Raw genomic sequence first — 72,089 nt, 5'->3', positions numbered from 1 at the left:
AAATATGGGAAAGATAGGACATGTATTCACCAAGATACAGGATGAAACATTTATGACCTTTGACCCTAATTTACATACCCAAGATGGTGTCTGATCAAGTAGTTGTTATTTTATGAAATAATGTACGTGACATGAACTAAACATGTGCAAAATATGGGATTGATAGCCATTGTTGTTGTTCATCTATTGCACAGAAAGTAGTAGAAAGAAAGAAAAATAAAGAAAAAAATATGTTATTTTATAGAAATTTGAAGGAGAAGCATAAAAAAATCAGAAAAAGATAAAGTTAGGAAGGGAGATTAAGACTAACTAAAGAAAAAGAAGAAAAAAGTGTTTAAAAAAATGAAAAAAAAATATTGGCAGGGGTGAGCCTCGAACCAGGGACCTTAGGATTACGAGTCGGATGCGCTATGCAATGACCTATTTCATGCTCCATAGGCCCTGTGTATTAAGCAAAATGACGCTGCATCGAAGCCACGTGCCATTTTCAACCAAGTTTTTCGACGTGATGCCGACGTCGTATGAAAAAATGAAGGGCACACTTACGATAGCCCAAAGTCTCAGCTACAACATACTAAAATCTGGGAAAAATTCACCGAAGCAAAAGTGAGCTAGTGCTCGAAAAAGAGAGTCATGTCAATTTTCACTGCCAGAAAAACTGCTCTCCCATAGAGATAACACGTAAACTGGTCAAATTCTACAAGGATACATTCAATCCATTTTTACGAGGCGATGACGTCATCCAATCAAAATGTTGTTTTTACATTAATGAAAGAACATTTCATAAGCTACAACATACTGAAATATGGGAGAAAATTGGCAGAGGATAAGTGAGATACGCTCGAGTAAACTTGTAATTTGATGACGTCATTTTGAAAATTTACTTTTTTTACTTTATTAAGAAATTTTATATCTTTTAATCATTTTGTCAGCATTGCCTACCCATGAAATGACATGTACAACTCATCAGCTTTCAATATATGTAAAGAAAATGGGGGGTCACCGTCCATCCTGACGAGTTAAATCGGATTTAAAATTGGCAGTTTTTTGGCATAGTTGCACTGTATATCGCCATTGACGCGCGCGCGGAATTTCAACTTTGACGGCCCCGTATGACGTCATATTGAGTCGGATTGACTTGAAACGTGGTATAAATATTCCTTGACATTTCAGACATGCGATCAAAGTGAAAAAACTGGAAATTTCAATTGCATATGAGCTGTGCGTGCGTATATGCGCGCGCGCGTACGCGTCCGTCCGATTTTTTCAATTTTTCAAAAAATGCTCCAAATGGTCTGAAACGTGTGCAAAAAAATTTTGAGCTCGATTGGAGCATACAAATATTTCAACGCGCGCGTACGCGCACGTTTTAAGAGAAAATATGAATTTTGAGAACATGAGTAGAATGCGCATAACTTTAAATATATGTGACGTAAATTTCATTGAAAAATTCTATTTCATTAATGAGATATGATTGAGAATGTGTTTTCATATAATGACGTCATAGTGACGTCATGGTCGACTGATCACAATGATACATTAGATTTGCCGTCTTTGGGACATGATGCATACATGATATAATTTTGAAATTGACAGGCAGCGGACTTTCTGAGCTAACCTCTGCACAACTTTTGAGGAGAAATAAAGAAGAAGAAGAAGAAGAAGAAGAACTAGAACCGGAATTTGTCAACACTGACAAATTAGGTGATCCGATTTTTTTTTTTTAATCAATGATTCGAGTCCTGATCGCAATAGGCATGACCATATACAATGTAGGTTTTATCTGTGTTTACAGACATTGGCCGTGTGATATTTGGATTCTCATTTAGAAAAGAGAGTCAGGTCTGCCATCTTTGGTACCAAATTCGGTGTACACTATAACGAAGATACAGAATGAAGTATATTTGACCATTGACCCAACTTTGCACAGCCAAGATGGCATCACATTCTGAGCAAAAAGTGGTTATTTTGTGAAATGAATCTTGTAACATGGTCTTTGCGTGTTACATTCATATGCTATACAAATCAGCACAAAGTACACAACTGTAATGATGGAAAATGGAATGCACATAAGAAAGCCTTAAATGGCTTGTAAGACTGTGCATACCTAATAATGTATAGAAACAGATTTGAACTGAGAAAACAAACAAGCAAAAACATACAGAAACAAACAAACAAACAAATTAACATGGTCAAAATACATAAGGATATCACCCAAAATCTAAAAACGATACTTTCACATAGAACTTCAGTATAAACTCAGAAGAATCTTTTTATACTGTTTTTTAAAAATATTATGAAATTGTACATTAAAAACATGGTTCACGTTCAAATCCTTCCACAATACAGGTCCAGTATACCGTAATGAATATTTGGACCTATCATTTGAGAAAGACCATCGGTGAATCTGGTAACATGATCTAGTATAATGAGTGTGAAGATGTAGTTGATTCTTCCTGAAAAACAGATTTTAAGGGAGAAACCCTCACATCATCATGCACTATTAATGGAGTATCTGTATATAAAGTATCCGAGGTTCCGCTGTCTTCGACCACTTGAGTAATCAAACTATTACAAGGCTCAAACATTTGGGGGAAAAAAAGTAAAAGAAAAGAAGTGCAAAAGTTATACAGAAAATCAGAGATATACAAGTGTGTACATATAATTCAAAAAGAAAAAAAAATATACAAAATTCAACAAGTTACCCAATATCTGAGTGCCTATTTGGGATCAATTTAGGCCCATGTCAAAGCTTTCCAAGTCACATTTACTAAGGATGGTCTTCTTTATTGTCTTTCTGTTTGTTGCTGGCAACAAAGTTTGACGGCTGGGATGTCGCGATGTCGTTGCAGGGGGCAACACGATGCGATCTGTCAAGATCACTGAGAGTAATGGGCACATCGAGCTGGTCGGAACAGAGCTGGCGGATGAGTTGGTCTGTGTCTTCTAGTCTGCTCTCTTTGACACCATGGAACTTCAGGGAGTTGCGGCGGGAATATTGCTCTGCTTCATTCATCGTCAGTTTGAGATTGTTGACAGCTGTTGCTTGATCATCAAGAGCGGTGGTGAGACGTTTTATTTCAGCATCTTTTGCTTTGAGGGATACTTCCAGGTCAAAGATGCAGCCATCATGTTGATCGGACTTCTCCTTGAGACTGGTGCACTTTTGCTCAACTAGGTCAAGGCGCTGGACAAACTTTGTTGTTTGTTTATTCATGGCTTTCTCAACAGCTTTTTTGATGGCTTTAAGGAAATCAGGACTCTGGATATACTCTCCAAAAGCCTGAATGATTGCTTCAGTACTTGTGGCTTTCCCTTTGCGGGTCTCCATATTGGGGTATCAGGTGCGACAGACAGTGTGACAGTAGTACTGGAATCTGGAGTGATGACTATTAGTACGGTGCTATACTCAGTGACGAACAGAAATGGCGAGGTCAGGCATACTGACTGCAGAGAAGCAGCCAGTGGACTGTAGCTGTATTAAATCCACATTGGCACTCTGAGACTATGATTGTAGAGCATAAGTCAATTCATCTTCACTTCGAGGTAGGTCTAATACTCTTATATACCGTCACGTGAAGAACACTTGTGATAGTCATTTGGTGATAATCACGGGAGGTTTTGAGTTCTGAGAAGATGAGGCTTAACTTCAGATGTCACATGAGATACTCAGTATAGTCTACAAGCAGTACACTGTGTAGCTAGGCGACTGAAGTACGTACAACTTGCTTGCACATAGCATTCAGCACCGCTACAGATATAACACGTATGCACAGTACACAGTTCGGGTAGCCGTAGGACATGTATATGTAACAGTAACACTCAGTATCAGTTTATCCAAGCACACTGTGCATTGACATTGATTAAGTTCAGGGTTTCCACGGATATAAGGCTGAGAGACACAGGTCACTGTAGCAAGAGGGCATGTAATATTGGTCCTGTGGTGTATGCAATGTCAGAAAAAAACTTACAGCAGATCGTCATTGTCACTGCAATTTCTGCATGATGAACTGGTGGTCAATGACACGAAGATGAATGTGTGGGACTATAGCGCGAAAGACTGTTGTTTGCAGCGGTGTTTGCAGCAGGGACAGAACCACAAAATTCATGTTCAGCAGGTCCAGATGCATGAAATCACAGATAAATCAGTTGCATTATGTCTTTAGCTCTCAGAATGTGAGGCAGAGGCACAGCGATGGCATGTCCATCCGTGAGATTGTGATTTTCTGGCATACATAGGCATACACAGGCATACATAGGCACACATACGGTTAATATGGTGAAATCGGTGAAATTCACCGAAAAGGGAACATGTACGTACGTGAGCTACTGCTCGATAAAGACAATCTGTCCTCCGTAGACAGACGGAAGGTACCAGTACCTATTGCTGTGTGGATATTCTTAACCACTGTCTCTATGGAAAATTGGGTGAGGTACCTCACCCTTCTCGATTGCGTCTAATTCACTGCCCTAGGTCGGCAAATTTAAGCTTGTACAGTTAAATCAACTATTCAAGAATAGACTTCACACACCACATTAATGAATAATCCAACATTTCGGTCGAATTTTCAACGTAAAACACACATCAACCAGCCTGTTCCGTCGTCACGTTCAAACTTGTTTGAATGTATTAAAAAGCTGTCAGAAATTTGGTTTACAACGACGTTTGATCTGTGCGCGATGCTCCACACAGGAGCCGGGATCATTGACTTCGGTCTGTATACGGAGGGGATCCGTGATACAGACCAATCTTTCGGTCAAGTATTCACCAAGATACAGGATGAAACACTAATTTACATACCCAAGACGGTGTCCGATCAAGTAGTTGTTTTTTATGAAATAATGTACGTGACATGAACTAAACATGTGCATAATATGGGGGCGATAGGGGCTGTTTTTTTTTTTTAGTTATTGCAAAGAAAGTTGCAGAAAGAAAGAAATATCTCAATACATCGAAGATAAGCTTGAATTTCAACCAAGTTTTTTGACGTGATCCCGACATCGTATGAAAAAACGAAAAAAAAAAAAAAAACGATAGCCCAAAGTCTCAGCTACAACATATTAAAATTTGGGAGAAATTTACCAAAGTATAAGTGAGCTAGTGCTCGATAAAGATAGTCATATCAATTTTCATTTCCAGAAAAACTGCACTCCCATAGAGATAACACGTAAACTGGTCAAATTTGACAAGGTGACTTTCAATCCATTTTTACGAGGTGATGCCGTCATCCAATCAAAATGTTGTAATAATATTAATGAAAGATCATTTAATAAGCTACAACATACTGAAATCTGGGTGTAAATTGGCAAAAGATAAGTGAGATAGGCTCGAGTGAACTTTAAATTTGATGACGTCATTTTGAAAATTTACTTTTTTTACTTTATTAAGAAATTTGATATCTTTTAATCATTTTGCCAGCATTGCCAACCCATGAAATAACATGTCCAACTCATCAGCTTTCAGAATATGTAAAGAAAATGGGGGGTTACCGTCCATCCTGACGAGTAAAATCGGATTTAAAATTGGCGTTTTTTTGGCATAGTTGCACTGTATATCGCCATTGACGCGCGCGCGGAATTTCAACTTTGACGGGCCCGTATGACGTCATATTGAGTCGGATTGACTTGAAACTTGGTAGAAATATTTCTTGACATTTCAGACATCCGATGAGTGTAAAAAAACGGGAAATTTCTATTGCGTATGAGCTGTGCGTGCGTATATGCGCGCGCGCGTACGCGTCCGTCCGATTTTTTCAATTTTTCAAAAAATGCTCTAAATGGTCTGAAACGTGTGCAAAAAAATTTGGAGCTCGATTTGAGCATACAAATATTTCAACGCGCGCGTACGCGCACGTTTTAAGGGTATAGATGAATTTTGAAAACACAAGTAGAATCAACTTGATTTGAACTATATGTGACGTAAATTTCATTGAAAAATTCCATTCCATTAATGAGACATGAATGAGAATGTGTTTTCATATAATGACGTCATAGTGACGTCATGGTCGACTGATCACTATGATTTTATAAAATCTGTCGTCTTTGGGACATGATACATATATGGTATGATTTTGAAATTGATAGGAAGAGCACTTTCTGAGCTAATCGATGCACAACTTTTGAGGAGAAATAAAGAAGAAGAAGAAGAAGAAGAACCAAAGAATCCGTACAGATACAGAAGGTGATCCGAGAGGATTCTCGGATCACCTAACAACTAGAGATTGTAATTTGTCATTACTGACAAATTAAGGTGATCCGATTTTTTTTTATCAATGATTCGAGTCCTGATCGCAATAGGCATGACCATACAAGTTTCATCTGTGTTTAGAGACATTGGCAGTGTTATGTTTGCATTCTCATTTAGCAAAGGGAGTCATATCTGCCATGTTTGGTACCAAATTCTGTATACACTATAACGAAGAAACAGCAACAAGTACATATGACCTTTGACCCACCTTTGCACTCCCAAGATTGCATCTGATGAAAAAGTGGTTATTTTGTGAAATGATTCTTGCGACATCGTCTATACGTGTGCAAAATATGGGAAAGATAGGACAGGTATTCGCCAAGATACAAGATGAAACATTTATGACTTTTGACCCTAATTTACATACCCAAGATGGTGTCTGATCAAGTAGTTGTTATTTTATGAAATAATGTACGTGACATGAACTAAACATGTGCAAAATATGGGGGTGATAGGGCGTGTTTTTCTTGAGTTATTGCAAAGAAAGTTGCAGAAAGAAAGAAATATCTCAATACATAGAAGATAAGCTTTAATTTCAACCAAGTTTTTTATCGTGATCCCGACATCGTATGAAAAAACAAAATGAAATGTAACGATAGCGCAAAGTCTAAGCTACAACATATTAAAATCTGGGAGAAATTCACTGAAGGGTAAGTGAGCTAGTGCTCGATAAAGACAATCATGTCAATTTTCACATTTAAAAAAATTCCCTCCCATAGAGATAACACGTCATAACGAAGATACAAAAAGAAGTACATATGACCTTTGACCTCAATTTGCACAGACAAGATGGCATCTGAGTAAAAAGTGGTTATTTTGTGAAATGATCCTTGTAACATGGTCTTTGCGTTTGCAAAAAATGGGAAAGATGGGACATGTATTCACTAAGATAGAGGATGAAACACTTATGACCTTTGACCCTAATTTACATACCCAAGATGGTGTCCAATCAAGTAGTTGTTATTTTATGAAATAATTCACGTGATATGAACTAAACATGTGCAAAATATAGAAGTGATAGGGCGTGTTTTTCTTGAGTTATTGCAAAGAAAGTTGCAGAAAGAAAGAAATATCTCAATACATCGAAGATAAGCCTGAATTTCAACCAAAATTTTTGACGTGATTCCGACATCGTATGAAAAAACAAAGGGCACATTTACGGTAGCGTAAAGTCTCAGCTACAACATATCAAAATCTGGGAGAAATTTACCGAAGGGTAAGTGAGCTAGTGCTCGATAAAGATAGTCATGTCAATTTTCATTTCCAGAAAAACTGCACTCCCATAGAGATAACACGTAAACTGGTCAAATTTGACAAGGTTACTTTCAATCCATTTTTACGAGGTGATACCGTTATCCAATCAAAACGTTGTAATTTTATGTTTGAAAGAACATTGAATAAGCTACAACATACTGAAATCTGGGTGAAAATTGACAAAGGACTAGTGAGATACGCTCGAATGAACTTGAAATTTGAGGACGTCATTTTGAAAATTTACTTTTTTTACTTTATTAAGAAATTTGATATCTTTTAATCATTTTGTCAGCATTGCCACCCCATGACATGACATGTACAACTCATGAGCTTTCAAAATATGTACAGAAAATGGGGGGTCACCGTCCATCCTGACGAGTAAAATCGGATTTAAAATTGGCGGTTTTTTGGCATAGTTGCACTGTATATCGCCATTGACGCGCGCTCGGAATTTAAACTTTGACGGGCCCGTATGACGTCATATTGACTCGGATTGACTTGAAACTTGGTAGAAATATTCCTTGACATTTCAGACAGCCGATAAGTGTGAAAAAACGAGAAATTTCTGTTGCATATGAGCGGTGCGTGCGTATATGTGCGCGCGCGTACGCGTCCGTCCAATTTTTTTAATTTTTCAAAAAATGCTCCAAATGGTCTGAAACGTGTGCAAAAAAAATTTGAGCTCGATTGGAGGATGCCAACATTTTAACGCGCGCGTACGCGCACGGTTTGAGTGTAAACTGAAATGTGAGAAAATGTGTAGAATACGCTTGATTTGAACTATATGTGACGTAAATTTCATGGAAAAATTCCTTTCCATTAATGAGATATTAATGAAAATGTGTTTTCATATAATGACGTCATAGTGACGTCACGGTCCATTGATCACAATGATTTTACAAAATCTGTCGTCTTTGTGACATGATACATATATGGTATAATTTTGAAATTGATAGGCAGAGGACTTTCTGAGTTAATCTCTGCACAACTTTTGTCCAGAAATAAAGAATCAGTACAGATACAATAGGTGATCCGAAGGATACTCGGATCACCTAACTAGAGATTGTAATTTGTCATCACTGACAAATTAAGGTGATCCGATCTTTTTTTTTATCAATGATTCGAGTCCTGATACTGCAAAGTCTCAGCTACAACATATTAAAATCTGAGAGAAATTCACCGAAGCATAAGTAAGATAGTGCTCGATAAAGAGAGTCATGTCAATTTTCACATCTAAAAAAATTCCCTCCCATAGAGATAACACGTCATAGCGAAGATAGAAAAAGAAGTACATGTGACCTTTGACCCCACTTTGCACAGACAAGATGGCATCTGAGCAAAAAGTGGTTATTTTGTGAAATGATCCTTGTTACATGGTCTTTGTGTGTGCAAAATATGGGAAAGATAGGACATGTATTCACCAAGATACAGGATGAAACATTTATGACCTTTGACCCTAATTTACATACCCAAGATGGTGTCTGATCAAGTAGTTGTTATTTTATGAAATAATGTACGTGACATGAACTAAACATGTGCAAAATATGGGATTGATAGCCATTGTTGTTGTTCATCTATTGCACAGAAAGTAGTAGAAAGAAAGAAAAATAAAGAAAAAATATGTTATTTTGTAGAAATTTGAAGGAGAAGCATAAAAAAATCAGAAAAAGATAAAGTTAGGAAGGGAGATTAAGACTAACTAAAGAAAAAGAAGAAAAAAAGTGTTTAAAAAAATGAAAAAAAAATATTGGCAGGGGTGAGCCTCGAACCAGGGACCTTAGGATTACGAGTCGGATGCGCTATGCAATGACCTATTTCATGCTCCATAGGCCCTGTGTATTAAGCAAAATGACGCTGCATCGAAGCCACGTGCCATTTTCAACCAAGTTTTTCGACGTGATGCCGACGTCGTATGAAAAAATGAAGGGCACACTTACGATAGCCCAAAGTCTCAGCTACAACATACTAAAATCTGGGAAAAATTCACCGAAGCAAAAGTGAGCTAGTGCTCGAAAAAGAGAGTCATGTCAATTTTCACTGCCAGAAAAACTGCTCTCCCATAGAGATAACACGTAAACTGGTCAAATTCTACAAGGATACATTCAATCCATTTTTACGAGGCGATGACGTCATCCAATCAAAATGTTGTTTTTACATTAATGAAAGAACATTTCATAAGCTACAACATACTGAAATATGGGAGAAAATTGGCAGAGGATAAGTGAGATACGCTCGAGTAAACTTGTAATTTGATGACGTCATTTTGAAAATTTACTTTTTTTACTTTATTAAGAAATTTTATATCTTTTAATCATTTTGTCAGCATTGCCTACCCATGAAATGACATGTACAACTCATCAGCTTTCAATATATGTAAAGAAAATGGGGGGTCACCGTCCATCCTGACGAGTAAAATCGGATTTAAAATTGGCAGTTTTTTGGCATAGTTGCACTGTATATCGCCATTGACGCGCGCGCGGAATTTCAACTTTGACGGCCCCGTATGACGTCATATTGAGTCGGATTGACTTGAAACGTGGTATAAATATTCCTTGACATTTCAGACATGCGATCAAAGTGAAAAAACTGGAAATTTCAATTGCATATGAGCTGTGCGTGCGTATATGCGCGCGCGCGTACGCGTCCGTCCGATTTTTTCAATTTTTCAAAAAATGCTCCAAATGGTCTGAAACGTGTGCAAAAAAATTTTGAGCTCGATTGGAGCATACAAATATTTCAACGCGCGCGTACGCGCACGTTTTAAGAGAAAATATGAATTTTGAGAACATGAGTAGAATGCGCATAACTTTAAATATATGTGACGTAAATTTCATTGAAAAATTCTATTTCATTAATGAGATATGATTGAGAATGTGTTTTCATATAATGACGTCATAGTGACGTCACGGTCGACTGATCACAATGATACATTAGATTTGCCGTCTTTGGGACATGATGCATACATGATATAATTTTGAAATTGACAGGCAGCGGACTTTCTGAGCTAACCTCTGCACAACTTTTGAGGAGAAATAAAGAAGAAGAAGAACTAGAGATTGTAATTTGTCATCACTGACAAATTAAGGTGATCCGATTTTTTTTTATCAATGATTCGAGTCCTGATCGCAATAGGCATGACCATACAAGTTTCATCTGTGTTTAGAGACATTGGCCGTGTGATGTTTGCATTCTCATTTAGAAAAGGGAGTCATATCTGCCATCTTTGGTACCAAATTCTGTATACACTGAATAACGAAGATACAGCAATGAATACATATGACCTTTGACCCACCTTTGCACTCCCAAGATTACATCTGATGAAATAGTGGTTATTTTGTGAAATGATTCTCGCGACATCGTCTATACGTGTGAAAAATATGGGAAAGATAGGACAGGTATTCACTAAGATACAAGATGAAACATTTATGACCTTTGACCCTAATTTACATACCCAAGATGTTGTCCGATCTAGTAGTTGTTATTTTATGAAATAATGTACGAGACATGAACTAAACATGTGCAAAATATGGGGGTGATAGGGCGTGTTTTTCTTGAGTTATTGCAAAGAAAGTTGCAGAAAGAAAGAAATATCTCAATACATAGAAGATAAGCTTTAATTTCAACCAATTTTTTATCGTAATTCCGACATCGTATGAAAAAACGAATTAAATAAAACGATAGCGCAAAGTCTCAGCTACAATATATTAAAATCTGGGAGAAATTCACCGAAGGGTAAGTGAGCTAGTGCTCGATAGAGACAATCATGTCAATTTTCACATTAAAGAAAATTCCCTCCCATAGAGATAACACGTCATAACGAAGATACAGAAAGAAGTACATATGACCTTTGACCTCAATTTGCACAGACAAGATGGCATCTGAGTAAATAGTGATTATTTTGTGAAATGATCCTTGTAACATGGTCTTTGCGTGTGCAAAATATGGGAAAGATAAGACATGTATTCACTAAGATACAGGGTGAAACACCTATGACCTTTGACCCTAATTTACATACCCAAGATGGTGTCCGATCAAGTAGCTGTTATTTTATGAAATAATTCACGTGACATGAACTAAACATGAGCAAAATATAGAAGTGATAGAGGCCGTTTTTCTTGAGTTATTGCAAAGAAAGTTGCAGAAAGAAAGAAATATCTCAATACATCGAAGATAAGCCTGAATTTCAACCCAATTTTTTGACGTGATTTTGACATCGTATGAAAAAACAAAGGGCACACTTACGGTAGCGTAAAGTCTCAGCTACAACATATTAAAATCTGGGAGAAATTTACCGAAGCTTAAGTGAGCTAGTGCTCGATAAAGATAGTCATGTCAATTTTCATTTCCAGAAAAACTGCACTCCCATAGAGATAACACGTAAACTGGTCAAATTTGACAAGATTACTTTTAATCCATTTTTACGAGGTGATACTGTTATCCAATCAGAACACTGTAATTTTATGTTTGAAAGAACATTAAATAAGCTACATCATACTGAAATCTGGGTGAAAATTGACAAAGGACTAGTGAGATACGCTCGAATGAACTTGAAATTTGATGACGTCATTTTGAAAATTTACTTTTTTTACTTTATTAAGAAATTTGATATCTTTTAATCATTTTGTCAGCGTTGCCAACCCATGAAATGACATGTACAACTCATCAGTTTTCAAAATATGTATAGAAAATGGGGGGTCACCGTCCATCCTAACGAGTAAAATCGGATTCAAAATTGGCAGTTTTTTGGCATAGTTGTACTGTATATCGCCATTGACGCGCGCGCGGAATTTCAACTTTGACGGGCCCGTATGACGTCATATTGAGTCGGATTGACTTGAAACTTGGTAGAAATATTCCTTGACATTTCAGGCAGCCGATACGTGTGAAAAAACGGGAAATTTCTATTGCATATAAGCTGTGCGTGCGTATATGCGCGCGCGCGTACGCGTCCGTCCGATTTTTTCAATTTTTCAAAAAATGCTCCAAATGGTCTGAAACGTGTGCAAAAAAAATTTGAGCTCGATTTGAGCATACAAATATTTCAACGCGCGCGTACGCGCACGTACTAAGAGAAAATGTAAATTTTGAGAATATGAGTAGAATGTGCATAACTTGAAATATATGTGACGTGAATTTCATTGAAAAACTTCATTCCATTAATGAGATATGACTGAAAATGTGTTTTCATATAATGACGTCATAGTGACGTCACGGTCGACTGATCACTTTGATTTTAGTTCGATTGCCGTCTTTGGGACACGATACATACATGGTATAAGTTTGAAATTGATAGGCAGAGTACTTTCTGAGCTAACCTCTGCACAACTTTTGGGGAGAAATAAAGAAAGAAAGAAGAAGAAAGAATCCGTACAGATACAATAGGTGATCCGAGAGGATACTCGGATCACCTAACTAGAGATTGTAATTTGTCATCACTGACAAATTAAGGTGATCCGATCTTTTTTTTAATCAATCATTCGAGTCCTGATACTGCAAAGTCTCAGCTACAACATATTAAAATCTGAGAGAAATTCACCGAAGCATAAGTAAGATAGTGCTCGATATAAAGAGTCATGTCAATTTTCACATCTAAAAAATTCCCTCCCATAGAGACAACACGTCATAGCAGAGATAGAAAAAGAAGTACATATGACCTTTGACCCCACTTTGCACAAACAAGATGGCATCTGAGCAAAAAGTGGTTATTTTATGAAATGATCCCTGTAACATGGTCTTGACGTGTGCAAAATATGGGAAGGATAGGACATGTATTCACCAAGATACAGGATGAAACATCTATGACCTTTGACCCTAATTTACATACCCAAGATGGCGTCTGATCAAGTAGTTGTAATTTTATGAAATAATTTTCATGACATGAACTAAACATGTGCAAAATATGAAGGTGATAGGGGCTGTTTTTCTTGAGTTATTGCAAAGAAAGTTGCAAAAAGAAAGAAATATTTCAATACATCTAAGATAAACTTCAATTTCAACCACGTTTTTTCACGTGATTCCGACAGCGTATGAAAAAACGAAGGGCACACTTACGATAGCCGTACATCTCAGCTACAACATATTAAAATCTTAGAGAAATTCACCGAAGCATAAGTGAGCTAGTGCTCGATAAAGATAGTCATGTCAATTTTCATTTCCATAAAAATTGCACTCCCATAGAGATTACACGTAAGCTGGTCAAATTTGACAAGGTTACCTTCAATCCATTTTTTCGAGGTAATGTCGTCATCAAATCAAAATTGTTTAATTACATTTATGAAAGACAATTTCATAAGCTACAACATATTGAAATTTGGGTGAAAATTGGCAAAGGATTAGTGAGATAAGCTCGAATGAACTTGAAATTTGATGACGTCATTTTGAAAATTTACTTTTTTTACTTTATTACGAAATTTGATATCTTTTAATCATTTTGTCAGCATAGCCAACCCATGAAATAACATGTACAACTCATCAGCTTTCAGAATATGTCAAGAAAATGGGGGGTCACCGTCCATCCTGACGAGTAAAATCCGATTTAAAATTGGCGGTTGTTTGGCATAGTTGCACTGTGTATCCCCATTGACGCACGCGCGGAATTTTGAGTTTGACGGGCCCGTATGACGTCATATTGAGTCGGATCGACTTGAAACTTGGTAGAAATATTCCTTGACATTTTGGACATCCCATCCGTGTAAAAAAACTGAAAATTTCTATTGCATACTAGCTGTGCGTGCGAATATGTGCGCGCGCGTACGCGTCCGTCCAATTTTTTCAATTTTTCAAAAAATGCTCCAAATGATCTGAAACGTGTGCAAAAAAATTTTGAGCTCGATTTGAGCATACAAATATTTCAACGCGCGCGTACGCGCGCGTGTTAAGATAAATATGAATTTTTGAGAAAATGAGTAGAACCCGCTTGACTTGAAATATATGTGACGTAATTTACATTAAAAAATTCCATTCCATTTATGAGATATGCATGAAAATGTGTTTTCATATAATGACGTCATAGTGACGTCACGGTCGACTGATCACTACGATTTTACTTGACCCGTCGTCTTTGGGACATGATACATATATGGTATAAGTTTGACATTGATAGGCAATGCACTTTCTGAGCTAACTCTTGCACAACTTTTGCGGAGAAATAAAGAAATAAAGAAAGAAGAATAAAGAATCAGTACAGATACAGAAGGTGATCCGAGAGGATACTCGGATCACCTAATGACAAATTAAGGTGATCCGATTTTTTTTTATCAATGATTAGAGTCCTGATTGCAATAGGCATGACCATACAAGTTCCATCTGTGTTTAGAGACATTGGCCGTGTGAGCTAGTGCTCGATAAAGACAATCATGTCAATTTTCACATTTAAAAAAATTCCCTCCCATAGAGATAACACGTCATAACGAAGATACAAAAAGAAGTACATATGACCTTTGACCTCAATTTGCACAGACAAGATGGCATCTGAGTAAAAAGTAGTTATTTTGTGAAATGATCCTTGTAACATGGTCTTTGCGTGTGCAAAATATGGGAAAGATAGTACAGGTATTCACTAAGATACAGGATGAAACACTTATGACCTTTGACCCTAATTTACATACCCAAGATGGTGTCTGATCAAGTAGTTGTTATTTTATGAAATAATTTACGTGACATGAACTTAACATGTGCAAAATATGGAAGTGATAGAGGCCGTTTTTCTTGAGTTATTGCAAAGAAAGTTGCAGAAAGAAAGAAATATCTCAATACATCGAAGATAAGCCTGAATTTCAACCAAAATCTTTGACGTGATCTCGACAGCGTATGAAAAAATGAAGGGCACACTTACGGTAGCGTTAAGTCTCAGCTACAACATATTAAAATCTGGGAGAAATTTACCGAAGGGTAAGTGAGCTAGTGCTCGATAAAGATAGTCATGTCAATTTTCATTTCCAGAAAAACTGCACTCCCGTAGAGATAACACGTAAACTGGTCAAATTTGACAAGATTACTTTCAATCCATTTTTACGAGGTGATACCGTTATCCAATCAAAACTTTGTAATTTTGTGTTTGTAAGAACATTAAATAAGCTACAATATACTGAAATCTGGGTGAAAATTGACAAAGGACTAGTGAGATATGCTCGAATAAACTTGAAATTTGATGACGTCATTTTGAAAATTCACTTTTTTTATTTTATTAAGAAATTTGATATCTTTTGATCATTTTGTCAGCATTACCACCCCATGAAATGACATGTACAACTCATCAGCTTTCAAAATATGTAAAGAAAATGGGGGGTCACCGTCCATCCTGACGAGTAAAATCGGATTTAAAATTGGCGGTTTTTTGGCATAGTTGCACTGTATATCGCCATTGACGCGCGCGCGGAATTTAAACTTTGATTGGCCCGTATGACGTCATATTGAGTCGGATCGACTTGAAACTTGGTAGAAATATTCCTTGACATTTCAGACATTCGATCCGTGCGATAAGACGGGAAATTTCTATTGCATATGAGCTGTGCGTGCGTATATGCGCGCGCGCGTACGCGTCCGTCGATTTTTTTTGAAATGCTGTAAATGACCTGAAACGTGTGCAAAACAATTTTGAGGTTGATTAGAGCATGTTTAAATTTCAACGCGCGCGTACGCGCTCGTTTACTATGAACGTGACCAAATTTTATGAAATATATCAATAGACCTTGACTTGAACCATATGATATCTTAATTTCATTCAAAAATTCCGTTCCATTAATGAGATATTGATGTAAACGTGATTTCAGATAATGACGTCATAATGACGTCACGGTTAACTGATCACATTGATACACTAGATCTGTCGTCCTTAGGACATGATACATACATGGTATAAGTTTGAAAGTGATAGGTGGGGGACTTTTTGAGTTAATCGCTGCACAAGATTTGAGGAGAAAGAAATAAAGAAGAAGAAGAAGAAGAAGAAGAAAGAATCCGTACAGATACAATAGGTGATCCGAGAGGATACTCGGATCACCTAAAAACTAGAGATTGTAATTTGTCATCACTGACAAATTAAGGTGATCCGATTTTTTTTTTAATCAATGATTCGAGTCCTGATCGTAATAGGCATGACAATACAAGTTTCATCTGTGTTTAGAGACATTGGCCGTGTGAGGTTTGGATTCTCATTTAGAAAAGGGAGTCATATCTGCCATCTTTGGTACCAATTCTGTATACACTGAATAACGAAGATACAGCAACGAATACATATGACCTTTGACCCACCTTTACACTCCCAAGATGGCATCTGAGGAAAAAGTGGTTATTTTGTGAAATGATTCTTGCGACATCGTCTATATTCGTGTGCAAAATATGGCAAAGATAGGACAGGTATTCACCAAGATGCAAAATGCAAAGTCTTAGGTACAACATAAAATCTGGGAGAAATTCACCGAAGGGTAAGTGAGAGCTAGTGCTCGATAAAGAAAAGCATGTCGATTTTCACATTAAAAAAAAATCCCTCCCATAGAGATAACACGTCATAACGAAAATACAGAAAGAAGTACATATGACCTTTGACCTCACTTTGCACACCCAAGATGGCGTCTGAGCAAAAAGTGGTTATTTTGTGAAATGATCCTTGTTACATGGTCTTTGTGTGTGCAAAATATGGGAAAGATAGGACATGTATTCACCAAGATACAGGATGAAACATTTATGACCTTTGACCCTAATTTACATACCCAAGATGGTGTCTGATCAAGTAGTTGTTATTTTATGAAATAATGTACGTGACATGAACTAAACATGTGCAAAATATGGGATTGATAGCCATTGTTGTTGTTCATCTATTGCACAGAAAGTAGTAGAAAGAAAGAAAAATAAAGAAAAAAATATGTTATTTTATAGAAATTTGAAGGAGAAGCATAAAAAAATCAGAAAAAGATAAAGTTAGGAAGGGAGATTAAGACTAACTAAAGAAAAAGAAGAAAAAAGTGTTTAAAAAAATGAAAAAAAAATATTGGCAGGGGTGAGCCTCGAACCAGGGACCTTAGGATTACGAGTCGGATGCGCTATGCAATGACCTATTTCATGCTCCATAGGCCCTGTGTATTAAGCAAAATGACGCTGCATCGAAGCCACGTGCCATTTTCAACCAAGTTTTTCGACGTGATGCCGACGTCGTATGAAAAAATGAAGGGCACACTTACGATAGCCCAAAGTCTCAGCTACAACATACTAAAATCTGGGAAAAATTCACCGAAGCAAAAGTGAGCTAGTGCTCGAAAAAGAGAGTCATGTCAATTTTCACTGCCAGAAAAACTGCTCTCCCATAGAGATAACACGTAAACTGGTCAAATTCTACAAGGATACATTCAATCCATTTTTACGAGGCGATGACGTCATCCAATCAAAATGTTGTTTTTACATTAATGAAAGAACATTTCAGAAGCTACAACATACTGAAATATGGGAGAAAATTGGCAGAGGATAAGTGAGATACGCTCGAGTAAACTTGTAATTTGATGACGTCATTTTGAAAATTTACTTTTTTTACTTTATTAAGAAATTTGATATCTTTTAATCATTTTGTCAGCATTGCCTACCCATGAAATGACATGTACAACTCATCAGCTTTCAATATATGTAAAGAAAATGGGGGGTCACCGTCCATCCTGACGAGTAAAATCGGATTTAAAATTGGCAGTTTTTTGGCATAGTTGCACTGTATATCGCCATTGACGCGCGCGCGGAATTTCAACTTTGACGGCCCCGTATGACGTCATATTGAGTCGGATTGACTTGAAACGTGGTATAAATATTCCTTGACATTTCAGACATGCGATCAAAGTGAAAAAACTGGAAATTTCAATTGCATATGAGCTGTGCGTGCGTATATGCGCGCGCGCGTACGCGTCCGTCCGATTTTTTCAATTTTTCAAAAAATGCTCCAAATGGTCTGAAACGTGTGCAAAAAAATTTTGAGCTCGATTGGAGCATACAAATATTTCAACGCGCGCGTACGCGCACGTTTTAAGAGAAAATATGAATTTTGAGAACATGAGTAGAATGCGCATAACTTTAAATATATGTGACGTAAATTTCATTGAAAAATTCCATTTCATTAATGAGATATGATTGAGAATGTGTTTTCATATAATGACGTCATAGTGACGTCACGGTCGACTGATCACAATGATACATTAGATTTGCCGTCTTTGGGACATGATGCATACATGATATAATTTTGAAATTGACAGGCAGCGGAATTTCTGAGCTAACCTCTGCACAACTTTTGAGGAGAAATAAAGAAGAAGAAGAAAAACTAGAGATTGTAATTTGTCATTACTGACAAATTAAGGTGATCCGATTTTTTTTTCATCAATGATTCGAGACCTGATCGCAATAGGCATGACCATACAGGTTTCGTCTGTTGTTAAAAACGTTGGCCGTGTGATGTTTGAATTCTCGTTTAGAAAAGGGAGTCATATCTGCCATCTTTGGTACCAAATTCCGTATACACTAGATAACGAAGATACAACAACAAATACATACGACCTTTGACCCACCTTTACACTCCCAAGATGGCATCTGAGGAAAAAGTGGTTATTTTGTGAAATGATTCTTGCGACATCGTCTATACGTGTGCAAAATATGGGAAAGATAGGACAGGTATTCGCCAAGATACAAGATGAAACATTTATGACCTTTGACCCTAATTTACATACCCAAGATGTTGTCCGATCAAGTAGTTGTTATTTTATGAAATAATGTACGTGACATGAACTAAACATGTGCAGAATATGGGGGTGATAGGGCGTGTTTTTCTTGAGTTATTGCAAAGAAAGTTGCAGAAAGAAAGAAATATCTCAATACATAGAAGATAAGCTTTAATTTCAACCAAGTTTTTTATCGTGATCCCGACATCCTATGAAATAACAAAATGAAATAGCGCAAAGTCTCAGCTACAACATATTAAAATCTGGGAGAAATTTACCGAAGGGTATGTGAGCTAGTGCTCGATAAAGACAATCATGTCAATTTTCACATTTAAAAAAATTCCCTCCCATAGAGATAACACGTCATAACGAAGAAACAAAAAGAAGTACATATGACCTTTGACCTCAATTTGCACAGACAAGATGGCATCTGAGTAAAAAGTGGTTATTTTGTGAAATGATCCTTGTAACATGGTCTTTGCGTTTGCAAAATATGGGAAAGATAAGACATGTATTCACTAAGATATAGGATGAAACACTTATGACCTTTGACCCTAATTTACATACCCAAGATGGTGTCCGATCAAGTAGTTGTTATTTTATGAAATAATGTACGTGACATGAACTAAACATGTGCAAAATATAGAAGTGATAGGGCGTGTTTTTCTTGAGTTATTGCAAAGAAAGTTGCAGAAAGAAAGAAATATCTCAATACATCGAAGATAAGCCTGAATTTCAACCAAAATTTTTGACGTGATCCCGACATCGTATGAAAAAACGAAGGGCACACTTACGGTAGCGTAAAGTCTCAGCTACAACATATCGAAATCTGGGAGAAATTTACCGAAGGGTAAGTGAGCTAGTGCTCGATAAAGATAGTCATGTCAATTTTCATTTCCAGAAAAACTGCACTCCCATAGAGATAACACGTAAACTGGTCAAATTTAACAAGGTTACTTTCAATCCATTTTTACGAGGTGATACCGTTATTCAATCAAAATGTTGTAATTTTATGTTTGAAAGAACATTAAATAAGCTACAACATACTGAAATCTGGGTGAAAATTGACAAAGGACTAGTGAGATACGCTCAAATAAACTTAAAATTTGATGACGTCATTTTGAAAATTTACTTTTTTTACTTTATTAAGAAATTTGCTATCTTTTAATCATTTTGTCAGCATTGCCACCCCATGAAATGACATGTACAACTCATCAGGTTTTAAAATATGTAAAGAAAATGGGGGGTCACCGTCCATCCTGACGAGTAAAATCGAATTTAAAATTAGCAGTTTTTTGGCATAGTTGCACTGTATATCGCCATTGACGCGCGCGCAGAATTTCAACTTTGACGGGCCCGTATGACGTCATATTGGGTCGCATTGATTTGAAACTTGGTATAAATATTCCTTAACATTTCAGACATCCGATCAAAGTGAAAAAACTGGAAATTTCAATTGCACATGAGCTGTGCGTGCGTATATGCGCGCGCGCGTACGCGTCCGTCCGATTTTTTCAATTTTTCAAAAAATGCTCTAAATGGTCTGAAACGTGTGCAAAAAAATTTTGAGCTCGATTGGAGCATACAAATATTTCAACGCGCGCGTACGCGCACGTTTTAAGAGAAAATATGAATTTTGAGAACATGAGTAGAATGCGCATAATTTGAAATATATGTGACGTAAATTTCATTGAAAAATTTCATTCCATTAATGAGATATGATTGAGAATGTGTTTTCATATAATGACGTCATAGTGACGTCACGGTCGACTGATCACTATGATACATTAGATTTTTCGTCTTTGGGACATGATGCATACATGGTATAATTTTGAAATTGATAGGCAGCGGACTTTCTGAGCTAACCTCTGCACAACTTTTGCGGAGAAATAAAGAAATAAAGAAGAAGAAAGAATCCGTACAGATACAGAAGGTGATCCGAAGGATACTCGGATCACCTAACTAGAGATTGTAATTTGTCATCACTGACAAATTAAGGTGATCCGATTTTTTTTTTAATCAATGATTCAAGTCCTGATCGCAATAGGCATGACCATGACAGGTTTCATCTGTGTTCAGAGACATTGGCCGTGTGATGTTTGGATTCTCATTTAGAAAAGGGAGTCATATCTGCCATCTTTGGTACCAAATTCTGTATACACTGAATAACGAAGATACAGCAATGAATACATATGACCTTTGACCCACCTTTGCACTCCCAAGATTGCATCTGGTGAAATAGTGGTTATTTTGTGAAATGATTCTCGCGACATCGTCTATACGTGTGGAAAATATGGGAAAGATAGGACAGGTACTCACTAAGATACAAGATAAAACATTTATGACTTTTGACCCTAATTTACATACCCAAGATGTTGTCTGATCTAGTAGTTGTTATTTTATGAAATAATGTACGAGACATGAACTAAACATGTGCAAAATATGGGGGTGATAGGGCGTGTTTTTCTTGAGTTATTGCAAAGAAAGTTGCAGAAAGAAAGAAATATCTCAATACATAGAAGATAAGCTTTAATTTCAACCAATTTTTTATCGTAATCCCGACATCGTATGAAAAAACAAAGGAAATGAAACGATAGCGCAAAGTCTCAGCTACAACATATTAAAATCTGGGAGAAATTCACCGAAGGGTAAGTGAGCTAGTGCTCGATAAAGACAATCATGTCAATTTTCACATTAAAGAAAATTCCCTCCCATAGAGATAACACGTCATAACGAAGATACAAAAAGAAGTACATATGACCTTTGACCTCAATTTGCACAGACAAGATGGCATCTGAGCAAAAAGTGGTTATTTTGTGAAATGATTCTTGTAACATGGTCTTTGCGTGTGCAAAATATGGGAAAGATAGGACATGTATTCACTAAGATACAGGGTGAAACACTTATGACCTTTGACCCTACTTTACATACCCAAGATGGTGTCCGATCAAGTAGTTGTTATTTTATGAAATAATGTACGTGACATGAACTAAACATGTGCAAAATATAGAAGTGATAGAGGCCGTTTTTCTTGAGTTATTGCAAAGAAAGTTGCAGAAAGAAAGAAATATCTCAATACATCGAAGATAAGCCTGAATTTCAACCCAATTTTTTGACGTGATTCCGACATCGTATGAAAAAACAAAGGGCACACTTACGGTAGGGTAAAGTCTCAGCTACAACATATTAAAATCTGGGAGAAATTTACCGAAGCTTAAGTGAGCTAGTGCTCGATAAAGATAGTCATGTCAATTTTCATTTCCAGAAAAACTGCACTCCCATAGAGATAACACGTAAACTGGTCAAATTTGACAAGATTACTTTTAATCCACTTTTACGAGGTGATACCGTTATCCAATCAAAATTTTGTTATTTTATGTTTGAAAGAACATTAAATAAGCTACATCATACTGAAATCTGGGTGAAAATTGACAAAGGACTAGTGAGATACGCTCGAATGAACTTGAAATTTGATGACGTCATTTTGAAAATTTACTTTTTTACTTTATTAAGAAATTTGATATCTTTTAATCATTTTGTCAGCATTGCCAGCCCATGAAATGACATGTACAACTCATCAGCTTTCAAAATATGTACAGAAAATGGGGGGTTACCGTCCATCCTGACGAGTAAAATCGGATTTAAAATTGGCGTTTTTTTGGCATCGTTGCACTGTATATCGCCATTGACGCGCGCGCGGAATTTCAACTTTGACGGGCCCGTATGACCTCATATTGAGTCGGATTGACTTGAAACTTGGTAGAAATATTCCTTGACATTTCAGGCAGCCGATAAGTGTGAAAAAACGGGAAATTTCTATTGCATATAAGCTGTGCGTGCGTATATGAGCGCGCGCGTACGCGTCCGTCCAATTTTTTCAATTTTTTAAAAAATGCTCCAAATGGTCTGAAACGTGTGCAAAAAAAATTTGAGCTCGATTTGAGCATACAAATATTTCAACGCGCGCGTACGCGCGCGTTTTAAGATATAGATGAATTTTGAGAATGTGAGTAGAATGCGCTTGACTTGATCTATATGTGACGTAAATTTAATTGAAAAATTCCATTCCATTAATGAGATATGAATGAAAATGTGTTTTCATATAATGACGTCATAGTGACGTCACGGTCGACTGATCACAATGATTTTACAAGATTTGTCGTCTTTGGGTCACCATACATATATGGTATAAGTTTGACATTGATAGGCAATGCACTTTCTGAGCTAACCTCTGCACAACTTTTGGGGAGAAATAAAGAAAACTAGAGATTGTAATTTGTCATTACTGACAAATTAAGGTGATCCGATTTTTTTTTCATCAATGATTCGAGACCTGATCGCAATAGGCATGACCATACAGGTTTCGTCTGTTGTTAAAAACGTTGGCCGTGTGATGTTTGAATTCTCGTTTAGAAAAGGGAGTCATATCTGCCATCTTTGGTACCAAATTCCGTATACACTAGATAACGAAGATACAACAACAAATACATACGACCTTTGACCCACCTTTACACTCCCAAGATGGCATCTGAGGAAAAAGTGGTTATTTTGTGAAATGATTCTTGCGACATCGTCTATACGTGTGCAAAATATGGGAAAGATAGGACAGGTATTCGCCAAGATGCAAGATGAAACATTTATGACCTTTGACCCTAATTTACATACCCAAGATGTTGTCCGATCAAGTAGTTGTTATTTTATGAAATAATGTACGTGACATGAACTAAACATGTGCAGAATATGGGGGTGATAGGGCGTGTTTTTCTTGAGTTATTGCAAAGAAAGTTGCAGAAAGAAAGAAATATCTCAATACATAGAAGATAAGCTTTAATTTCAACCAAGTTTTTTATCGTGATCCCGACATCCTATGAAATAACAAAATGAAATAGCGCAAAGTCTCAGCTACAACATATTAAAATCTGGGAGAAATTTACCGAAGGGTATGTGAGCTAGTGCTCGATAAAGACAATCATGTCAATTTTCACATTTAAAAAAATTCCCTCCCATAGAGATAACACGTCATAACGAAGAAACAAAAAGAAGTACATATGACCTTTGACCTCAATTTGCACAGACAAGATGGCATCTGAGTAAAAAGTGGTTATTTTGTGAAATGATCCTTGTAACATGGTCTTTGCGTTTGCAAAATATGGGAAAGATAAGACATGTATTCACAAAGATATAGGATGAAACACTTATGACCTTTGACCCTAATTTACATACCCAAGATGGTGTCCGATCAAGTAGTTGTTATTTTATGAAATAATGTACGTGACATGAACTAAACATGTGCAAAATATAGAAGTGATAGGGCGTGTTTTTCTTGAGTTATTGCAAAGAAAGTTGCAGAAAGAAAGAAATATCTCAATACATCGAAGATAAGCCTGAATTTCAACCAAAATTTTTGACGTGATCCCGACATCGTATGAAAAAACGAAGGGCACACTTACGGTAGCGTAAAGTCTCAGCTACAACATATCGAAATCTGGGAGAAATTTACCGAAGGGTAAGTGAGCTAGTGCTCGATAAAGATAGTCATGTCAATTTTCATTTCCAGAAAAACTGCACTCCCATAGAGATAACACGTAAACTGGTCAAATTTAACAAGGTTACTTTCAATCCATTTTTACGAGGTGATACCGTTATTCAATCAAAATGTTGTAATTTTATGTTTGAAAGAACATTAAATAAGCTACAACATACTGAAATCTGGGTGAAAATTGACAAAGGACTAGTGAGATACGCTCAAATAAACTTGAAATTTGATGACGTCATTTTGAAAATTTACTTTTTTTACTTTATTAAGAAATTTGCTATCTTTTAATCATTTTACAGCATTGCCACCCCATGAAATGACATGTACAACTCATCAGGTTTTAAAATATGTAAAGAAAATGGGGGGTCACCGTCCATCCTGACGAGTAAAATCGAATTTAAAATTAGCAGTTTTTTGGCATAGTTGCACTGTATATCGCCATTGACGCGCGCGCAGAATTTCAACTTTGACGGGCCCGTATGACGTCATATTGGGTCGCATTGATTTGAAACTTGGTATAAATATTCCTTAACATTTCAGACATCCGATCAAAGTGAAAAAACTGGAAATTTCAATTGCACATGAGCTGTGCGTGCGTATATGCGCGCGCGCGTACGCGTCCGTCCGATTTTTTCAATTTTTCAAAAAATGCTCTAAATGGTCTGAAACGTGTGCAAAAAAATTTTGAGCTCGATTGGAGCATACAAATATTTCAACGCGCGCGTACGCGCACGTTTTAAGAGAAAATATGAATTTTGAGAACATGAGTAGAATGCGCATAATTTGAAATATATGTGACGTAAATTTCATTGAAAAATTTCATTCCATTAATGAGATATGATTGAGAATGTGTTTTCATATAATGACGTCATAGTGACGTCACGGTCGACTGATCACAATGATACATTAGATTTTTCGTCTTTGGGACATGATGCATACATGGTATAATTTTGAAATTGATAGGCAGCGGACTTTCTGAGCTAACCTCTGCACAACTTTTGCGGAGAAATAAAGAAACAAAGAAGAAGAAAGAATCCGTACAGATACAGAAGGTGATCCGAAGGATACTCGGATCACCTAAAAAAGAAGAAAGAATCCGTACAGATACAGAAGGTGATCCGAGAGGATACTCGGATCACCTAACTAGAGATTGTAATTTGTCATTACTGACAAATTAAGGTGATCCGATTTTTTTTTTCATCAATGATTCGAGTCCTGATCGCAATAGGCATGACCATACAGGTTTCGTCTGTTGTTAAAAACGTTGGCCTTGTGATGTTTGAATTCTCGTTTAGAAAAGGGAGTCATATCTGCCATCTTTGGTACCAAATTCCGTATACACAAGATAACGAAGATACAACAACAAATACATACGACCTTTGACCCACCTTTACACTCCCAAGATGGCATCTGAGGAAAAAGTGGTTATTTTGTGAAATGATTCTTGCGACATCGTCTATACGTGTGCAAAATATGGGAAAGATAGGACAGGTATTCGCCAAGATACAAGATGAAACATTTATGACCTTTGACCCTAATTTACATACCCAAGATGTTGTCCGATCAAGTAGTTGTTATTTTATGAAATAATGTACGTGACATGAACTAAACATGTGCAGAATATGGGGGTGATAGGGCGTGTTTTTCTTGAGTTATTGCAAAGAAAGTTGCAGAAAGAAAGAAATATCTCAATACATAGAAGATAAGCTTTAATTTCAACCAAGTTTTTTATCGTGATCCCGACATCGTATGAAAAAAACAAAATGAAATTTGACGATAGCGCAAAGTCTCAGCTACAACATATTAAAATCTGGAAGAAATTCACCGAAGGGTAAGTGAGCTAGTGCTCGATAAAGACAATCATGTCAATTTTCACATTTAAAAAAATTCCCTCCCATAGAGATAACACGTCATAACGAAGATACAAAAAGAAGTACATATGACCTTTGACCTCAATTTGCACAGACAAGATGGCATCTGAGTAAAAAGTGGTTATTTTGTGAAATGATCCTTGTAACATGGTCTTTGCGTTTGCAAAATATGGGAAAGATAAGACATGTATTCACTAAGATACAGGATGAAACACTTATGACCTTTGACCCTAATTTACATACCCAAGATGGTGTCCGATCAAGTAGTTGTTATTTTATGAAATAATGTACGTGACATGAACTAAACATGTGCAAAGTATAGAAGTGATAGGGCGTGTTTTTCTTGAGTTATTGCAAAGAAAGTTGCAGAAAAAAAGAAATATCTCAATACATCGAAGATAAGCCTGAATTTCAACCAAAATTTTTGACGTGATCCCGACATCGTATGAAAAAACGAAGGGCACACTTACGGTAGCGTAAAGTCTCAGCTACAACATATCAAAATCTGGGAGAAATTTACCGAAGGGTAAGTGAGCTAGTGCTCGATAAAGATAGTCATGTCAATTTTCATTTCCAGAAAAACTGCACTCCCATAGAGATAACACGTAAACTGGTCAAATTTGACAAGGTTACTTTCAATCCATTTTTACGAGGTGATACCGTTATTCAATCAAAATTTTGTAATTTTATGTTTGAAAGAACATTAAATAAGCTACAACATACTGAAATCTGGGTGAAAATTGACAAAGGACTAGTGAGATACGCTCAAATGAACTTGAAATTTGATGACGTCATTTTGAAAATTTACTTTTTTTACTTTATTAAGAAATTTGCTATCTTTTAATCATTTTGTCAGCATTGCCACCCCATGAAATGACATGTACAACTCATCAGGTTTTAAAATATGTAAAGAAAATGGGGGGTCACCGTCCATCCTGACGAGTAAAATCGAATTTAAAATTAGCAGTTTTTTGGCATAGTTGCACTGTATATCGCCATTGACGCGCGCGCAGAATTTCAACTTTGACGGGCCCGTATGACGTCATATTGGGTCGCATTGATTTGAAACTTGGTATAAATATTCCTTAACATTTCAGACATCCGATCAAAGTGAAAAAACTGGAAATTTCAATTGCACATGAGCTGTGCGTGCGTATATGCGCGCGCGCGTACGCGTCCGTCCGATTTTTTCAATTTTTTAAAAAATGCTCTAAATGGTCTGAAACGTGTGCAAAAAAATTTTGAGCTCGATTGGAGCATACAAATATTTCAACGCGCGCGTACGCGCACGTTTTAATAGAAAATATGAATTTTGAGAACATGAGTAGAATGCGCATAATTTGAAATATATGTGACGTAAATTTCATTGAAAAATTTCATTCCATTAAAGAGATATGATTGAGAATGTGTTTTCATATAATGACGTCATAGTGACGTCACGGTCGACTGATCACAATGATACATTAGATTTTTCGTCTTTGGGACATGATGCATACATGGTATAATTTTGAAATTGATAGGCAGCGGACTTTCTGAGCTAACCTCTGCACAACTTTTGCGGAGAAATAAAGAAACAAAGAAGAAGAAAGAATCCGTACAGATACAGAAGGTGATCCGAAGGATACTCGGATCACCTAACAAAGAATCCGTACAGATACAGAAGGTGATCCGAGAGGATACTCGGATCACCTAACTAGAGATTGTAATTTGTCATTACTGACAAATTAAGGTGATCCGATTTTTTTTTATCAATGATTCGAGTCCTGATCGCAATACGCATGACCATACAGGTTTCATATGTGTTTAGAGACATTGGCCGGGTGATGTTTGGGTTCTCATTTAGAAAAGGGAGTCACATCTGCCATCTTTCGTACCAAATTCTGCGTACACTAGATAACGAAGATACAGCAAGAAATACATATGACCTTTGACTCAACTTTACACTCCCAAGATGGCATCTGAGGAAGAAGTCGTTATTTTGTGAAATGATTCTTCCGACATCGTCTATACGTGTGCAAATTATGGGGAAAATAGGACAGGTATTTACCAAGATACAAGATGAAACATTTATGACTTTTGACCCTAATTTACATACCCAAGATGGTGTCTGATCAAGTAGTTGGTATTTTATAAAATAATGTGCGTGACATGAGCTAAACATGTGCGAAATATGGGGGTGTTAAGGGCTGTTTTTCTTGAGTTACTGCAAAGAAAGTTGCAGAAAGAAAGATATATCTCAATACATCGAAGTTAAGCTTTCAGTTTAACCAAGTTTTTAACGTGATTCCGGACATCGTGTGGGAAAACGAAGGACACTCATACGATAGCGCAAAGCCTCAGCTACAACATAGCAATATTTGAGAGAAATTCACGGAGGGTAAGTTAGCCGGTGCTCGATAAAGACAATCATGTCAACTTTCACATCCAGAAAAATTCCCTCCCGTATGTACGTCATAACGAAGATATCTGTAGAAAGAAGTACACCACCTTTGAACCCACTTTGCACAGACAAGATGGCATCTGAGCAAAAAGTGGTTATTTTGTGAAATGATTTTTGTAACACGGTCTTTGCATTGTAAAATATGAGGAAGGTAGGTCATGTATTCACCAAGATGGAGGATGAAACATCTATCACCTTTGACCCTAATTTATTCATACCGAAAAATGGCAGATATGACTCCTTTTTCTAAATGAGAATCCAAACATCACACGGCCAATGTCTCTAAACACATTTGAAACCTACATGGTCATCCTATTATTGCGATCAGGAATCGAAGCATTGATTAAAAAAAAAATCGGAACACCTTAATTTGTCAGTCATGACAAATTACAATCTCTATGGTTTTGTGAAACGATTCTTGGGCATTGTCTATACGTGTGCAAAATATGTGGAAGATAGGACAGGTGTTTACCAAGATGCAGGATGAAACATTTATGACCTTTGTCTCTACTTTACATACCCAAGATGTGTCCGATCAAGAAGTTGTTATGTTATAAAATAATGTTCATGGCATAAAGTAAACATGTTCAAAATATGGTTGTGATAGGGGCCGTTTTTTTTTTAGTTATTGCAAAGAAAGTTGCAGAAAGAAAGAAATATCTCAGTACATTGAAGATAAGCTTTAATTTCAACCAAGTTTTCTAACGTGATCACAACATTGCATGAAAAAAACGAAGGGCACGCATACGATAGCGCAAAGTCTCAGCTGCAACATATTAAAATCTGGGAGAAATTCACTGAAGGGTGAGTGAGCAAGTGCTTGATAAAGGGGATCATGTCAATTTTCACTTCTAATCCCGACATCGTGTGAAAACACGGAGGACGCTCACACTACAGCTCATAGTGTCAGCTACAACATATTAAAATGTGGGAGAAATTCACTTGAGGGTAAGTGAGCTAGTGCTCGATGAAGACAATCATGTCAATTTTCATATCTGGGAAAATTCCTTCCTATAGAGATAACACGTACGTCATGAAGATACAGAAAGAAGTGCCTGGTGCAGTACGTATGGCGTACGTTTGACTCCACTTTGCACAGGCTAGATGGTATGTGAGCAAAAAGCAGTTATTTTGTGAGATGTTTCTTGCAAAATGGTCTTTGCGTGTGCGAAATATGGGAGAGATAGGACATGTATTCACCAAGATGCAGGATGAGAAAATTGTGACCTTTGTCCCTAATTTACATACCAAAGATGGTGTCCGATCAAGTAGTTGTTATTTTGTGAAATAATGTACGTGACATGAACTAAACATGTGCAAAATATTGGGGTGATGGGGCTGTTTTTCATGCGTTTCTGCAAAGAAATTTGCAGAAAGAAGTAATTAAGCAGACCGATTTTTCGGTCAACGGCTACCCATGAAAGGGGGAAATGTACCATTCATCGCCGCAGCTTTGAGAATAGTAGTATGTGAAGACAAAGTTGTGCGTAACTTGTTTCATAAAGCTGTTCGTATATAAAGTTACGAACAACTTACGAGCGACTGGTGATCAGTTCTGGATTGCTATAGTTATCAGAATTTCAATAATTCAGCACAAGAACTGGGGACCTTTTCATGAAACTTTTTGTCAGTGATTTACATTGACAACTGTTAAAAGCTACAGAAATCCTTGCGTTTGACTGGCTGATGGCAAATTCGTCGGTGAAAACCTCCGACGAACTCGTTGATGAAACGCCCCCCAGATCACCAGTCGGTCGAAAGTTGTTGGTGACTTTACGAACAGGAGGGCGTTTCATCAACGAGTTCGTCGGAGATTTCACCGACAAATTTGCTATCAGCCAATCAGACCAAGGATTTCATTAGCTTTTAACAGTTGTCAGTGTAAATCCTTGCGTCTGATTGGCTGATACCAAATTTGTCGGTGAAAACCTCCGACGAACTCGTTGATGAAACGCCCCCCAGGGGTCCGTTTCATGAAACTTTTTGTCAGTGATTTACACTTACAACTGTTAAAAGCTACTGAAATCCTTGCGTCTGATTGGCTGATAGCAAATTTGTCGGTGAAAACCTCCGACGAACTCGTTGATGAAACGCCCCCCCAGCTTTATGAAACACCCTCGAATTCTCGGGCGTGTGTGCCGGGCTTTCCATGGTGGTATCGCGTCTCGCGGTGCTCCCTCCATGATCTACACAGTGCATGCATGCGTGGAGTGTACGTACCAAAGAGTATAGAAGCGCACGCGTGCGCTTCTATGCTCTTTATTACTTGGTTCGCTTATATACGTAGTACGTTACCCCACGCGTAAGTACGGGGGTTGGAGATGGTGTGTCTGTAGCGTACACTTATACTTGGCGTGACAGCGCAGCCACAGGCTCGCAAATACGACTTCCGAAGACCTTTGCTGGAGACTGACGGTTTGATTAGTTTGGAGTTCGAGTACCAGGTGGGTATTAGTCTGTAAACGCCGGCATGCCTAAACACAGATATTTGGGTTTTTAGAACAAAAAATGTGTGTAGTCGTGGTGCTGTTAGTGTTAGTGACTATAAACGTTAGAGTCTATCAGTAGTATCACTCTTATGTGTTCAGTAGTGTCTGGCCTCATCATGCCCATCGTATCCACCACAGCTCAGGCCCTATTCGTGTACTAAGCTGTTGTAGTGCGTACACCGTGCGTTTAAATGTCAGGAGTATCAGGAAGGAAGTTGCGTAGTTTTTAACGTTAGACCGCGTTTCCTGAATGGACAAGGTGTGAGCCATATCATGATTTGCTATGTAATTACTAGGAAGGCTAAGTTCCAAAGGACCAACGTTAAGAGTTGACGTTGGCTAAGAGGGCTTACCGATGGGGCTTTCCTTCTGTGATTCGCTTGTGGGCGACATGCGGACGCCATTACTTTAAACCACGACCAGTAGAGGGCGTATTTTAGAGTGCTATATAGGGCCCTAGGGGTGATTCCTGTCCCCCTTTCATTTCACCTTTTTTTTTTTAGGGGGCATGCAGGGGAAGAAATATAATGTTACTTAGCCTGGACCTTGTTTTGTCATACAGAAGTATCTTTCCTGTTTAATCATGAAATGTAATTGAAGAAAAGTCATTTATTTTCTAATATGCAGTCGCACAATTACACATCAAAAGGTTGACTTTGGGCTAATTTCACTGAGTTACTGACCGTGTTATAACATTATGTGTGCACAGTGAAAAATGTGTTTTTAATGAAGATTTTAAGTTTAGAAGATGGTTCTCCTTTGTTAAAAGAGTTGCTTAGATTGTAGGAACAGTAAAATAATTTTACAAAGATTTGTATAAAAAATTTGGGCGTTGTGCGTCATATTCCTCTCAAGTATGTATTTTCAGAATGTGTGTACCTTACATTATTAGTGGTCTCTCCTTAACACAAGGTCCTCAGGACCAGAAAAATGTGCTTGTTATAATGAAACCTTGTTATATCAGGGTTACAAAAATAATACAACACAAATGAAAATTAACAATCTAGGACCACAAAAATATTACCTTGTTATAGTGAACTTCGTTTCATCAGTGCTAATTTTAGAGAGTTCACTGTACAGGTATTGTAATATTTGTGTTCTTCCTTTCTTTTCTTTCTGCAGGTACTGGTTGCCTTGGAAGGAGATTTGTGTTGGTCTTTGTTGAAAGTACGTTTGTGTTTGTGTTTGTTATTTGTTGAATCATCTTCATCCTACATTTCATCTCATACCATTTCACCTTCATCCTTGAATATTCACTGAATATTCACTGAGATTACATCTGGAAATTCATCCTGGAATTCACGAACTCATCCCTGAAATATCTGATATATACATGAAATACCTGAACTTTACCTGAAATACCTTAACTTGAACTTGAAGAAAGCTGAGAACAGAAAACTTCTGAGTGCATGAGAATAAGACAGTATCAGAAGGAGAGAAAGTTTCAGAATTAGAGGCAGAAAGAGTTAGAAAAAGTCAAAGAGAAAAAGAGTGAAATCAACGAGAGGAAGAGTGAGAGTTGACAAAAAAAGAGTGAAAATTAAACAGAATAACAGAGTTTTAAGGAGTGTTTGAATGAAAGAGTTAATTCTTTAAAAGGATAGTTAAAAACTGTGGAAAGAGAATAGTTGTAGAGAAGGCGAGAAGTTTGCTGCAAAACTTGAAAACAGAAACAGTTAATTTGAGAAAAGGTGTTTAAGAGTCCAGAATACACTGAAAGATTGCTTAAGAGTGCCGTCTTAAGACGAAAGCATTATAGTGTCGTGAACGTAATTAGGGTAAACAATATTTGCACCTTCAAGGACTCTTTGATATTTGATATATTCTGCATTGAAAGTTGCTGCAAATAATTCAACTACAGTTGAAAAGAGTTAATAGCTAGGAGTTGAAATTCTGAAGGAATTGTTAAAAGTGTGAGAAACAATTTATGAGGTGAGGCGAGAGGTGTACTAAAAATTTTATGTAAAAATATTTTTTGGTATCTTGAGTCTTGAATTTTCGTTATTTGTTAATAGGATAAAAAAATAGTTGAAGAGCGCCATCTTCAGATAAAAGCATTCTAGTCATAGTAAATGAAGGGAGAGACATTAATATTGCACCTTCAAGGGCTATTTATGATTATTGGGCTGTGAAAACAAAAGCACAATTAGTAAAAGACATACCTTTATTGCAAAAGGAGTCATCTCAAAACAGAAACATTACTGTTTCTTTAATTGTCAGTGAAAACAAAGAATAATTGGTGAAATTGAAATTTTTGTTGCAAAAAAGTGCTACCCTAAGAGAAAAACATATAAGGGAGACTGATTATTGTGCAGTTAAGGCAGAAGCATAATTGGTAAAATTGAAACCTTTATTGCAAAGAGCATAATCTCGAGATAAAGGCATAGTTTGGTCAAATTAAATGTTAGAGAATTGAAGCTGAAATTTCTGTTAAAAGTATAGTGATTCAAAGAATATAACTGTGTTGATTGAACAGTTGGTTGATATACATTTATTTAGTAATAGGTACCATATACTTTCAAAGAATCGAAAGCCCTGTAGTTTGACAATGGAAGCAAGTGAATTCAAGATTGTTATTGGTGATATCCTAGATATCCTCCATAGTTGTGACTTGATGAGAAATGTAGAGGTCAGTGAATGTGATGCATGTTGCAATGTGATCAATGAAAATGAAAGCAGAGTACCATGTGAGGATTGTGGCAAGCAGTTTCATGTGATGTGTACAGGAGCTATTTCTCATGAGGCTAGAATGTGTGATGCAAGGTTGATTTGGATATGTTCAGCATGTGGAAGCAATAATATTGCCCATCGCATCTTTGACAAAATTGGCATTCCCTGTCATTTCAATAGATACGAGCTTCTCGAAGACCTTGGTGATGAAGATTTTCATGTTGATGTTTCACTTTCATCATGCAAGAGCAACCAGAGAAAGAAACCAACAAAGAGGCTAAAAAAGAGGTATGTGAAAAGAAAGAAAAAACGTGGTGTTCTAGGAATGACAAATGGTGTGTGTGGGAGGAAAGAGCAAATTGTGACAGAGATGAATCAGTTTTCGTCATTCACTACAAATCTCACTACGAGGCAATTTCAACCATTAGAAACTGCAGTTGATGATGGTTGGACAGCTGTGAAATCAAGAAAGACAAAAATGATTGAGAAGGCCAAACTGACAACATCCCAAACAATGACTGACAATCCTAAGACCAAGACCAGTAACAAGAGCTCAGTGAGATCAGTAAATGGTGTGATTCTCCAACCTGGTGTGACCTACATTGGCAAAGCAATGAAAGACTACTATCTTGAAAAACAGAGAAGAGCCAAGACCAGCAAAGGCAAAAAATCGAAAGTAGAAAACAAGGCAAGAAGAACATGGTGAACTCGTGAAGCGAAATATGAATGCAAACTTGGACACAGAACAAAATGATAGTCTGCAGGTATATGCTGAATCTGTGTTGAATGTATATTCAAAGTGTGGTTCAGTCACCTCATGTTATGGCAAAAATACTCTGAGCAAATCTATGCAAAAACACAGAGGAGTTGGGCTGATGTGGCTAAAAGCACTCCGAATATGACTAATGAATGTTTCGTACTGAATGGTGATCAGGCTACATGTGTCTCTGTCCTTTCCACAGACATTGAAAAAGAAGTTTGGAATGTAAACAGGCTCTATGGTGGTGGAAATGCACAGCAACCAAGAAAGAAAGGTCGTTTCACGAAGATCCGCAACAAACAAAGTGTGCCACCGGTGAAAAATGCTGACTCACAGGTGGGTAATAATGAAAAGGTGAAACATGACATTCCTGAAGGAGAACTTGCAGCAAAGAATGAAAAGTTGTGTAAGAATGAAATATCTGACCATGAGGACAGTAATTCCACAAGTAGAGATAACACAGGCTCGAATGATATGTCCAAAGTGAAATGTGACAGAATCCACAATGTGCATGAACTAAACCCATGTTACAGTGAAACAAAAGGTGTTGAAGGTGACAGTCAAATATCAGTGGAGGAATTGTTCTCTATGAATTCTACTACAAATGTAAATGTTCACTCTCCATGTCACAGACCTGTTTCAGGTACACAAAATATGTGTGTTCAAGTTTGTAATGAATCGATATTCCTGCCTGAACGTGTAAAAAATACTAATTCATCTGGTTGCATAGTAACGAATGATGATTCTGCCAAAAGTGTTGACCACCATTATTCATATGATGTTCAGGAATCGACAGTACTTATATTAGATGGTGAACCAGCTGCAAATAATTTAGAGACTGAAGAACGTGTGTTTGAGCCTGTTTCTCTTTCAGATTCTGAATGTGGTGGAAGGCAATCATATTCTATGACCAAAACAATCGCACAAGGAAATTTTAATCAAGGTGATCAACGATTTGGTTATACTGCTGGCAAACAATGTGCATGTAATTCTCTTGTGGCAGTTCTCTACACTCAAACTAAAAATGGAATGGAAATGAGACCTTGTGATCTTGATCAGATTCTGACCCTCGGGAATGAGTTGTATTATTACATAAAGAAGGATTCACCATTGAATGAAGAGCTTGTAATGATAGATGAATTACCCAAGGAACTTCATATTCTGGATGAAAACTTTCAAATAACCTATGCTGAATCAAAATATGGTGTTTTAGATGGAAATCAAAACAATTTGTCAAATTTTGGTGCTTTGTCATTGAAGCAAGCATTAGAACAAGAACTGTGCAGATATGATGCATGTCTTATGAATTTTGCTGAGAGCACATTTGCAATCATTAGACATGACAAGGGTTATTATGTATTTGATTCTCATTCCAGAAGTCATGATGGATACTTGGTACAAGATGGATGCAGTGTCTTGCTTAGCATTTCATCATGGCAAGGTATACAGGTACACTGTTTGAATTTGGCAAAATCAATGGCATGTGATTTACGTACTATTCAGTTTGAACTAACTGGTCTGGCATTAGAATCCAATTCTAAGAAAAATGCATTGACAACTAGCGACCCCAAGAAATCAAAGTCAGTAAATACTGCATGTAGGAATACGAATGATCAAAATAGCAACATTTCAAAATATTGTGATCATGTTAAAGGAATTAACAGTGACAGCTGTAACACTCGAAATGAAACAAAGGAAAACAGAGTCAATGTGAACAGTGATGACTATGGAAGTGAGAATGAAGTTGAATGTGTTTCAGTTGAGAAGACAACAGAAAGAAGAGATCGAAATTTCAAATTTGTGCCGATTACATACGTAGACAAGCAGTGTTTGTGCAATAATTTGAATGTCACTTACAATGGTACTGCCAATGAATCAATGGAGGATAGAAATGAAAGTTTGTATATTGGGAAACCTGCAAATATCAAGAAAGTTATGGGTGATGGCAACTGCTTTTACAGAAGTATTGCTCATGTAGTTACTGGCAGCGAAAGAAACCATTTCATGTTTAGGAAATCCAATGTGGCACATTTACTGGAAATGGGTGATTTATTCAAAAATGTAATAGACACATTGAAATATCAGAGTGTCAGGGACTTTGTAGTTCAAGAGAAATTGATGGATTTAGGAACATGGGCTGGTCACACTGATATTAGTTCAATGGCACATATGCTAGATCGTGATATATATGTGTATGATGATCGAACAAAAAATTGGCAAATATTGTCTGCAAGGAAACCTGGATACTACAACAAAGTAACAACTGAGAGAGGCATATATATTTTGTTCACTGGAGGCAATCATTTTGATGCAGTGGAAAGTGTAACTACTGTTCAGTCTAGTACTTTGGATGAGAAATTACCTGTGTTTCATGTGAGTTCAGTTGCTGGTGTAGAAAATAAGAAGGAAAGCCATGATTTATCATCTAAGATTACTAAAACCCAAACATTAAAAAAATGTAGTGTTGGAATGAGGAAAATGACATCAAAACAAACTATGGTGTCAAACCTGCAAAAGACACAAATCCCATTACAAAACACCTGTGAACAGACAGTAAATGTCCACATTGATGCATTTGAGGTGGAACAAGTGGGAGAAATAAAAAATATTGAACTCAAGTACAGTCCTGTGAATAAATCTGATAGAGAGAAGTTTTGTCGCAAATTAGGAATAAAGTTTAATGACAAATATAGCAGTACTGATATGCAAAAAGATATGGTGGAAAACGATGATATTACTATCTTGACACAACCATTGACTGTCTATAGAGTTACTGGTGATGGAAATTGCTTTTACAGAGCTATATCATATGTCATATGTGGCAAGGAAGATTCACACCATGATGTTCGAAAAGCAATAGTTATGCATATTTTACAAAACAAGGGAGATTATGTAAGTCTTTTAAGATCAGGGTACACAGATATTATAAAGTACATTGCAAAGGAAAGAGTATTCAACAACGGCACATGGGCTACAGAATTGGAAATGATGGCCTTATCAAATTTACTAGATACCGATGTTTATGTATATGAAGATAATGGTTCAAAATGGAAATTATTTGGTGCAAGCAAAGTTCAGTTTGGAATTGCTACATCACAAAGAGGTATTTACTTGCAACACTCAAATGGCAATCATTACGATGTTGTAGAATCTGTATGTCCAAGGATCCAAATGTCAAGTTCATGTCGAAAACCGTCAACATCACAAAATATTACTGATATGAAAACACCAGTGACAAAAAAGAAAAAACTTTCAATAAAAAGGAAAGTTGCAAAACAAGTCGATGATTGTCAACTCGATGTGTTAAACAATGAAGTATTAGAGGATGACATGGAACCTGCAGTTAAAGTGAGTAGGCACACTGAAAAATCTGAAGATGTTAAAACTACAATGCAAACTACAAAAAGGAAAAAACGAAGAAAAAAAAGTAATACTAATCTTACCAGACGAAAAAATAGAGATCGAATGAGAGCACAGAGAGAAAAGAGAAAAAATGACCAAAGGCAGTTGGAAGCAGAATTTTTATCAAATGATCAGCCTTTTCTGTTCCGCAAACTTAAAAAAGCAGCTGCAAAGAAAGTGAAGTATCAAACAAATGTTCCTTACAGGTTACAAAAGAAAAGGAAAATTAAGAAGAGACAAAGGGACAAGTACACTTTGGATCCCACTTACAGAGAAATTGTCAAGGAAAGGATGAGGAAAGAGATGAAATCCAAATACCAAAAAAATGCTGCATTTAGAGAAAGGCTGAAGAAAATGAGAAAAGTTCACTATGAAAGCAATGTTCATTATAGAGAAATGCTTAAGAAATTGATGAAAGCTAAATATCGAAGCAATTCTTTATTCAGAGAGAGGTTTAAGAAACTGGGGAGAACTAAATATCAAAACAATCCTTTATTCAGAGAGAAACTTAAGAAAATGAGGAAAGCTAAATATCAAAACAATGCTTTATTCAGAGAGAGGCTTAAGAAGTATATGAGAAAAGTTTCAAACATTAAGTACAAGACAAATTCTGTGTACAGACAGCAGGTTGCGATGAGAAATGTGAAACGAAAAAAGCAAGAGAAAATGAATATGAGAAATTGTGATCATGTTTTGAAAAGGTTTAGGGAAACTATTTCACATGGCCCTGAATATGTATGTTGTGTATGTTTGAAATTATTATTCAAAAATCAAGTATTGAAGTGCACAAAAGCAAAATATAACGATACAAAATGCTTAAAAGAGGAGTACTTGCATACATGCAGTGATGACTGTGATGTTGACTGTCAAATAGTAAAGTCACCAAGAAACTCTTTATGGATTTGTTACACTTGCCACAGGAAATTATTAGCTGGTAATATGCCTGCTGAAGCTAGCAGAAATAACTTAGAATTACATGCTATTCCTGTGGAACTTGATAATCTGAATAAGTTGGAAATGCATTTAATTGCATTGAACATTCCATTTATGAAAATTTTGAACCTGCCTAAAGGAGGACAATATGGAGTACATGGCCCAACAGTTTGTGTGCCTTCACGCACAGATGAAACTGTAAAGATATTACCTCGACCAGAAACTGATGATCAATTGATACGTGTAAAACTGAAGAGGAAATTGTCGTACAAAGGACATTATGAATATCAGTTTGTCAAGAAAAAGAATGTGCTAGTTGCATTGGAATATTTGAAGAAGAATAATAAATGGTATTCTGATATTGTTATAGATAATGAATGGAATTCTGATTTATCAGAGGAAAATAGTCAAACAGCTTGTGTTAAACCGTTGAATTCAGGTGAATCTAATGATGATTACGATGACATAGAGGATGATCATGATGAACGATTACAAGGCGTTCAGTTGGACACATGTTTACAGAAGGTTGATATGAGGCAAGAAGTGCTTGATCAGTTTTTCGATGATATTATATGTTGTGCACCTTGTGAAAAGAATAGTCCTGTATCACTGTTGATGGATAAAAGTAATGAGGCAAAATGTTTTCCTGCTCTATTTCCAACAGGCCAGCCAACATTTCATGATACCAGGTTCATTGAAGTAACACTTGGTCGTTATTTGCATAATCGTCTGATGCATGTAGATAACAGATTTGCAAAAAATACAGAATATATCTTCTATGCTCAGTGTATTTATGAACTGCAACAAATACTTTCTAATGTGTCTATAGCTCTCAGAAAAAGCTCAGGGGAAATTGATAATTCCACATCGATGCAGTGTTCGGATCTAAAAGATGCAAGAAAACTTCATGAGATACTGGATTCAAATAAAGGATACAAATTTCTGAAACAAATACGGGGAACACCTCCATACTGGCAATCTACACAAAAAGATGTATTAGCAATGGTTAGACAACTTGGAAAACCTACATGGTTTGCGTCGTTTTCCTCAGCTGAGATGAGATGGCCTGAAGTTATTAATACATTGCTTAATCAACAAGGTGATAGAAGAAAAGCAAATGATCTAGATTGGACAGATAAGTGTAATCTATTAAAATCAAATCCAGTGACCGTAGCTCGTATGTTTGACAAACGCTTTCATGCATTTTTGAACAAAGTGATTCTTTCTGTGGCAGAACCTATTGGCAAGATAATTGACTACTTCTACAGAATTGAATTTCAACAGAGAGGATCTCCACACACACACTGTTTATTCTGGGTCGAAAATGCGCCTAACTTGGGTGTCGACAAAGATGAAACTGTCGTAGATTTTATTGATAAGTACATTTCATGCAACATTCCATGTGAGGATGAAGATGAGGAACTATATGAAATAGTGAAGAATGTTCAGCTTCACTCAAAGAAACATTCAAAATCATGCAAGAAAAAGGGAACTACCTGTAGATTTAATTTTCCAAGACCACCTTCTGAGAAAACATTTGTTGTGAAGCCTGATGATAATCTGGAAGTTACAGATGAAGCTCAAGATGTTCTGTCTACTGTAAAGCATTCATCATGTATGGAAGGGAAATATGATAATGCTAGACAGCTCTTTGAAGCTCTTGAGATGTGTCAAAAGGAATTTGAAGATGCCTATAATGCTGTAGCTACAAAAGAAAATATAGTCATGAGAAGAGATCCAAAAGACATATGGGTGAATCAATACAATCCATTTTTACTGAGAGCTTGGAATGCCAATATGGATTTGCAGTATATAACAAATGAGTATGCCTGCATTGTTTATGTTGTGTCATACATGTCAAAAGCAGAAAGAGAGATGGGTTTGCTATTGAAAAATGCAGAAAGTGAAATGAAAGAGGGCAATGAAGATGCTCGGAAAAGCATGAAAGAAATAGGACATGTGTACATGCAAAACCGTGAAGTTTCAGCGCAAGAAAGTGTGTATCGTGTTTGTAGCCTGAGATTGAAAGAGTGCTCAAGAAAAGTAGAGTTTATACCTGTTGGACCAAATCCTGTGAGAATGAGTTTACCATTGAGTGTTATTCAAAGCAGACGAGACGATGATGATAGGAGTCCATGGATGCCAAACAGAATTGATAAATATAAAGCCCGACCTGATGGTTTTGAATTTGAAAATATGTGTTTAGCCACATTTTGTTCAAAGTATAGACTACTCAGTGAATCTGATATAAAGGGTAAGAAACAGAACCAGAAAGTCTTCAAATTGAGAAATCAGCTGGGCTATGTGCAAAAACGATCAAGAACCAAGGATGCTGTAGTGAGATATCCTCGCTTTTCACCGAATGTATCGCCAGAAAAATATTATCAGAGTATCTTGCAACTATTTTTGCCATTTCGTATTGATAAACAGTTAAAACCTGATCAATTTGTGACATATCAGGAATTTTATCAATCTGGGTCTGTACGAATATTTAATAAGAACATGGAAAGTGTCAAAAGTATTGTCAATGAAAATCTCAGGCAGTTTGAGAAAAATGCTGATACAATTGATCAAGCACAACAATATCTTGAGAAATTTGGTCCACAAGAAGATGCATGGGGATTACTCTGTCCAGAAACAGAAGTCGAAAGACATGAAACAGCAAAAACCCATGAAGAAGTTGAAGATGCTGACAATGAGTTTAGAATCCCAGATCTTGAATCTAAATCTAAGGAGAAAGAGTCATACGGCATAGAATTTCGCTCATGTACCATTTCAAGAGAAGACAGTAATGTCTTATTAAGAACTTTAAATACCAAGCAACAAAAGGTGTTCTACAAGATACGACAATGGTGTCTTGACAGAGCTAATGGAAAAGAACCTACAGCATTTCAAATATTTGTGACAGGTGGTGCTGGAACAGGAAAAAGTCATCTAGTGAAATGCATATGTAATGAAGGAACAAGAATTCTTAGCAGAATGATGCACAATCCTGATGATGTTTCAATTATGAAAGTAGCTCCAACTGGAATTGCAGCTTACAACATTGATGGTAGTACTATTCATAATGCTTTGTCCATACCCATTTCTGCTACACTACCTTACCAACCCCTTGGAGAAGAAAAGATAAGTCATTTACGTAATCAGCTAGGTCAATTACAGATACTAATAATTGACGAAATATCGATGGTTGATCAGAAGTTGTTGTGGTATGTACATGGACGTTTAAGACAAATAAAGCAGACACGTGGTGATGCTCCATTTGGAAAGGTTTCAGTTATTGCAGTTGGAGATTTCTATCAGTTACCCCCAGTAAAAGGTGCTCCATTGTATAAAGATACACTGCAAAGTTCTTTATGGACAGACAACTTCTCTATAATTAACTTGGATGAAATAATGAGACAAAAGGATGATGCAGAGTTTGCTGTTCTTTTGAACAAATTAAGGATAAAAGAAAAGAAAGATGAATTATCTACTGATGATATAGCAGTTCTTCAATCATGCCAAACTGGAGAACAATGTGAGGATGCGTTGCACATATATTCTTCAAACAAACAAGTAAATGACTGGAATAAAATAATGCTTCACAAGAAATGCACAAATATCATATGTATTGATGCAGAAGATTCTGAACTCGGTGATGAGGGTAAAAACAAAAGATGTGACAAGCCACGGAGATGTACTAAAGCTTCCTTGCCAGCGTATCTTTGGATTGCTGAAAATTGTAGAGTGATGCTTATCAAAAATGTGAATGTGACCAAAGGTTTATCAAATGGCTGCATTGGCACTGTAACTGACATAGTAAGAGTGAATGAAAATGTGAGACCTACTAGTGTGCTGGTTAAATTTGACAATGAAAAAGTAGGAATTCAGTCAATAGAAATGCAACAGGAATCAATTGGCAAAAAATATACTAGGAAACAATTTCCCTTGAAATTAGCATATGCATGCACAGTCCATAAAGTACAAGGCATGACAATGGAAAAAGCTGTTGTTTCTCTAAAAAATATATTTTTGCCTGGACAAGCATATGTAGCTCTGAGCCGTGTTACATCATTATGTGGACTAACAATTGAAGATTTTGATCCAAAAGTTATGTATTGCAATCCAGCTGTTAAAGAAAGCTTGGAGAACATGCCAACATTTGTCGATGAAAAGAACATAGACAACGATGTCTCCGTTGCAACTATGTGTATAATGTTACATAACATTCAAGGTCTTAAAGCACATTTCAAAGATATCCAATCAAATTTCCTATTTAGAAATTCTGATATTATTTGTTTAACAGAAACCTGGATTAATGATGACATTTTTGATGTGAATTTAGATCAGTTTAAAATGTACAATCAGCCTCGGTCAGAATCTTATTCTGATGACAGTCCTTTTTTTTCTGCACTGAAAAATCAAGCACATGGTGGAGTTGCAGTGTATAGTAAAATCAAATCTATTAGTAGGCTGGATTTACATGTCAATAATCTAGAATATATTACATTTGCAGTAACTTGTCCTTCATGTCTCATTTCAGTGATATATAGACCTCCTAGATATGACAAGAAACAATTTTGTGAGAAACTGAAGAGATTACTCATAGAATTGCAGCAAAGATGTACAAAACGCATAGTTATCGGTGACTTTAATGAAAATCTCAGACAAGGTTCAAGTAATTCATGTGTGCATAAATTGATGTGTTCTTATGGATATCAACAACATGTACTTGATGCTACGACAGAAGGTGATACATTGATTGACCATGTATATAGCACAGGTATCAATACACTTCACACTGAAGTTATTCCACTTTACTACAGTTACCATGAAGCTATTAGAATACAGTTTTGATGAGTACTGTCATGAGTTTATGCAAAGTAATGTGGTATACTCAAATCAATTAATATTTACTTTCGTTTGTCATCATATTTCCTTTTGTAATACAGAATGAGGTAAACAGAACAGTATGAATAGGAGACAGTATAGAACAATAAGAACAACTCAGTAGTGGTGATACATTATGATCTATAGTGATGTGATTGAAGTAAAAAAGGATTGAAGTAAAAAAAGTCTTTGTGCAAGCAAAGAACTTGTCGAACAACAGATCAGTCTTGGATTATACCTCTATGATCAATATCCAATTGCATTTCTTTTGCCTGTTTAAGGTTGAACTGGCCTGTGTGTGTGCCTGACATGTCAGTCCTTTCATCCAAGTGTTGCAGAGGTAAGTTTTTCTGTTCTTGAACCCTCTTCTTTTCAGCACACTGGAGCCAAAGGCTTAAGTGAGCTGCCGTGATCACTTTTCATCTGATATCCGTCCATTGTGCATCACGCATAAACTTTGAACATTTTCATTTTTCTTGAAAACTCCATGCCCAATATTCACCCAACTTGGCTGGTAAGGTGCCCTGTTGGATAGGATTTAAGTTCTAATGGGCACCATGTCACTCTTGGTTTGCCCCCAAATTGAGAAATTTTAAAAATTTCTCTTCTCTAGAGCCAAAAGTGATAGAGCTAAGTTGTTACTGGTAGTGCACGTTGACTGTAATTTGAAGTTCGTTCATGTCAAAATTACAAGTGCCGGCACCCAGTACAGGGTTGGGAGGGGTCCAAATAGGGGCCTAAATTGTACATGTTGATTTTCTTGGGAACCACATAATAGAGTTTCACCAAACTTGGCAGGCTCAAAGGCACCAAAATTAAGGACTCTTTAAAAATCTTCTTTAAAATTAGAAGTGATAGAACTAACTTATGCTGTACTTTGAGTTTGTACATTGATGGTTGTTATTCCAAGTTAAGTTTGTTCATTGTTAATGGCAGAATTGGGGAGAGGGGGGGGGGGGAATTAAGGAATTTTCCACACACACAAATAGGATGAGAAATGATAGATTTGTCAATATTTTTTCTGCCAACTGCATAGTCAAACTTTGTGTGTACAGTGTTTTTGATAGGTGCTTATTCTAGTGTGACAGAATATGCAAATGGACACCATATTTTCAGCTCTCAATGTTGCCTTACCCCTCCCCAACTTCGCTATGTTTGAGGTTAGAGTCTGCAAGTTTGCTTGGAAAGTGAACTAGCGATACTTTGGTGAGCACAAGATCATGGTTCTCTCATTTCTATACAAGTTTTCTTTTAGCAGGCACTACAATTTTTGAGAAAAGCAGGCTTAATTTTACTCAAAGTCGAGATCAGAATTCAGTATGTGTGTTATATGAAATGCAATATGTAGAAATAAGTGTTTGTACTTGTACAGAGTATTTGTTGAGAAGTATTTACCATGTAGTTTTGTGAAATCTTTCTGACCATGTTCAAAAAAATTGTGAGTTTGGATATGCACGTGAACATTCCTTGTTTTACTATGGGCCATGTGGCACTTGGTGCTCCATAGAAGTTGTCCATGGTTTAAAACATGGTTTCATTACTACCTTCATGAATTCAGGCCAATGTGTCTGAAATACATATAAAAAAGTCTTTGAAAGTTAAAAGACCATATCATTAACAGTTATCACACTGATATGTATACTTTTCTCCCAGTATACAACAGATGTAATTTTTATGCTAATGTTTGACGATGTTAAAAGAGGAACTTCCTGCTTTGGTAACAGTGTGTCTTTCATTCTTTTTGGCCAGGCATTGCTGATTGGAGAGAACTTGCCAGCTTCACATTGTTCTCTTGATGTGATACAGGGGTGAGAGTCTGCTTGTTGAAGGCCCAAATAAATCAAACCACCTGTGGATCACAATTATCTCAACTGTGTGGATGACTGTCAACTCCGCATCAAACTGTGTGGCATGCAAGACACTTCATATCAGATGATACTAAATGAGCAACATCATGGTGTCTTGAAATTTCCTTCCTCTTCACTCAGTAGTATTTATATGAGGAGTCAACAATATTCATCATAATTGCAAAAGCAAAAGTTTAACAGATCTTATTATTGTAGAATTACTTATGCAATTTGAAATACCTGAATGATTATTTATTATTTGTTAATGTACCTTTGACCATATCATATATGGTCCTACTGTATATAGCGGAAATTTTAATTTGTAATTTTCCATATGGCATAATATGAGACCCCGCTCACGCATGCGCCAACAGTTCGCTTGCAATATGTGCTGTTCTAAAATCTTTCTTGCCGAGTAGTTTTCTAAATTGTGTTGAATCATTGTGTTTTCTTGACATCAACATTATTTCAAGCTCCTACGTTTTGGTTTGGATGCTAGTAGTTCATGTGGAAAGCTGATTTGATCGTATTTCTACTGTTTAGGGGAAAAAATTTTCGTTAGTTTTCTTGGACGTATCAGCCCGCATGGAATGCAACGTAGAAGCAAAAGTGAGGCTGGCACAGACGCGCTCTGCCCCCGGAACTTTTGCCCAAATGTCGATAAAGCCAGGTGTGGGCGCAGACAGCATGAACAGCAAATCAAGTGCGACGCGTTTGTTACTGCCCGCAGCAAAAGCTGGTGGAAGTAAAGGGAAAGAGAAATCTTGGAAAAGGAAGAGCATTTCTACCACTACCGCAGGTTCTTCAGACATTTCTTGTGTGGAGGAAAGACTTCAGAACCTTGAAGTTTTGCTCGCAAAAGTGATTGATCATCTCCCGTCTACACCCTTGCCCAGCAGCAGATCAGCTTCCAGCTTACGTCGTTAGTCAGACTCTGCACGCCATGATGTCGGCTGCTCTGCCTATCAAGGAGGTACTTACGACTGTGAAAGAGAACACGAGAGTGATTATGATGATCAGTACATTGAAGAGGGAAGTAGTTCTACCATTTCTTTCCCCACAGGGGAACATGAGACGGATCCTGTGGCAAGTGTGCCCTCTCTCGCCGTGAATTTGCTTGCCCAAGTGAGGTTGGTGAGACTGTTGATGACAATGTGTGCACAATCAGTCACGTACACCTGTACATGCTTACTCATCAATTGGAAAAAAAACTCTATGGACAAGACTGCAAAGAAATATCCTTCCCCAAACAACTGCATCCTACTTGATGTACCTAGAGTTAATCTTTGCATTTGAGAGAACTTGAAATTGGGCACAAAAAGCAGAGACTTGAAGCTCCAGCGGGTTCAACATTCTCTTCAGAGGTTTTGTTGCCTTCATGGGCATGGGTGACTCCACGGATATTTCAGAATAGCAGCAAGATACTCTTGCTCTTCTCAGTAATGCTACATTTGAGCTGAGCTGCATCAGAAAACACCTCATTCGCCCTGAAATGAGTTCACGATTCACGCATTTGTGCAAACCCTCAACACCAATCAGGAAATCTCTCTTTGGAGATGACTTGCCCAAACAAGTTAAAGACCTACAAGAATAACAAAAGGCCACCGAAGGTGTCATGTGAGGACAACATAGATATTTCTGAGGGCATTGCGGTTTTCACCTGTATTCACGCAACAGATACCAAGATACGGTCTGGATTTCCACAGGGATACGCCACAGTCAGGGACCTCAAATCGACCTTTTTTAGGGGCACATTTTCAGGGCCAGACGCCAGGCGGCACCTCCAGCCACAAAGAGCAGACCTCTTCCCTACCCCTCACAGCAGAGGCCAGGGTTATTCCAGGCTCCAAGGAGAGTCTAACGGGAGCTTGCCTTGAACAGGTGAGTTATCCATATTATCACTCTATGCATAATTCTCAAGTTGAAGGTCGACTGAAGCAATTTTACGATGAGTGGTGCAAAATAACATCCGACCCGTTCGTTTTGTCAGATATAAGCAAAAGGGGTGTGAACTTGAGTTTGACCCAGAGCTTGGACCACCATCGAGATCCTATCCTATCTTTGAGTATCAGAAACACAATGAAGAAAGAGAAGCCATTCAGGAAGAAATACAAAAACTTGTGGCTAAGAACATGATCAAACCATACACACATGAAAGTGGAAAATTTGTGTCAAACATTTTCACAAGGCCTAAGGAAAATGGCAGCCTCAGAATAATTCTACATCTGTCAGATCTTAATAAGTACATGACTAACCAACATTTCAAAATGGATGGTATTCACGTGGCCATGGATTTGGTCTCGTCTAATTGTTTCCTTGCTTCAGTCGACCTCCAGGATGCCTATTACATTGTGCTCTGTCCCAATCCACACTATAGCCATAAGAAATATCTGAACTTCGTATGGCAAATAAAAGGCTGTTGTGTCAGTTTAAGGTCCTCCCAAATGGTCTGAGCACAGCTCCTAGATTATTCACTAAACTTCTCAAACCAGTTTCTGCTTCCCTGCAGCAGGAAGAGCATGTGTTTGTCGGGTACTTGGACAATACCATCATAATAGGAAAAAATGCAGAGCTTACCCATAAAGCAGTTCAAGCAACTACAAGGTTATTTTCTCAACTTGGTTTCCTTGTTCACCCTGAAAAATCAGTACTCCTACCAGCCCAAGTAATTGAATTCTTATGATTTACTTTGGACTCCCATGCAGTGACTATCTGACTCCCAGAAAATAAGGAGGAGGAAATACAGTTGAGGCATGTTCAGACCTTCTTGGGCAGAATAAGCTGTCAGTCCGCAATGTTGCCAAAATGATTGGGAAAAACATTTCTACACTCCCAGCTATTCAGGATGGGCCACTCCATTATCACTTCCTAGAAGGGGATAAGATGAATGCTCTCAAGAGGAATAGGGGTCATTTTGACAGTCCAGTGCATTTATCTGAGAATGCTAAGCAGAATCTAAGGTGGTAGATTCTAGATGTGAAAGGATTCAAATCTCCAAAACAGCGGAAAGGACTGCAACATGGATATGCACCGATGCACGTGGGGCTGGATAGGGTGCTCGTGACCTTCGCATAAAGGCAGGAGGAAGATGGAATGAACAAGAAATGGTCAGGGCAAGAAATAATGATATTAATTTCCTGGAAACTCTAATGGCAGAGTTTGGATTGATGGCCCTTTGTGCTGATATGCATGATGTGCACATATTAATCAGACTAGACAATATCACAGCTGTGGCATATTTAAACAATATGGGAGGATGTAAATCTGGAGATCTGGAGATGGTGCTTTGAGAGGAATATATGGCTTACTGCAAGGCACCTCCGTGGGTAGCTTAACACCCAGGCAGACACCATGTCCAGAAAATTTAATGATGAATCTGAATGGATGCTTGACAGAGAGGTGTTCAAAGATGTAGATCATTTTGGTACCCCTGAAATTGATCTCTTTGCATCAAGAATGAATGCACAAGTACCTCAATATTTTTCATGGTATCCAGAGCCAGAAGCAGAATCAGTCAATGCTTTTCTGACAGACTGGGGTCCGCCAAAGTTTTATGCCTTCCCGCCTTTCTGTTTAATATCAAATGCTTACAAAAGATACAGGCAGACAAAGCAATAGGGATACTAGTTGTTCCGAATTGGCTCACACAAGCTTGGAATCCACGACTTAAACAGCTAATAGTTGGGGAGCCCCTCTGCCTGCAAAAGAGCAGAGATCTGTTAAAGATTCCAGTCTCCAATACCTCACATCCATTTAATCACCGTTTTGAAATTTTGTGTTGCAGGATTTGCGGAGACAGCACAAAAACACAGGCCTGAGTGACAAGACAGTTGACATTATTTCAGCATCTTGGAGATCCTCAACCAAGACACAATATGGGGTCTTCACCTAAAAATTGGAAAGATTTCTGCAGACGAAAATGGGTTGACTTCATTAACACCACAGCAAGCCTGGTTTGGGATGTCTTCACAGAGTTGTTTCACCAACAAGGAGCGAGTCACAGTTATTTTAATAGAGCAGGAAGTGCACTACCTACTTTGGTGGTGCTTGATGGTTCTGACACAGTGGGATCACATCTTGTGATATGCCAGTTCTTCAAAGGAGTTTTTTATCTTAGACCTCCTGTAGCAAGATGTAGTCACATCTGGGATAATAAAGTGCTGTTAAACTATTTTCAAAAAATGTCGCCAGTAAACTCACTTTCACTTATGCAACTGATGCTAAAAGTGGTCATGTTTAATAATGGCACTTGTATGTGCACCAAGGGTGCAATCTCTATCTCTTTTATCACTGGACAATATGATTTTTAAAGAGAGTTCTGTTGTTTTTCCATTTGACACTCTGTTAAGGGAACACCAGCAGAGAAATAAGAGTCGTTGCAGACACATTAAATTGAAAGCCTTCCCAGCGGATCGGTGCTTGTGTGTGCTTCGGTGTCTGCATCAGTATGTCCAACGTACTGAGCAACTAGGAGGAAGTAAAAAGCAACTCTTCAGTTGCTAGCAGCGATTTTGCAATAGCTCCGCACCATGATGTCAACAGTCGGAATTGACACGGACACATTCAAGCGTCACTCAACAAGAGTAACAGCTACCTCTGCCGCAAAGAGGAGTGAGGTTCCGGTAGATGAGCTTCTAAGCAAAACTGGCTGGTCTTGGGGAAAAAACATTTCGCAAATATTACAATAAGCCCTTGGAAAGACAAACATTTGGTGTGGCTGTGTTGGGGTACTGAATGCCAACAGATCTACAATGTAGTATGCAGCACATACTACCTGAGAGTAAAGATATTTACCTGCAGGTTGAACTGACCAGATTAACAGCCACACCAGGTGATTTGATTTTATAGTGTGTCTAATCTTCCTTATGATGGTATCAATTGGTACACATCTTTTGCATGCCAATGCAATTTCCTGATTCTTGTGACTGTGGGCACGTTGTTGCTTTGAATATTGTTGGCGTATGCGGGAGCAGGATCTCATAGTATGCGTCCCTTTAAATTACTCATTAGAATAAATCTCAAACTTAGAACGGTAAGTTCTCGTTTAATCTTTCTATTTTTAAAGAACTGTGGGTTTTGTAAAACAAATGTGGAATCCAGTCTTGCGTCACAAACTCCTAAAAGTTTGTAAGCAATTGAAATCAAACTTAGGGTACATGATGAAATTGACAGCTTCCACAGTAGGGCTATTCATTAGCAATTTATTTCATATTTGGTGTGCATAATGATGCCTGTGTTCTTATGGAGGCCTCTCTTTGTGTTTGTACCCAAGAAAGCATTGCCATGGTGGCTACATGTTTTCTTAGAAATCTTGTGGAGTGAATTAATGCTAAAATTTTCAAGCCATTGGAATATAATTTGGTGGACATTATGGCATTGAGATATAAAATGCAAGATCTGATTTTTGTGTTTGCCAGACAAGCATTTGCTATAGTAACCACAATTTTATCAAACCTTGTAAATTTGGTATCACATGTATGGTCTACTTACGCAAGACTTTCTTTGTGTTTTTATCTGACAAGGTGTTGTCGGGGTGACTGTATATTTTCTTTAAAATTTTGCAGAGTGAGTTGCTTTCACAGTGTTGATGCTACTGAATTAAAATTTGGTGTATATTATTGCATTGAGGTAAAGATGTGGAGACACAGTTTTTATGTCTAGCAAACAAAGTGTTGCCATGGTAACCATAGTTTTGTCAAAACCTAGTGAATTTATTACCTTCACAGCATTTAAGTAATTAAGGTCTAATTTAGCACATATATATGATCTAAAGGAATAGATGTGCAAGACACCATTGTGTTAATATCAGATAAAAGCATTGCCTTGGTAACACTCTTTTGTTATCAGGCTGAAACATTTAAGCTAGATTTTGTGTTAAGGTCAGATTTTATGTGTGTGATATCTATAGGATTTTTTTTTTTTTTAATAGGGGTCTGAGGTTCTTGAGCAGGGAGGTTAATCACCTTCAGTCATAGTTGTAGCAAAACAAAGGTTCTTATGGAAGATGAGTCACACTTTTTACTAAAACCTCTTTATTTTTAGATATGTCAGCCATATGAAAACTGATTTCCATTCAATACATTTTTAATTCATCCTAAAATTGCATGCTCTTTAACATTTGACATCAGTTTTTCTAATTACCTTGGATAAAGTTACAACCTGAATCACTATCTCAATCAAAACAATGCCATGCTTTGAAGCTCATAATCATCATCAAAAGATTGTTTGTCATAAACACAAACACGCATTAATACTCCAGTTACAAACTTGAAGTGGTTGACAGCAAAAACATGATGTTTCCCTGAGCACAATACTCCAGACCTGGATATTTGGAGTGTAACTTGTTAATCACGACTTGGACTGCTAAAATGGATTCTGGTACAAGGACTGATGATTTGAATGTTACAGGCAGCAGCCATGTTGTGATTTGAGAAATATTGCAGAAAACTGAGTTATGTTTAGGATAATGAGCGATGAACTGTTTGTGACTTGTAATCCTATTCAGAGTGACAAGGAGTAATCTTTGTTAATCTGGCAAAACGTCAATGACCCCGTTTACAGTGCGAGGCGAGGCCGTGGCCGAGCCGCGGCCGAGCCCAGCCCCGCTTCAGTGTAAACGCGCAAAAGGCCAAATACGTGGCCAAAATTGGCCTCGCATTTGGCCTCGCTCTGGAGGTGGTCTCAGCCGCGGATCGGCCGCGGCCAAGCCCGGCTTTTTTTCAGTGTAAACACAAACTTGGCCAAATGCGCGGCCAATTTTAGTTTGGCTTCCAAACCATCTGCCTGTATCTTTCGCTATTCGGGATATTAACCCCCTCAACGTCGAAAACTAATATAGTTTAGGGTGGTTTTGTCCTGTAAAGGATTCTTTCCTTCGGCAAGGCCTTTGCCCTAACGGCGACTTTGTCGCCACGGAATTCAGTTGGCAAAGAGTCTGAAAACCAGACAATACCAAAGTCCGTTTGTTTACAAGCAGAGCGCCACTACGACAAAATATTGAAAGGTTTGAATTAAAAGCGCGGCCGAGCCCAGCAGTGCAAACAGACAAAATTGCGTGGCTCGGCTGCGCAGTTGAGCCCGGCCCCACACTGTAAACGGAGTCTATGTCTCATATTAACTGTTCAGCATGAGATGATTTGTAAAGCATTGTGGGCAAATTGTTCTGTGCTGTTTCCTTACTCATATCAATTATCATTGAGCCTGTACGGTGCACTCCCGTTATAACGAAATGCTCAATACCACCAGTTTTAAAACGAGATCTTGTTATAACCGAACAAATACAATACATGTATATAACAAAAACAAGGAACCACATATATATCATAATGTTTGCTGAATACTCACCATACACTGGAAAGTTATATGAAATGTGATGGGATAATTGTATTACAATAATAAACGCAAGTTCCCTTCATGAATTGTACCTGACACAAGGAGCAAACGCATAAGAGTGGTGTGAAGCATTCATCCATGCAGAGACGCTATATATTAATGCTTGTTTTCCTATATATTTTCGAAAGCAATTAGCATTTCGTTATAACGGAGCACATTTCTTTTGTTTTTCCTTGTCTGTGGCATTCAAAAAAGACTTTGTTATAAAGGAAATTTTTCTATAACCATGTTCATTATAAGCGAAGTTTGCATCATAGACTTTAATGGTGATAATTTTGGGACCAGAAGATTTACTTCATTATGACGAAATTTAGTTACAACTGTGTTCGTTGTAACGGGAGTGCACTGTATTCATATTGCCAACTTTACAAAAGATGCCATTTAGAGGTAAACCATAATACATTGTACTTGTAACTTTTGTGTGTGTGTGTGGTAACTTTGGTTCCTAGGTGCTTTCAGAGAGAGAAGTAAATGTATTGTAATGTCATGTAAAGTCAATGAAGAATACAAGAGTATGGTAGATGTTGACTACCCACATTGAACTTCAGAGACAGTTTAAAGTCAGTTGGTGCAGGGTAGCCACAATTGAGGCCAGTAGTTCTTTGTGCTTTTATGGGAATAAAAAAAAAAAGAAATTTAGGGGTAATGTGTTTAACAGTGACTCATTGTCAGAAGAATGACATGTGTGATTGTGCAAATGCCATAGATTGTGACCCCTCTTTATTATTTGTTAAAGAAATAAATAAAATGGAAAAAATGGGATTGGAGTGCATCTCCCCCATTTAGTATGGTAAATCCACCCCCTTTAAGGAATTCCTGGATCTGCTCCTGGTGTTAATGTGCACCTTAAGATCAGAGGTCTTCAAATTTGTGTGCATCCAAAGAAAGAGGAATAAAATCTGTGTAACCATGAGTGACCTAAAACCAACGACTGCTTTTGCCTCATTTTTGTGACAGCAAGAACAACACCTAATGAACATCACTTGATGATATCCAAGCCACACACAATGGCTGCACAAAGATGTGAATTTTTATTACAAAATTTACTTGAAACGACATGCAAATGGAACACACTGCTATACATGTACAGACATTATGCTTTGTTGGTCACACCATTTGAAATAGGAGTAGAAAGAAGCAGTCAAAGAACGCATCGTGACATTGATATGCTGCACACGTGTCCTATATATCAGCTCTCGCTTTAACAATGTTAACACTTGGATCATGAGATTAATCTGAGGGAAAACAATCAGAACAACTGTATGAAGGGTTTTACACTTGTGGATAATGCTGTTGTGTTTCTGAAGCAGTTTGTGTGTGTGTTGTGTGTGTGTGTGTGAGTGTGTGTGTGCCTGTGTGTGTTCATTGGGCATGGCATAACTGTATAAGAGCTATGTGCTATTTGTCAGCAATTAAATGAATTAATGTTTCCAACCAATAATCGTAAGTTTTTACATATCCCATTTTCATCCCATATACAACACATGTAGGATTATCACAAACTCAATGCCCTTATCTATCAATTATGCACCAATCTGATATGCTTCCATGCGAGACATGCAAGAGTTCGTTCCAATCTGCATACACAGGAACTACATGAATCGCAAAGAAAAAAAAAAGATTCTGATTTATGAGTTGAAGCTACTAACATGCAAAGCTCCACTTCTTCAAACATGTCTAGAAAGTTAAGCACGAAAAGGAGCAAAGATGAACTCAGAATGAAGCAGAATTTGATTGTGGAACAGTGTAAAGTACCATCCATAGCTTTGAAGACCAAACCACGAAAGTGAACTTGCTTAGAATAAAACATACTGGGGAAAAAATATACAAATTAAGTTGTTGAAAGTCATTGAAGGTCCCTTAGACATGAATGTGAGAATTCATTAACATTCGGTCTGTTCTCGGATAGGAAAACATCTTTATTAGCATTACATTTGAGGAATAGAGAGTTATGAATGAAGGGCACATTAACGATAGCGCAAAGTCTCAGCTACAACATGTTAAAATCTGGAAGAAAGACAATCATGTCAATTTTCACATCTAGAAAAATTCCCTCCCATAGAGATAACACGTCACACCGAAGATACAAAAAGAAGAACACACATATGTATATGCCTTTGACCCTTTTGCACAGACAAGATGGCATCTGAGCAAAAAGTGGTTATTTTGTGAAATGATTCTTGTAACATGGTCTTCGCGTGTGCGAAATATGGGAAAGATAGGACATGTATTCACCAGGTTACAGGATGAAACATTTTTGACCTTTGACCCTACTTTACATACCCAAGATGGTGTCCGATCAAGTAGTTGTTATTTTATCAAATAATGTACGTGACATGAACTAAACATGTGCAAAATATGGGGGTGATGCGGGCTGTTTTTCTTAAGTTCTTGCAAAGAAAGTTGCAGAATGAAAGAAATATCTCAATACATAAAAGATAAGCTTTAATTTCAACCAAGTTTGTGATCCCGACATCGTATGAAAAAACGAAGGGCACTTTGGCGATAGCGCAAAGTCTTAACTACAACATATTAAAATCTTGGAGAAATCCACTAAAGGGTAAGTGAGCTAGTGCTCGATAAAGACAATCATGTCAATTTTCACATTAAAAAAAAAAAAATCCCTCCTATAGAGATAACACGTCATAATGAAGATACAGACAGAAGTACATATGACCTTTGACCCCAATTTGCACAGACATAGTGGCATCTGAGAAAAAAGCGGTTATTTTGTCAAATGACCCTTGTAACATGGTGTTTGCGTGTGCAAAATATGGGAAAGATAGGACATGTATTCACTAAGATACAGGATGAAACATTTATGACCTTTGACCCTAATTTACATATCCAAGATAGTGTCCGATCAAGTAGTTGTTATTTTATCAAATAATGTACGTGACATGAACTAAACATGGGCAAAATATTGAAGTGATAGAGGCTGTTTTTCTTGAGTTATTGCAAAGAAAGTTGCAGAAAGAAAGAACTATCTCAATATATCGAAGATAAGCTTTAATTTCAACCAAAATTTTTGACGTGATCCCGACATCGTATGAAAAAACGAAGGGCACACTTACGGTAGCGTAAAGTCTCAGCTACAACATATTAAACTCTGGGAGAAATTTACCGAAGGGTAAGTGAGCTAGTGCTCGCTAAAGATAGTCATGTCAATTTTCATTTCCAGAAAAACTGCACTCCCATAGAGATAACACGTAAACTGGTCAAATTTGACAAGAATACTTTCAATCCATTTTTACGAGCTGATGCCGTCATCCAATCAAAAAGTTATTTTTACATTAATGAAAGAACATTTAATAAGCTACAACATACTGAAATCTGGGTGAAAATCGGCAGAGGATTAGTGAGATACGCTTGAATGAACGTAACATTCGATGACGTCATTTTGAAAATTTACTTGTTTTACTTCATTAAGAAATTTGATATCTTTTAATCATTTTACCAACATTGCCACCCCATGAAATGATATGGACAACTCATCAGCTTTTAGAATATGTAAAGAAAATGGGGGGTCACCGTCCATCCTGACGAGTAAAATCGGGTTTAAAATTGGCGATTTTTTTGCATAGTTGCACTGTATATCGCCATTGACGCGCGCGCGGAATTTTGACTTTGACGGGCCCGTATGACGTCACATTGAGTCGGATTGACTTAAAACTTGGTAGCATTATTCCTTGACATTTCAAACAACCGATCCGTGTGAAAAACCTGGAAATTTATATTGCATATGAGTTATGCGTGCGCATATGCGCGCGCGCGTACGCGTCCGTCCATTTTTTTCAATTTTTCAAAAAATGCTCCAAATGGTCTGAAACGTGTGCAAAAAAATTTTGAGCTCGATTGGAGCATACAAATATTTCAACGCGCGCGTGCGCGCACGTTTTACGATATAAATGAATTTTGAGAATATGAGTAGAATGCACTTGACTTGAAATATATGTGACGTGAATTTCATTGAAAAATTTCATTCCATTAATGAGATATGATTGAGAATGTGTTTTCATATAATGACGTCATAGTGACGTCACGGTCGACTGATCACTATGATTTTACTAGATTTCTCGTCTTTGGGACATGATACATACATGGTATAAGTTTGAACTTGATAGGCATAGCACTTTCTGAGCTAACCTCTGCACAACTTTTGGGGAGAAATAAAGAAAAAAAAGAAGAAAGAATCCGTACAGATACAGAAGGTGATCCGAGAGGATACTCGGATCACCTAACTAGACTTGGAATTTGTCAACACTGACAAATTAGGTGATCCGATCTATTCGGAAATCAATGATTTACGTCCTGATCCCAATAGGCATGACCATAAATGTTTCATCTGCGTTTAGGGGACATTGGCCGTGTGATGTTTGGATTCTCATTTAGAAAAGGGAGTAAGACCTGCCATCTTTGGTACCGAATTCCGTATACACTAACGAAGATACAGAATTAAGTATATTTGACCTTTGACCCCACTTTGCACACCCAAGATGGCATCTGAGCAAAAATTGGTTATTTTGTGAAATGATTCTTATAACATGGTCTTTGCGTGTGCAAAATATGGGAAAGATAGGACATGTATTCACCAAGATACAGGATTAAACATTTATGACCTTTGACCCTAATTTACATACCCAAGATGGTGTCTGATCAAGTAGCTGTTATTTTATGAAATAATGTACGTGACACGAACTAAACATGTGCAAAATATGGGGGTGATAGAGGCTGTTTTTCTTGAGTTATTGCAAAGAAAGTTGCAGAAAGAAAGAAATATCTCAATACATCGAAGATAAGCTTTAATTTCAACCAAGTTTTTTAACATGATCCCGACATTGTATGAAAGAACTAATGGTACATGACGATAGCCCAAAGTCTCAGCTACAACCTATTAAAATCTGGGAGAAATTTACCGAAGGGTAAGTGAGCTTGTGCTCGATACAGACAGTCATGTCAATTTTCATTTCCAGATAAACTCCACTCCAATAGAGATAACACGTAAACTGGTCAAATTTGACAAGGTTACTTTCAATCCATTTTTACGAGGTAATGACGTCACCCAATCAAAATTATGATCGAACTAAACAGAAAGAGCAAATAATAAGCTACAACATATTAAAATCTGGGAGAAATTCACCGAAGGGTAAGTAAGCTAGTGCTCGATAAAGACAATCGTGTCAATTTTCACATCTAGAAAAATTCCCTCCCATATAGATAACACGTCATGACGAAGATACAGAAAAAAGTACATATGACCTTTGACCCCACTTTGCACAGACAAGATGGCATCTGAGCAAAAAGTGATCATTTTGTGAAATGATTCTTGAAACATGGCCTTTGCGTGTGCAAAATATGGTAAAGATAAGACATGTATTCACCAAGATACAGGATTAAACATTTATGACCTTTGACCCTAATTTACATACCCAAGATAGTGCCCGATCAAGTAGCTGTTATTTTATGAAATAATGTACGTGACACGAACTAAACATGTGCAAAATATGGGGGTGATAGAGGCTGTTTTTCTTGAGTTATTGCAAAGAAAGTTGCAATAAGAAAGAAATATCTCAATACATCGAAGATAAGCTTTAATTTCAACCAAGTTTTTCGACGTGATGCTGACATCGTATGAAAAAATGAAGGACACATTATCGATAGCCCAAAGTCTCAGCTACAACATATTCAAATCTAGGAGAAATTCACCGAAGCATAAGTGAGCTAGTGCTCGATAAAGATAGTCATGTCAATTTTCATTTCCAGAAAAACTGCACTCCCATAGAGATAACACGTAAACTGGTCAAATTTGACAAGATAACATTCAATCCATTTTTATGAGGTGATGCCATCATCCGATCAAAATGTTGTTAAATATGACTGAAAGACCATTTAATAAGCTACAACATATTGAAATCTGGGTGAAAATCGGCAAAGGATAAGTGAGATAAACACGAGTGAACTTGAAATTTGATGACGTCATTTTCAAAATTTACTTTTTTTATTTTATTAAGAAATTTGATATCTTTTAATCATTTTTTCAGTATCGCCGACCCATGAAATGACATGTACAACTCATAACCTTTTAGAATATGTAAAGAAAATGGGGGGTCACCGTCCATCCTGACGAGTAAAATCGGATTTAATATTGGCGGTTTTTTGGCATTGTTGCACTGTATATCGCCATTGACGCGCGCGCGGAATTTCAACTTTGACGGGCCCGTATGACGTCATATTGGGTTGGATTGACTTGAAACTTGGTAGAAATATTCCTTGACATTTTAGGCATCCGATAAGTGTGAAAAAATGGGAAATTTCTATGTCGTATGAGCTGTGCGTGCGTATATGTGCGCGCGCGTACGCGTCCGTCCAATTTTTTCGATTTTTCAAAAAATGCTCCAAATGGTCTGAAACGTGTGCAAAAAAAATTTGAGCTCGATTTGAGCATACAAATATTTCAACGCGCGCGTACGCGCACGTTTTAAGAGAAAATATGAATTTTGATTATATGAGTAGAATGCGCTTGACTTGAAATATATGTGACGTAAATTTCATTGAAAATTTTCATTCCATTAAAGAGATATGATTGAGAATGTGTTTTCATATAATGACGTCATAGTGACGTCACGGTCGACTAATCACTACGATTTTACTTGACCCGTCGTCTTTGGGACATGATACATATATGGTATAATTTTGACATTGATAGGAAGTGGACTTTCTGAGCTAACCTCTGCACAACTTTTGTCCAGAAATAAAGAAGAAGAACTAGAGATTGTAATTTGTCATTACTGACAAATTAAGGTGATCCGATTTTTTTTAATCAATGATTCGAGGTCTGATTGCAATAGGCATGACCATACAGGTTTCATCTGTGTTTAGAGACATTGGCCGTGTGATGTTTGGATTCTCATTTAAAAAAGGGAGTCATATCTGTCATCTTTGGTACCAAATTCTGTATACACTAGATAACGAAGATTCAGCAACAAATACATAATTTAGGCATGACCATACAGGTTTCATGTGTGTTTAGGGACATTCGCCGTGTGATATTTGGAATCTCATTTACAAAAGCGAGTCAGACCTGCCATCTTTGGTACCAAATTCCGTATACACTGTAACGAAGATACAGAATGAAGTATATTTGACCATTGACCCCACTTTGCACAGCCAGGATGGCATCTAAGCAAAAAGTGGTTATTTCGTAAAATGATTCTTGTAACATGGTCTTTGCGTGTGCAAAATATGGAAGAGATAGGACATGTATTCACTAAGATACAGAATGAAACATTTATGACCTTTGACCCTAATTTACATACCCAAGATGGTGTCTGACTAAGAAGTTGTTATTTTATGAAATAATGTACGTGACATGAACTAAACATGTGCAAACGTTGAGGGTGATAGACGCTGTTTTTCTTGAGTATATTGCAAAGAAAGTTGCAGAAAGAAAGACATATCTCAATACATTGAAGATAAGCTTTAATTTCAACCAAGTTTTTTAACGTGATCCCGACATCGTATGAAAAAACGAAGGGTAAAATACGATAGCCCAAAGTCTCAGCTACAACATATTAAGATCTGGGAGCAATTCACCGAAGCATAAGTGAGCTAGTGCTCGAAAAAGATAGTCATGTCAAATTTCATTTGCAGAAAAACTGCACTCCCATAGAGATAACACGTCATAATGAAGATACAGAAAGAAGAATATATGACCTTTGACCCCACTTTGCACAGACATGATGGCATCTGAGCAAAAAGTCGTTATTTTGTGAAATGATTCTTGTAACATGGTCTTTGCGTGTGCAAAATATGGGAGAGATAGGACATGTATTCACAAAGATACAGGATGGAACATTTATGACCTTTGACCCTAATTTACATACCCAAGATGGTGTCCGATCAAGTAATTGTTATGTTATGAAATAATATACGTGACATGAACAAAACATGAGCAAAATATGGGATTAATAGATATTGTTATTGTTCATCTATTGCACAGAAAGTAGTAGAAAGAAAGAAAAATAAAGAAAAAATTATGTTATTTTTATAGAAATTTGAAGGAGAAGCATGAAAAAATCAGAAAAAGATAAAGTTAGGAAAGGAGATTCAGACTAACTAAAGAAAAAGAAGAAAAAAAAGTGTTTAAAAAAATAAAAAAAAAAACTGGCAGGGGTGAGCATCGAACCAGGGACCTTAGGATTACGAGTCGGATGCGCTATGCAATGACCTATTTCATGCTCCATAGGCCCTGTGTATTAAGCAAAATGACGCTGCATCGAAGCCACATGCAATTTTTCAACCAAGTTTTTCGACGTGATGCCGACGTCGTATGAAAAAATGGAGGGCACATTCACGATAGCTCAAAGTCTCAGCTACAACATACTAAAATCTGGGAAAAATTCACCGAAGCATAAGTGAGCTAGTGCTCGAAAAAGATAGTCATGTCAATTTTCTCTGCCAGAAAAACTGCTCTCCCATAGAGATAACACGTAAACTGGTCAAATTTTACAAGGATACTTTCAATCCATTTTTACGAGGTGATGACGTTATCCAATCAAAATGTTGTTTGTATATTAATGAAAGAACATTTCATAAGCTACAACATACTGAAATCTGGGTGAAAATTGGCGAAATTTAAGTGAGATACGCTCGAGTGAATTTGAAATTTGATGACGTCATTTTGAAAATTTACTTTGTTTACTTTATTAAGAAATTTGATATCTTTTAATCATTTTTTCAGTATCGCCAACCTATGAAATGACATGTACAACTCATCAGCTTTTAGAATATATCAAGAAAATGGGGGGTCACCGTCCATCCTGACGAGTAAAATCCGATTTAAATTTGGCGGTTTTTTGGCATAGTTGCACTGTGTATCCCCATTGACGCACGCGCGGAATTTTGAATTTGACGGGCCCGTATGACGTCATATTGAGTCGGATCGACTTGAAACTTGATAGAAATATTCCTTGACATTTCGGACATCCGATCCGTGTGAAAAAACTGAAAATTTCTATTGCATATGAGCTGTGCGTGCGTATATGTGCGCGCGCGTACGCGTCCGTCCGATTTTATCAATTTTTCAAAAAATGCTCCAAATGGTCTGAAACGTATGCAAAAAAAATTTGAGCTCGATTTGAGCATACAAATATTTCAACGCGCGCGTACGCGCACGTATCAAGAGAAAATGTGAATTTTGAGAATATGAGTAGAATGCGCATAACTTGAAATAAATGTGACGTGAATTTCATTGAAAAACTTCATTCCATTAATGAGATATGATTGAGAATGTGTTTTCATATAATGACGTCATAGTGACGTCAAGGTCGACTGATCACTTTGATTTTAGTTCGATTGCCGTCTTTGGGACACGATACATACATGGTATAAGTTTGAACTTGATAGGCATAGCACTTTCTGAGCTAACCTCTGCACAACTTTTGGGGAGAAATAAAGAAAGAAGAAGAAGAAAGAATCCGTACAGATACAGAAGGTGATCCGAGAGGATACTCGGATCACCTAACTAGAGATTGTAATTTGTCATCACTGACAAATTAAGGTGATCCGATTTTTTTTTATCAATGATTCGAGTCCTGATCGCAATAGGCATGACCATACAAGTTTCATCTGTGTTTAGAGACATTGGTCGTGTGATGTTTGCATTCTCATTTAGAAAAGGGAGTCATATCTGCCATCTTTGGTACCAAATTCTGTATACACTGAATAACGAAGATACAGCAATGAATACATATGACCTTTGACCCACCTTTGCACTCCCAGATTGCATCTGATGAAATAGTGGTTATTTTGTGAAATGATTCTCGCGACATCGTCTATACGTGTGAAAAATAAGGGAAAGATAGGACAGGTATTCACTCAGATACAAGATGAAACATTTATGACCTTTGACCCTAATTTACATACCCAAGATGTTGTCCGATCTAGTAGTTGTTATTTTATGAAATAATGTACGAGACATGAACTAAACATGTGCAAAATATGGGGGTGATAGGGCGTGTTTTTCTTGAGTTATTGCAAAGAAAGTTGCAGAAAGAAAGAAATATCTCAATACATAGAAGATAAGCTTTAAATTCAACCAATTTTTTATCGTAATCCCGACATCGTATGAAAAAACGAAGGCAACAAAACGATAGCGCAAAGTCTCAGCTACAACATATTAAAATCTGGGAGAAATTCACGGAAGGGTAAGTGAGCTAGTGCTCGATAAAGACAATCATGTCAATTTTCATATTAAAGAAAATTCCCTCCCATAGAGATAACACGTCATCACGAAGATACAAAAAGAAGTACATATAACCTTTGACCTCAATTTGCACAGACAAGATGGCATCTGAGTAAAAAGTAGTTATTTTGTGAAATGATCCTTGTAACATGGTCTTTGCATGTGCAAAATATGGGACAGATAGGACATGTATTTACTAAGATACAGGATGAAACACTTATGACCTTTGACCCTAATTTACATACCCAAGATGGTGTCTGATCAAGTAGTTGTTATTTTATGAAATAATTCACGTGACATGAACTAAACATGTGCAAAATATAGAAGTGATAGAGGCCGTTTTTCTTGAGTTATTGCAAAGAAAGTTGCAGAAAGAAAGAAATATCTCAATACATCGAAGATAAGCCTGAATTTCAACCCAATTTTTTGACGTGATTCTGACATCGTATGAAAAAACAAAGGGCACACTTACGGTAGCGTAAAGTCTCAGCTACAACATATTAAAATCTGGGAGAAATTTACCGAAGCTTAAGTGAGCTAGTGCTCGATAAAGATAGTCATGTCAATTTTCATTTCCAGAAAAACTGCACTCCCATAGAGATAACACGTAAACTGGTCAAATTTGACAAGATTACTTTCAATCCATTTTTACGAGGTGATACCGTTATCCAATCAAATTATTGTAATTTCATGTTTCAAAGAACATTAAATAAGCTACCTCATACTGAAATCTGGGTGAAAATTGACAAAGGACTAGTGAGATACGCTCGAATGAACTTGAAATTTGATGACGTCATTTTGAAAATTTACTTTTTTTACTTTATTAAGAAATTTGATATCTTTTAATCATTTTGTCAGCATTGCCACCCCATGAAATGACATGTACAACTCATCAGCTTTCAAAATATGTACAGAAAATGGGGGGTCACCGTCCATCCTGACGAGTAAAATCGGATTTAAGATTGTCATTTTTTTGGCATAGTTGCACTGTATATCGCCATTGACGCGCGCGCGGAATTTCAACTTTGACGGCCCCGTATGACGTCATATTGAGTCGGATTGACTTGAAACTTGGTAGACATATTCCTTGACATTTCAGGCAGCCGATAAGTGTGAAAAAACGGGAAATTTCTATTGCATATGAGCTGTGCGTGCGTATATGAGCGCGCGCGTACGCGTCCGTCCAAATTTTTCAATTTTTCAAAAAATGCTCCAAATGGTCTGAAACGTGTGCAAAAAAAATTTGAGCTCGATTTGAGCATACAAATATTTCAACGCGCGCGTACGCGCACGTTTTAAGGTATAGATGAATTTTGAGAATATGAGTAGAATGCACCTGACCTGAAATATATGTGACGTAAATTTCATTGAAAAAATCCATTCCATTAATGAGATATGATTGAGAATGTGTTTTCATATAATGACGTCATAGTGACGTCACGGTCGACTGATCACCATGATTTTAGTTCGATTGCCGTCTTTGGGAGACGATACATATATGGTATAAGTTTGACATTGAAAGGCAATGCACTTTCTGAGCTAACCTCTGCACAAATTTTGTCCAGAAACAAAGAAAGAAAGATTCCGTACAGATACAGAAGGTGATCCGAGAGGATACTCGGATCACCTAATAAAGAATCCGTACAGATACAGAAGGTGATCCGAGATGATTCTCGGATCACCTAATCAGTACAGATACAGAAGGTGATCCGAGAGGATTCTCGGATCACCTAAATAGATGTGGGCATGTTGCCAGCCGTTGCTATGGACACAAACGCGTGCGCCATAATTGCAAAATGATATTGACAATAATGGTAATGGATTGTACTTCACAAACTTTCGCATCTGTCGTTCGAAGTCAAAGACAATGAGAGTTTCCACAAAGGGATATAGCATCGTCCTATGATGTAAATTTGATTAATTGATTTCAGGGGACACGGTCATATTATAATTGGGAGCAATGAAGTATGATTTTCCTTCCATTGCATTCTGCTGATTTCAAGTGGTGTGTAAAAAGAATGAATGAAAATACAACGTGAAGCAATAGGAATTAAATGAACATTTTCATAAGAATTTAAGGCCTCGTGTGTTTTATCTCGTAAACAACAAAACAAAAGGCTGTGTGAGAATCTTGTTTGGTGTGAGTATCCTTTAATAAGATGTTTAATTGATCATAATTGTGTCCGTTTTTACCGCGTTTTTTACCTATACATTAATGAAGTTGCCGGGGTAATGATAATCACAGGCACCTCTAGAAACTCGTTGTGAAACCTTGAAGGGTAGATAAAACTTTTTTTCTTCCACGTGAAGAGAAAACGGAAAACAGAGAGGCCCTCCTGACATTATTTCAGTCTTTTAATTGTCAGCATACAATGTTTTTCTCATCTAAATTGAGTTTGACAGACTTTCCTCTTAGTGTTCATCTGTTCTTTCTGATTCTTAATAAGTTACCATGTTACCTTTAGCTTCACCTCAGCAACTGCTGGGTGTTCTGTAAAACGAGCTGCAGTCTTGTCAAGTTCCAACTTTAGGGCAAACATCCGTTCATGTTTCTTTCCTTGTTTTTGTTTACATCTTTGTTTTCTATTTACACCAGGGTTTCAGGCCAACGTCGAGGACACCGGCCATATACAATCTATTGCAATCTGCAGAAATGACGCGCTTGTACAGATTTGAAATGAATATGAGACTTAAATACTAGTAACTTCCACCATGTCGAGATGTGAGGCATGTGCGAAGATACTGCTGCAGTAGGTCCCTGCCACCTGTGCACGTATAGAAAGTCAAGACAAAACACGCCCTATAGATTATAGCATCTGTGTTACCAAACAACATGGACTGTTCAAAATGAAACAACAAAGCATTTTCTGCATTCACGCTCGACACTGCAGTAAAACCGAGATTTGCCCATGGATATGAACCTCTTCAAAGTACATCTCTATCTCGAAGTTCAAAAAGTTGTTCCTGAAAACAAGACAGTTGCCCGACATGGCAACAAGTAATGCATGCAAACTGGATTCTAAGCGTGGATGTAAGTTTACTCATTTCAACAGGTGAACTCAATGACTCCCAGCTAGGTTTTTTAAGGTAAACAATATCCAGGGCCCTGTTTTATGAAGAGTTAAAATTGATTATAAAGTTGATTTCCATGGTAAGTTTATGGCAGCCTGTGTGGTATGGAAATTCAAAATTGTTTATATCTTTTGTTAAACGGGGCCCAAATCTTATAGGATATGATATTATCATTATCTAAGTGGCTTATTGTTGTATCCTTCCGAGATAGATATTTCCATATCGTCATGGAGGTTATTTAACCCTTTCTGTGCGAGGGACTTTGGACAGTGTGTACAAGGCTTTAGGGTTTCCTGTGTCACACTGCAATCAAAGCACACAAAGGGAAAAGAGAGAAAATATCCCAGCTGTGGTATCATAGCTGTTAACCACCTTCCTACCACAGTCCGATCCCACACATTCCATCGTGATGGCGATTGCAATGAAGGTATATCCGGTTCATTTTTCTTTACAGCTATAATCAAAGATTTGAAAGAGAGCTGCTACATTTCGATTCTCCAGGTGCCCATCATGTTTTCATGCAATACAAGTCTTTGGAAACACGACGGGAATGGTGAGGGTGGGGAGGGGGTTGGGGAAAAAGAGGGGCGGGGGTGAGGTGGGATGGGGAAAGACTGGAGTTGCTAGGAGATTGGAGGATCAAGAGGGGGCGTCCTACAAGGGACTTTCCCAATTCTTGGTCTCACCAAGGAAGTACATACGTCTCACCATGCATGGACCTACTACAGAAGTCCATGTTCTCACAGACTTTGAAGGGGGTTGGGCTGGGGAGGAAACTAGGCGAGATACAGATATTGACAACAATATTTCGACCATCATACACACTTTGTCCCTGCCTCCCCCTCCCCCTCCCCTTCACAATATCCCCATCAAATGATGATAATAATGATGATGATAATAATAATAATAATAATAACAATAATAATAATAATAATAATAACAATAATAATAATAATAATAATAATAATAATAATAGTAATAATAATAATAATAATAATAATAATAATAACAATAATAATAACAATAATAATGTCACAAGTAGTTTTTTCCAACAGCAATATTCTGAAATTTGGAAAATAAGTATCAAAAATAATGTAGTATCAGAAATTTGAAAAAGAAAGTTCTCTCATTTGTTTATGTATATTTTTGACGGAAAGATGTTGCCAAGAGAAAATGCTTTTGCTATAATTGTGTTTGTGAAGGAAAAAAATAAGTAGCTTAGTGGAAATGTATTGACTCCACTCAGAGAGGGAGACAGGTAGTATTACGTAATCGCCTCCAGGCAAGGGCGAATGTCAGGGATACTTTGAATGCCAAGACCCGCCCGAAGCTACAGGTTGCATTGCCACAGTGTAGGAGAGAGTCACTCTTCATTTTGGCAGCAGAGAGTCAAGTTGTGTTCGGAGGAGCCAACAGGCTAGGGCCCTCGAGTTTGTGTTTTGAGGAGCCAACAGGCTATGGCCCTCGAGTTCGAGTACCGTTAATTTTGGGAGGAGTTGTGAGCCCACAATGGTGGTGAGTTGAATAGTTTTTCTATCAGTTTTACAGTCAGCGCTTAAGCAAGTGATAGCATTATTTTGCATTTTGAGAATATTATCTGAATGTCAGAAAATCTGAGGAAGTTGAGATAGATGTGTGGCAGAAATTGAAGAATAAGTGAATTTGATTTTTAATAACTATGGTTGTGATAGAATCTGAAGAAAGTCTATCAGTAAATGTTATTTTACAGAGATATTTGACAATTATGATATATGTATGTTGACGTGGAACGGATAATTGAAATGGGGATTTGTGTCAGGGTAAGTGATAACTTATCCAGCGGTAAATTGACTTTGTCATAGGTTAATTTATGGCAAATGTATATGAGATTTATGAAGCATGGATTGAAAATGTGGAGTTATTATATATATGGAATTTGGGTACGATTTTCAGCTAGTGGAAATTTGTTCCAATTTCTTAAGGGTTTTATCCTGAGTTCATACTCCTACCCCGAGTCCCTGTGCCGCACCTACTCCGAGCCGAGTTCGTGCTTCACTTCGAGTCGCACTACATAATATTGAGTTCGTACTCCACATCGCAGAGAAGGAGGGGTCAACATGTTTTAATGTCAACGCAGCGTTGATAAGCCGAGCACCACCGTATCTACCCACACTGGGGATGCAGCATGCATGCTGCCTCCTGAACGCCGGATGTTCCTTTTGGGCCGCCGTCAACGCACGAGCTGCCATCCTACGAGCCGCTTCAATGATGTTATAACGCAGCCAATTATAATCGCTGAATGGACTAGACTTCAGGCGTCGATTAACACAGGGAAGTGCATTTATATTCGTTGGAACTCATGAGATAATTTAATTTTCGGAAATTGATGTCAATGTGATGATAATGCAGTTGCAATGGCAACCATTTAATTGTGATACAGAATTTAGTTATAATAAATGTAATTTTGTGATAATTCAACTGGCTATGTCATAGCTCTCTTCCATTGGTCGTGACAAATGGGGGCTTGTCCGGGAGAGGAGTCTGTTTTGTCAACCAGTGAAGTGTAGAAAGTGATTAGCCAGAAGTACAATCTTCACAAAGGTATTTGTACTGCAGTGATCTCAGGAGTGGTATAGAAAATTTCTAACTGTTGAAGGTTGAGTTAGAGTTTAACAGTGAGGTCACTTCAGGTTTATAAGTTGTTCCACATTGTTACTTTAACGCAAGTATGGATTTGTCTGAATACATTGAGTTAGGAGAGAAGTATGGGCTTCAGGGTGAGAAGTTACTTACCTTTGCTCGTGAAGAAAGGGATAAGGAAGTTAGTCGGCGTGAAGCTAATGCAGCTAGGGATGAGCGCCAGAAGCAAAGGGAAGAACAGTTGAAGCTTGCAGAAGAGGCTACTAAGCAAAAGCAATTAGAGTTGGAGATTGCTGAGTGTAACAAGGATAGGCATAGTTCAAGTTCGGATTCTGACTCTCAAGGGTTTCAGAGTGCGCTACCACGCATGCAAGCGTTCAACGAGAACTCTGACGATTTGGATGCATACATATTGCGTTTTGAAAGGCATGCTACCTTGAGCAAGTGGCCCAAGGGAGCATGGGCTCCTGCCCTAGGAAACTTGTTGACAGGCCGTGCGCTAGAGTGCTATACGCGCCTGCCCACCAGTGAAGCTGAGCATTACGATAGCCTTAAGCATGCACTGCTGCAGCACTTTGCACTAAATGCAGAAGGCTTCCGGAAGCGATTTCGGGAAGCGAAGCAAAAGGATGGCGAATCTTTTGCACAATTTGCTGCGCGCGTGTCTGGGTACGCAAAAAGCTGGGTTGAGCGTTCGGAATGTAGTGACTCTGCAGAAGCACTATTAGACTTGTGCGTACAAGAGCAATTGTTCGCAAGCTGCACACGCGAGCTGGCAATATTCATTCGTGAGCGCACTCCAGGTAGTGTGCAGGACTTCGTTAAACACGCTGAGCTGTACTTTGAAGCGCGTGGTCTTAGCGATCAAAAGTGTCAGGCGGCATTTAGGGCTAACCAGCCTAAAGGTCCTAGGTGTCATTCATGTGGTAGATGGGGTCATATTGCGCCTAAGTGCCCTACAAAAGGGGAGGTAGCTACCAAATACCCTCCCAAACAGCCTACCTCGGGAAAGGCTAAGACAGGGGGAAGTTGTCTCACAGGGCTATGTCCGGATGCACCGGCCAGCGAGGTAGAGTCAGGTAAAGCAGACGCAATACGCACTGCCAAGCTGATTTGCGGGCATGAGTTACTCGTGCTCAATAGTGGCCATGAGTTAGGTCCTGACAATGTGCCTACCTGTCAGGGTAGAGTGAATGGTAAGAGTGTCACGGTGCTGCGGGACACGGGGTGCAACGCGATTGTGGTCCGCAGAAGTCTAGTTGGGTACTCTCAAATGTCAGGTGAGCTCCAGCCATGCGTGCTCATGGATGGTACCATACGGAGGTTCCCGCTTGCCTTTGTAGATATTCATACACCATACCTTTCAGGCAATGTGAAAGCACTTTGTATGGATAATCCAGTCTATGACTTGATTGTAGGTAACGTCAACGGAGTGCAGATGCCAGTTGGAGTCGAAGGAAGGACTGAGGAGGCATCAGGCTCTTACGGGGAGACTGCGTCTGAGGTCGACATGGAGACGCAAGGGAGAGGAGTCGACATGGAGACACAGACTGATGCTGGGTCAGATGGCGGTGCCAAGGGGACTGGAGTCGTCACGGAGAGACGGGAGCAGACGACGGACGCCACCCACAACACAGGTATCGGGGCTAGTGTTGAGACTAGGGGGATGAGGAGGAGGAAGGAGCAACCGTGGAGGCGGCTGAAGACGCCGGACGGCATCGAGATTGCAGCCACCCGAGACGAGATGCTGAGGGAGCAGGAGAGGGACGTGACGCTGGAGAAGGTGAAAAGGTTGGCGGTGAGTGGGGAGAACAAGATCGTAGGTAAGGGGGGACGAGTTCGATACTTCTACGATAACTCACTCCTATATCGTCAATATGAGTCACCTCATGTTGAGAACGGAAAAGTTTTCAAACAGCTCGTAGTCCCCAAAGCACTGCGAGAATCAGTACTACACCTTGCACATGATATGCCGCTAGCTGGTCATCTCCAAACAAGGAAAACACTTGATAGAGTGATGTCACAGTTCTATTGGCCAGGTATCCAGTCGGATGTAAAGCGCTATTGTGCTTCATGTGACGCATGCCAAAGAACTACACCCAAAGGTAGGGTAGGTAAGGTTCCCTTAGTTACCCCTCAGTTGATCGACACATGCTTTCGACGTGTTGCGGTGGATATCATAGGTCCACTTCAACCTATCACCGACAAAGGTAACCGGTACATACTTACACTTGTAGATCTAGCTACTCGTTACCCCGAGGCGATAGCTCTTCCGTCTATCGAAGCTGAACGCGTAGCTGAAGGTCTCATGGAGGTCTTCTCTAGACTAGGCTTTCCAAATGAAATGCTTTCAGACAACGGCACCCAATTCACTGCCGGGGTCATGAGGGAAGCAGCGCGTCTAGTAGGAATTAAGCAATTCTACACTACGCCGTATCATCCCATGGCAAACGGCGCATGCGAGCGTTTCAATGGGACGCTCAAACAGATGCTTAGGCGCATGTGTCAAGAGAGACCCAAAGATTGGGATCGCTATCTACCTGCGCTACTATTCTCATATCGCGAAGTCCCACATGAGAGTACAGGTTATTCACCCTTTGAATTGATGTATGGTAGAGTAGTCCGAGGGCCAATGACGATACTCAGGGAGTTATGGACGGAGGAAATTCCTGAGGAAGAGGTAAAGACCACCTATCAGTACGTCTTAGACCTTAGGGATAGGTTACAGTCCACTTGCGAAGTCGCGAGGAGCGTA

At 37.8% G+C, this 72,089-nt stretch overlaps 1 protein-coding gene and 1 long non-coding RNA gene across 6 annotated transcripts in view; both read left to right on the top strand.

Moving 5' to 3' along the window:
• Positions 1-31,388: 31,388 nt before the first annotated feature.
• Positions 31,389-52,668, top strand: LOC139732514 (uncharacterized). Of its 5 annotated transcripts, XR_011711030.1 has the most exons (7): positions 32,588-32,691; positions 34,375-34,482; positions 35,157-35,290; positions 36,331-36,395; positions 44,443-44,501; positions 45,911-47,889; positions 49,793-52,668. It is a non-coding gene; the product is annotated as an uncharacterized lncRNA (long non-coding RNA). The 5 variants fall into 5 exon arrangements; XR_011711028.1 differs by having other exon boundaries at positions 45,911-52,668; XR_011711029.1 differs by having other exon boundaries at positions 36,331-36,403; positions 45,911-52,668.
• Positions 52,669-69,422: 16,754 nt separating this feature from the next.
• The window catches only part of LOC139732510 (uncharacterized), a 4,416-nt gene continuing 1,749 nt past the window's right edge, over positions 69,423-72,089 (top strand). The window contains exon 1 of the mRNA XM_071643369.1: positions 69,423-72,089. This exon is cut by the window's right edge and continues 1,749 nt beyond it. Coding sequence (XP_071499470.1) covers positions 69,423-72,089 — 2,667 coding nt within the window.

This window comes from Diadema antillarum, unplaced genomic scaffold (genome assembly GCF_040938485.1).
Source record: "Diadema antillarum isolate AM-2024a unplaced genomic scaffold, OU_Dant_1.0 seq00000429_RagTag, whole genome shotgun sequence".
In the NCBI taxonomy this organism is placed as follows: domain Eukaryota; kingdom Metazoa; phylum Echinodermata; class Echinoidea; order Diadematoida; family Diadematidae; genus Diadema; species Diadema antillarum.
This window is presented reverse-complemented; position numbering and strand designations above follow the sequence as displayed.